The sequence below is a fragment of the Daphnia magna genome, linkage group LG10, assembly GCF_020631705.1.
Source record: "Daphnia magna isolate NIES linkage group LG10, ASM2063170v1.1, whole genome shotgun sequence".
Taxonomy (NCBI): domain Eukaryota; kingdom Metazoa; phylum Arthropoda; class Branchiopoda; order Diplostraca; family Daphniidae; genus Daphnia; species Daphnia magna.
Genome location: NC_059191.1, coordinates 5,487,365 through 5,558,021, shown reverse-complemented (window position 1 = coordinate 5,558,021; position 70,657 = coordinate 5,487,365). Strand labels below are relative to the sequence as shown.

The window sequence follows — 70,657 nt, the reverse complement described above, 5'->3', positions numbered from 1 at the left end:
GGTGGAGCAAACTAGAAGTTAATGGGATTCTTCTTTAAAAAAATATGAATAAAATAAAAAAGGGTACTTTTTGGGTGAATCTCTAGTAAAGTAATGGCGGCGCAAACCGGGGAAAAGAGGAAAATTTTAAACACCTGAACCCACAAATACCGTTCAGGGTTTAACAGTTACATTGATGCGCCACACATCAATCTAAAGCCAACTCATCAAGGAGTAGGCTGAATTTTTTTTTTTTAAATTTAACTCTAAAGGGGAATTAATAAAAAATTAAAACTGAGGAGACGTTTCTCCATAAAAGGCCATGTTAAAAAGGCAGAAAAACGGGCAACTGTTTATTATTTTTGGAGGGTACTGTATTTGTGACAAGACTGCTCCTATTCCATATCCTAAACATCCGTGTAGATGATACGGATGTAAATTCAAGATAAAAATTCTCGAGAAACATCTGGGTAACCTAGGACAGGTCTAGTGATGAGACAATTCTTAATACAGTCAAAGGTGCCCCTTTGTTCCTCCTCCCATTTCCATTCCGCTGACCTTCTAGTGAGCGCAGTTAGTGGGTGGGCTTTATCAGCAAAAGCCCGTATAAATTTTTTGTAGTAGCTAGCTAGACCTAAAAATGAGCTCAATTATCTTACGGTTTTGGGAGCGGGATATCTGATAATCGCGTCTAACTTCTTCGTACTTGGTGTTATTCCTATCTCGAATACAATGTACCCTAAATAATCTAATTCTTCTTTAAAAAATTCGCACTTCTTCCTTTTCAATCTTAAACCCGCTTGTTTAAGAAGTTTTTAAACTGCTTCAAAATGTGTCACATGGTCAGTAATTGAATTACTGAACACTATGATCTCATCTAGGTAAACCAATGCGATTTGTACAATTTCGTTTTCAAGATGTTATTCATTGCTCTTTAAAAAGTGCTTGGCGCATTTGTTAATCCAAATGGCAACCGATTAAATTCTTATTGGCCAAATTCACAAATGAAAGCTGTTTCGTGTTTGTCACTTTCCTCGATTTCTATCTGCCAGTAGCCGCTTAATAAGTCCAATGTTGAAAAATAAACAGATCCACACAACGCGTCAATTGTGTCATCTATCCTAGGTAGAGGGTACTTATCTTTAACAGTAATTTTATTCAAAGCTCTGTAATCGATGCACATACGCATCTCTCCATCTTTTTAGGTACCATTACTATGGCTGCAGCAAAAAGGACTGTGACTTTCTCTTATTATTTTGTTACTTAGCATTACCTCTATCTTAGTCTTAAAACAAGTTTTAGGGCTTCGGGTGTTCTTCGTAGTCTTTGATTAATGGGAGCGTGATGGCCAATGTTGATGTGATGTTTCACTTGTGTTGCTAGACCTAAGTTGGATTCTTGGTCTGCAAAAAATCCTTCGTGTTTCTTTAGTAAAATTTCAATTTTTGTTCATATGTCGTCTGATACATTGAATGCTTGAGTGCTTGTTCTACTTTTTCAGCAATCTAAGCTATCTACTTAGTTTTGTTGTTAAAGTCTAATTGAGTGAAGGATTCTAAGTTACAATAATCTTGTTGTGTAAGATCTTCGTCGATTGGGATTAGTGGTATATGGATGCCTGCTTTGCTAAATATAACGCTATAAATGGGCATGGTATTACTTCAAAAATTATGTTCTACTCCAAACGGATCATAACATATTTGTCGATTTCTAGTGTTAATCTTCACGTTATTGTTAGATAAGAAATCTAATCCTAAGATGCAATGTTCATTTAGGTTCTTCATAACATAAAAGGGATGGTTAATAATATGATTATCGTTAATAGCAACTGAAAATTCAAATTTCCCTATCGAATTAATTTTTTGTCCCGACCATGTTCTAAAAATTAGAGGGTTCGTATTTTTTACTTGCTATAAGTTTTCATTACTTTCTATAGTATCTAATATTTTACTGGATACTAAACTAACGGCGGCGCCAGTGTCCACTAAAGCTATAATTTCCTTTTTTAAAATTTTAATGGGAATTCTTATCAGTTTAGGGATTTCTACGTATTGGTTTTATGTTGTTTATCGGGGACCTGGGTTGTTGGTACGTGCCATATCTGTCCAACATTCTCTTGCAATATATCCTCTTCGGTTACACTTATAGCAGGTTATTTCTCAATTTTCAGTGGTTCGAGGATTGTTGCCAGGGTTATGCTGTTGCTGTAGATATTGGTTGCTGTTATAACGCACTTGATGTCTATAGTTATTATTTGATGGAAATCTGGGTCCGTTGTAATTTCCTTGTCTACCGTTGAATCCGTTCCTGTATGGTGAACGTTGATAAATTTGATGTCTGGATGGCCTATATCATGAAGAATTACGGTCTCTTCGTCCTGGCGAATGGTAGTCACTTACGTGATAAGGACTGCTGTTTCTGCTCTGACTGAGACTTCTATCCCTATTCGATTCTCCGCTGGTATGTCTATCTGTGAATCGTACTCTTGAATCTCGTGATCTTGAATAACTTTCACCTGATACTTGTCTTATTTTTTCGTACTGGTCAGCTGCTGCTATGGTTAGGGGAGACCAGGGCTGATTAGTACTTTTTTTATAATCGTCATATCTCGGCTTCTACTAACGATATCTAAAATATTTCTGTCGTCAGTGATACACAACTGTGTTTTCTATCTTCTGAATTTATTTTTATTTTTCATTGTTTAAAATTGGTAGAGATAAAAAAATCATAGTCCAAACCCCCATTCTTTGAAAACCCGAAAATAGTGGGGTTGAATGGACCCTCGTTTGTTTTGAATAAAATTATTTTTCATTCTTTTAATATACAATTTATAAAAATCGTGTTTTGTATTTTAGTACTAAATTCCAAATAAAAATATCACTTTATTTGTGAAAAGTTACATAAATTTGCTTTCTTGTTAAATTATCGTAATGGGGCTGATTGGTTGATGGAGGATGGTTCTATTAATTATCGATTACTTTAAAAAAATAGATTGATTTCTAGAAACCTTCCATTTTTAAACAAACCCAGGAGCAATCTACATTCTAAACATGGCCTTCGTGAAAAACGGATTTCCAATTGTTGAAAAAAAAATTCACCCTTCACTTATCAATTAATACATTTAATTTTCAGCCAAACGTCTATTCAGCTCCTCCCACAACTCCTCTTCTTCATTTGAACGAACACTGCCAAACAACCACGTAGGTGTCAGGGCCAACTTACCCCAAATTTCTTTGCAAATAAACTGAAAGTTTCTAGAGAAATAGGACACTCAGTAGAATTAAGATTAGTGTAGAAAAATGTAGAATAACATTTTCTACAAGTGTAACTATTTTTTTTTATCTTTCTTGCACTAAAAAACTAACTTTAAAGTAAAAATAACAAATTTAACAATTTCAGGTAACTGTTTTTAAATTTTGTTCTTACTAAACAACAAAGGCGTTTTAACTAACGAAAATTCATCCCCCCAAGTTTTTTGCATTTGCAATAAGCAAGTGCAAAAAAAAATTATATTAAACAACTGGTTTTTGAATAACATAAAAAAACCATTCAACCCCAAAGTCCAAGAAGCCCCGGTCTCCCCTACGTCGTTCTCCTGTGAGGATCCACGCTTTTTATTAGTACATTCTAGTTCTAATAACATTCTAATACATTCTTCTTCTCTTGGATTTTATCGCCTTGCGGTTTTTCGTGATGCGTTATCCCTACGATGACCGCTGACATCTGTAGTTCTTTGTCATCTGTAGCTTCTTTTGTGTGTAGAATTTTTTCAAAAATGAATAGTTGTATGCATAACGCGTCAAAGTTTTCTGTGTTTTCTGCATTCTTAGGTAAAGTTCTGCTTTATATTTCAGTAGTAATCCTGGCAGTAGGATTTTGCTTTTTCTGTGGTCCCTCATCTTTTTCACTTTGTTTACTAATTGGTCTTCGATAATAGTTTGTTTATGATCGACCCTTTCTTCTTCACCAGCTATGGTATCGTAGAGATTGTTTAGACTTCACACGAAAGCTCTGCAGTTTTCTTCCGGTTTTTTAGTTAGTTTTGATAGTTTTTTCTCCAGCGTAGCGAAGTTATATGTATCTTGAAATCTTGTTATTATAGCTTCTTTCCAATCCTGGTAATTTAAATCATCGCCTTCCTCCTCAGCGTAGTTTTCATGCAATTCAAAGGCTTCGCCTTTCAACCGATCAGAGAAGAAACTTATTTTTTGGTTGTCATCCCATTCGTTGTCTCGTGCCACGTGCTCGGCACCTCGTAGCCACTCTGATATTAGTGTGTCATTGCCTTTCCCTTTGAAGATTGGGATTGCCTTTTTGTCTTATATGGAGAATAGTTCTCCTAGGGCCTTCACCATTGGTTGAGTGAAGTACCTGTTCACTTTCTTTACGTTTTCATTGTCCTGTGCTCAGTTGCTGGAATATCGTCATCCTTGGGATTTTTCTTGGGGGTGTTCGCGAACGTCTTCTGCGTTGTGTTTTTAGATGTGTCCTCGTCATCGTGTTACGCCCATGTCGACCTTCTTTTTTATCTGTTGGTTTTCTTGCTCCAAATAGATGACAAGTCTTGTTTTGGTGTTCTATTTGGGTTTTAATTGTTTCTATAGTTTGTTCGAAGTAGTTAGTTTGTTCAATTTCCCTCTCGTAGCGGAGTGACTTGTCTCCACTGTCTGTCGGCAAGGTCAGCTTGTTCATATCACCTACTAGTTTGGTTATTTCTCCTGTTTCGTCCTCGTCTAATCTTGAGTCGTTGGAGTCTTCAGTCTCGATGAATTTAACTTGGAGTTTTTTGTATTCTTTCACACGGATTCTAGAAACATTATTTGATTTTCTTGGGCTCGTACCCGAGTTTGGAGTTCTTGAAGTTCTTCTTCAAGGTTTTTGTTCTTTGAAGTAAAATCTAGCAAGCTTTTCTTTAAATAGATTTTTTTCTGTTGTAGCGTTGTCGAGTATGTCTGTCAAAACTTTTATCTCTTTCTGGAGGTGTTCTGCTTTTTCTGAGACTTGTTTTATCTGGTTTTCTGCAGTGTTGAGTTTCTGGATCAGTTTGGTCTTCTCATCTTCAAGTTTGAGGATTTTGTCTTGCCCTTCGGTCTCGACAGCTCCGTTGTTTTCCTCTTTTCTTTTGAGAAGGTTCTGCAATTGGTTCTCAGTTCCTAAGGTGATTTCAAGTCTTTGTTCTAGGTCGGTGATTCGGGAGTTGGCTTTCTCGAGGGAGTTCTTCAGAGCCTCGTTGTTTTCTTGAAGTTGCTCTAATGAACTGCTTAAAGTGTATTTGGAACTTTTTGCCTTCTTTTTGTAACTCTCCAATTGTTATTGCACGTTTGAAAGTTCAAATTTTAGGGTAGATATCTGCTTTTTATCTTCAATTAGTGCAAGTACTGACTCTTTCTGCCATACACTGATGGTACCGAACAACAATTCTTTTTCTTTCCCATGTAATCTCTGTAGTTCTTGAAGTAAACTATCAAGTGTTCTGATGTTTCCACCTTGTGCGATAATGTCGTCTTTGAGTGTTTTAGTTGCATTTGCAATGGTTTCTGTTGTTACACCATCTGTTACTTTTAGAGTTTGTTCTAGAAGTCAGTAAGTATAAAAATGCAGCGAATTTTGTGTCGCTTGACTTGCTTCTTGTTTATGTGTTTGTAACTGTTGGATATTTTCAGTTGTTACTTCTTTCTAAGTTTTGCTTAAATTCTAAGTCTATTAAGGTCTTCCAATAGTCCAAAAATTGTTCTCGGTGATGACTTAGGTTTAGGTCTTGGTCGGTTAAATCAGATTTTTGTAGTACGGGGTATAAAGATAGTAATGTGTTCTCGTTGAGAGAAGTCTTTTGTACGGAAGCATCAAACGGCATTTGCTTACCTCGATGGTGTTCCGATGTTAGTTGCTTGAAGACTCGTTCGTCAAGGCGTAGAGCACTTGCGACGGGTTAGAAACTTTTCTTCAAATAAAGAATGTCAGTCTCGTTGGGACCTCCAAATGTAAAGTTTCACAGACCGTGTATTTATGCCAGATTGAGTCTTCTCAATATTCTGAGACGACTCCTATACAGCTCCGAATATGATGTTACAATTATAAACTTATATACCGAAGATTGAAGGTTAAGAAGGGAGGTATTTACAATAACTTTTACTTCTGTGATTAACAGTTAGCCTAAGGGAAGGTTGTTTACGTGATGACCTTCTTGCTGAGTGGGGTTGCTGTTGCTGGGAGGGTTTGCTGCTGCCGATTCCACAATCTAGATTTTGTCGCAAAATTTTAATAATTTAGTTTGGAAGCGCAATATTTGTGTTTTTTTTTATTTTTTATTAGCCGTTTACATTCTTTTCTGCTTATAAAAATTTATTTTGAAATTTCCTTCAGGGAAACGAATTCTTGACCTGGAGATACTTTGCCTGCCAACAAGATAATCGGTTTTCTTGAGTTAGACTTATTTATACGAGTCCGACCGATTTCTTTTTTTCACAAAAAGAAATATATTTTTTACTTATTGTTTGTAGCACCGAAGAATGGCGTATCGTATACCCTAGGGCGAATCCTCACTCTGGTAAGATACAAAAAGGTGAGGGGATGACTAGACTATCACCTTGCTCTTGTATAGCAACCTGAGCTATTTGAGAAAACCTGGGAAACGTACCCACTAAACCACCAGATTTGTTGTGCTCGTTTTTTATTAGCGGTCTACATCTGTTTCTGAATTTAACTCAATCTCTGAAAATTACTTCATGGAAACAAACTCTTGAGTTGTAGATACTATTTTATACTAGCGGTCTACATCTGTTTCTGATTTAAACTCAATCTCTGAAATTTACTTTATGGAAACAAACTCTTGACTTGTAGACATCAGATTTGTTGTGCCTATTTTATATTAGTGGTCTACATCTGTTTCTGAATTCAACTCAATCTCTGAAATTTACTTCATGGAAACAAACTTTTGACTTTTAGATAGATACTGAGCCTATCAGCTGACAAGAGTGTTGAAGCTAAATGCGCAAACTGAATTTATGTGGTTGCGTAAACCTGTGCGTTGCGTAAACCCAGTCATTACTTGGCAGCTTGACTTGTCGTCTACCTTACTTGCCTCGTCATCTCTCACGTGTTCAGCAACAGTCACTCTCTAATTTAAAGTTATATTTCATCACGTTTTTAGTGATTCATCTGTTCAGTCAAAGGTAGCTATGTATATTCTAAGTCTGTATCTGAATACTGTACTGTTCTATGTAAAAACTTATGACCGCACACAATATATGCATGTCTACCTCATATGGAAGTCTAACGAGTAGTCTTGTTCTTCAACAGGTTATGGGCCCAGTGCACGTATCTGCTAGTTAAACAAGATGTCAAGCTCGTCCCTAAGAGATGTAAGCCATTTGGAAAAATTTAATGGCCAGAATTTTCCCACATGGAAGTCTGGATGCTGGTTGCTACTCGAGCAACACAAGCTTACCCACGTTGTGGATGGAAGTGAAGCTATCCCTGCTGAGGTATTTAGTTGGTCACACTAATTATCAATCTCAACAGATGTTGCAGCCATTTCCTTTCACACTTATAGATTGCTAATGATGATGGCTCAATAGTCAATCATGATGCCATATCAGCATGGCATGATAAGGATGTTACAGCAAAAAACTATCCGTTTGCCACCATCGAAAGAACCCAATAACGCTAGCTGATCAATTGTAGAACAGCTAACGACATGTGGATCAGACTCTCGACTCATTACCTGCAGGATGCTGTCGAAGACAAGCATGCTCTTCTGCAGAGATTCTTCCAATACAAGTTCCAGCCTGAGCATGATATAATATTGCACATATCACCAAAGTAGAGACAATGGCATCAGCTCTAAACGACATAGGAGCCACAACTTCCTCAAGAGGAACCATCACGAAGATCGTGACCACATTGCCACCTACTTAACGGAATTTTATCACCGTCTGGGGCAGTGTGCCGAACGCAGACAAGACAATCGCACTGCTGACTTCAAGGCTTTTGAAGGAAGAAAGCATGGTGAAGCGATGGAATGAGGAGGAGAACATCGCAAGGTACGCAGCTCTCTTGGCAAAACACCCAATGCCATCATCGAGCTACAGCCAGGACCATCACCACCAGGTTTTCCAAAGAGGTGGACGTGGGTCATGGAGAGGAAAAAGTCGAGGTGCCCTAAAGTCTGGACGTTACCAAACAGAATGCAGCTACTGCAACAAGCCTTGGCATAACTCGATTAACTGCAGAAAACGCATCCGGGACGAGGCGTTTACCAAATCGGAAAAGAGTCACAGCAAGAAAGAAGTATCATTCATCTCTAGCAACTCGACTGATGAGCAAGAGAGTGGTTACCTGTCGTCTTCTTCTTTCATGACACGCAACTCCATGGACTGGTTTGCAGACTCTGGTGCTAGTCAACACATTACGGACCAGCTATCCATGTTAACCAACTTTACTCCAATCGACCCAGGCACCTGGAAAGTAAATGGGATTGGCGGAGCACGACTGTATGTTCTTGGTCAAGGAGACGTGAAGGTGTCCGAAGCAGTAAATGGAACGCGATGCAACGCCACATTCAAGAAGAAGCTATACGTCCCTGGTCTTGGAGCGAATCTACTGTCGGTTGCTGCCGCAACCGATCAAGGAACAACAGTCACTTTCTCTGACACACACGTCGCCTTTATCCGAGATCAGAAGACGGAGATGGTCGACCAACGTGTCGGTGTGAAACTCTATAGGTTGAATGTAGAACCGCAGCAATCTGATCAACCAAGACGACTAGAAGCAGCTCAATTTGCCCTATCAGCGGCCACTGCTTTCATCTGGCATCAGCGACTAGGCCACACCAACTACAAGAACATCTTCCAGATGTTCGCTCTACACCTGGCAGACGGCCTTGATCTGTCTACGAACAACACAATGCCACCAATCACCTGCCCTGGTTGTTCTTTTGGTAAAATGCACCGGACTTCATTTCCCAAAGGTCAGACCAGAGCCACAGCAATAGGACAAATCATCCATTCAGATATCTTTGCGGGTCAATGCAAGTCGCCAGCCTTGGAGGAGCTCTTTCTTTCCTACTATTTACTGACGACTTTAGGGGTTGGAGAGCTGCTTACTTTCTCAAACAGAAGTCGGAAGCAGCTGACCGCTTCAAGGAGTACGTAGCCCTTCTTCGGAACGAGACAAGCAGCCTGGTTAACACCTTAAGATCAGACAATGTACACCAGTAAACCAGCCGTAGCTTCAACGAGTGGCTGTCAGAGAGAAGCATCCGACATGAAACAAGCGTTCCCCACACACCACAGCAGAACAGAGTCGCAGAGAGAGCCAACCGGACCATCACGGAAGCTGCACGAAGTATGCTTCATGATAGAAAACTACCTCTCTACCTCTGGGGGGAAGCTGTAGCGCGTGCGGTGCACACGCTTTATTGAATCATCAGCACTGCAGCACCAGTAACGCCATTCGCAGTCTGGCACAAGAAAAAGCCTAAACTCTCTCATCTACGAGTATTTGGATCCTTGGCATACGTTCACATCCCAGCCACGGAACGCCAGAAGCTAGACGCGAAGAGGATAAAGTGCGTATTTGTGGGCTACTGGCTGACTCAGAAGGCCTACCATTTTTGGGACCCAATCTCAAAAAGTATCAGAATCAGCCGGGACGCAATCTTTGAAGAAAATCAAACGTCAAACACCATCATCGACAATTCCAAGACTTTTCCGCCTCCATCAGTGATGTACCGCCACCAGAACACAACGGCTGAGGAGAAGTACAACATCCTCAACATGGTCGCAGACGACTAGTCTATAAGTATGAAGGAAATGCGCCGTCACTTTTTTCCCTAGTAGATGGCGATGCTTATGGTCTAGTCGATAAGTTTCGTCTAGATTATGTCGGCACAGGTAACCATAGTAACACTGGTCTTGACAGACTTGACAGCAGACGGACGCTCAAAACGCTCAAAAATAACACAATTTTTGATTTTGCTTTCAATGTTGGAGCAGATGGTGTTGTAACTCTTTCAAATGTAGCTCAAGGTAATAATTCGGTGATGTTGAAAATATTATTTAGATTAACATATTTGCTTTGTTGTAGCTCAATTAATACAGATGCAGGAACCATTAGGAGTTTTGTTACAAGAAGGCAAGCTAAACCCTCAGTTTGTGTTGGGTAATCTAAAATTGAATAGATCGATGTTTTCAAAACCTGTAAAACAAAATATTTACAATTATTTAGGTATGCTTGATGATTGGCAGCAAATCGTTGAAGGTAAAGATATCGATGCTATCCCAGTTAGTGTATCAGGTAACGACTTGCGTTTTAAGTTGTTTTATAAATATTGCATATTGTAATGTTTTATTTATACAGATGTTGCACTTGGAGACCCAATTGCCATCCCTTCTCTTATGCCAGAAAAGAGAAAAAAGAAGTCTGGAGGCGCAATTGAATCGAAAAAAAGCACGAGCTTTCTGTCATCTGTTGAACAAACTGTAGGACGCCCCATTCAAACTTCTGTCTGTGTTGCTCACGCTCCGAAAAGTAATCGTCCACAACGCCCCACCCAAATACCTATAGAGGTTGCCGAAACTTCGGCAAGTGTTTCCCAAACTTCGACATATTTTGCTCAAACCAGGCAAGTGTTGTCAAAACCACTGCAAATATTTCTCAAACCACGTCAAATGCTCACGTTCATACAAGTATTGCTCACGTTACGTCGTGTGTGGATCCGGTTCCAAAAATAGCTGACCAACAGCCTCCAGGAAGCCTCACCCAAATTCCCAAAAGTGTTGCCCAGACCCCGCCAAATGTTTACCAGGATCTTCATTTAATGAGATCTCCTGTGGTCCTGGTCCAACGCTTAAGTGCTGCTTACCTTTCAGAAACTTTTAACAAGCCTGTAGGAAAGTCTGGCCAAACTCCGGCAAGTGTTTCAAATGAACGTGAAATTAGCAAGTCAAAAAGAGGCGAGAAGAAGAAAGCTGTGGATGAAGATAACCAAGCGGCAACTCCTGCAAAAAGTGTTAAACAAAAACAGCAGTGCGCATCTCAACCATGTAAAAAGGTAATTTATTTGTTTGTTACGCGTAAAATTCTTATTTTCAGTTCTTGTTTTACAGCCACTAGGAAGGCCAATGTTGGTGAAGTTGCTTGTGACCAATGGTTTCATAAAAAGTAAGTGTATACAATCAATCCAATTATTAAAGTTTGGATTAATTATTTTACTATGGATGATTAGATATGTAGGGTTTCCGGCTGTTGACGAAAACGAAATATTCGTTTGCCCTGATTGCCGGTCTGATATTCAAAAATAATTTTGATAACAATTTTGGTGATTACTATTACCAAAAAAGAAGTTGAAGAAAGCAGATTCTTCAGTTTGATGATTAGTCGACATCCCTCTTAACCAAGAAATACATTTAATTATCGGGTTAACATTGTTTTCATCATTAATGATTGGATGAATACAAGTTCTTCGTTTGAGTTATTCACCGTACCCAATGCTCACCGTATACGCTTCCTTTCTTTTTTCGTAAGGATTTACATGTATCTGTGTAAACATAATAGCCATTTATGTACACACTAATAAGCGCCGCCGACGGGCGCGATTGTGTTATTGATGAACATATTGGCTTTTCTTTCCCAATACAATACCCGCCAAATTCAATTGCCCAAAAAAGTTGCCATAATCTTTTACACCTTTTCTTATTCGGCCATTGATGTTCTGTTCTCCCTCCCTAGCTCTTGTTTTCGGGAAAAACAACTGCTCTACTCCGTTTCTCACAGTCGACTAATTGAAGCCTCCGACGTGAGTGGCAGGATCAAATATCCGGCAAAATCGATCAATCGATAATAACACGCAAACAAACCCCCCACCCGTTAATACGAAGATATTATTCCCGTCGTACATAACCAGAAACAAAGAGGAATGGAGGGTGGGTAGCTCTATATAGTTTTTGTCGATTGACAAGTGAATTGATACACAATCTTGTTGTGTTTATCTCTCTCCCTCGTCAACGAGGAAACAATTTGAAAAGGATATAAATCACCCCAGGAATACATTTTTTCCCCCATTTTTAAATTTCCCGTGGTACAATAAGCCTTCTATACATTCAATTGATCGGTTGTCAAATGAACACATTTTTTGGTTATTTTACAACTGCGCAATAAAAATTAACTTTTATTTCACGCCGTTTCCAATCTTTTTTAAATTCAATTCACACTTGGTTAAACGCTTTTTTTTTAGTTTACATGTCCTATATAATATATAAGGGAGTCTATATATTTTCCCGGGCTGATTGCTGCCGCCGGGTATGTGGAGAGCGCTAGACTCTCCTTCGAGAATCGATTATTTCTCCTTTTTGGCCTTGGCGCTTCTATCAAGTGGAACATACACACACCAGCTATAAATGAGTTGGGGAGAGTTGGCTGGGTTCTAAAACAGCAGAAAATGTATAACACATGTAGACAAAAACTGAAAAATTCACCGTGCCAGCTACACGGACAGCCAATAAACGAAGAAGAAAAACATAAGGGGCAATATCGACTATATGGCGCTCACCTGGAGCTTTTGAGCCGCGATTTTTGTGCTGTTGGCGTCGATGCTCGATTTTCTGTTACGTTCCTTCTACTCGGAATGGGCGTATGAAATAAAACGGAAAGTCAAAAATCAATTTCATTCCATTATATTTTTTTTTGCTTCAGTCGGTTGATTACAATTGTGCGCTTGATCGATGAAACGAATAAAACAAGTGTCTTGTTCTTTTGGTCTTTTTTACGTTTTTTTCGCATTCAATTATACAGAAAAAGGAACAAGCTTTAGGAAAGGTATCGATTCACGTAAAATCCAAAGTGTTTTTATCTACAGCTTAGGCGTTATAAATGATTCCGTTTTTAACTGTACGGGAAGGAGTGGAAAAGAGTTCGCATATGGAAACTTATCATCTAATTGCTTTCCTATTTATCTCAATCTTTATAAACGTTTATTTTTTAACCATCCTCCCTTCAAGAGGAACATGCAATGCCAAAGAAATCGACAAACATCTGTTATTTTTCTCGCCATTATCTCGGGGTTGCTACTATCCGGGAAGAGCTGGGGGATAGAGTAGGGAGGTGTCACGTCGCACTCCCCGAAACTACTCATTAATGAAACAAAAACACGTAATATAATTTTTTTTTTAACTCTGTATTTTTCACGGATCTCTATCACACAATACATAGCAATGGCATTCTTATCCATCAAACTCATCTTCAGATTCCGTTCCCTGATCGTCATCATCATCTTCCGTACTTCCGCTATCACTTTCAGGTTCTCTTTCATTCAACTCATGTTCAGTTTCCGTTCCCTGATCGACATCATCATCGTCCGTACTTCCGCTATCAGTTTCACCGTAATATTCGCAAAGGTTACGTATAATATCGCGACTGTTAGAATCTGTGCTGGTCTCACAAAACCAGTGGTCGCAATCATCCAACAAGCGACTAAGCCTCTGAATTTCTGGTTGCATAAGAAATGCTTTTCCCCGCATTAAAAGATCTTCACTATGAAGGTGAATATTAAATTCTTTTTCCAGTTTTTTTTGGCGTCAACCAACCCACTTTCAAAACTCTTCATTTCTTCTTTCACTTGCAAAATTTCTTCTCTGCTTCTGTTAGTTAGCATCCAGGCATCAACCAAGTTGAAATTGTCTTGGAATGATACTATATAATAAGATTTGTTTTATATGTTAGGTTTTATATTATGGAACAAGTTATGTTGTCGTACTATCATATGCACACTGCCATGGAAAAACGTCACGGTAACAGTCGTCCATGGAAACCACACATCCATCTAGCTGCGAATTTATAACGGCAACAAGTTTCGTAGCATTTTCAACGTATTTGCCCATCTGCTTCTTAAGCTGTATTCGCTGTTTGGAAGCATCTATGAATAACGTGCACAAGTTAATTATTGTGACCACATACAGACGTGAATATATCATTACCAGTACCCAAAAAAAGAGGTTACAACTTCGCCATCTGGCGTTCGATACTGCTATCTCGTTAGAATGGCTAGTTCTATCAAGTTTTTTACAGATTACTTAAATACTGAATTTACTGAAATAATTAAGTGAAGCATTTGAAAAACATCTTCATCATACTCATCTGGTGTATGATGTTGCTATATAGAAATACAATTATGATGTAAATAAGAAAAAAATTTATAAAATTTTTTGTCGTTCCAGCCCTGACAGCTAGTGATAAAAATAGACCATAATACTTACAATTATAAAATAAAATGTGAAGCAGTAGAAAAAACATCTTCTTAATCCTTAGCTGGTATATAATGTTGTTTCATGGAAATACAAATATGATCTAAACAAGAAAACAAATTGAGAAACATTATTTTTAATCGTTCCAGTCCTAACAGCTAGTCATGTAAATAGACCATATAATACTTACAGTTATGATAAAATTAAATGAAGCAGTATAAAACATCTTGGACAGATTGTGCATGACATTCTTTGATAGCAATATATGCAATCTTTGATCTGTATAAGAAAAAAAAGGAAAATGTTGACGTTACCATTCTGAACATTATACAGTCATGCTATACAGAATATAACTTTTTAAGAAACCAGACAAAATGGAACAAAATGAAAATAAAAATGGAAAAACCTGATCAAAAGCAAGAAAAATAAACAGCTGCAGACGAATTCAGATAAAATGCAAAAAATTTATTTGACAGCTCTATGGGATATTTGAATTCTGGATTTAAAGAACTCAATTAAGCAAAGTTTACTTGAAATCCAAGAATTAACTATGATTTTAAGAGCTTATTTCTGTTAAACTGTTAAGAAATATTCGACAGCCGACGTTACAAAATTAACAATCGACTAGTCGATAAGTATTGATCTAGGTAGGGGAAAAAGTGACGGCGCAATTCGTCCATACTTATAGACTAGTCTTCTGTGACCAACCTGAACGTCCTTGGATTCCCGAAGCTACCTAGACCAGAATCGAATCCGTCAGTATTAGATCAGCCGATGGTGACTCTTCCAGCAGAAGCAGAGGATTCCCCGTCAGGTCAGCTTCCTCTACTGGAACAACCCTTTCATGGCTTTAAACCCGACAAAATCGATCCATCAGAGGCAAGTGTGACTCCTTCACGACCAGTTCCAGAGATTATATCCTTGGACCAACAAGTGTTTGACCCGACCGCTCGTTGTTACCCACTACGGGTAAGGGAACATAAACGACAATGGGGAATGCAGGCAACAACGTCACCCGAAGTCGAAATCTACGAGCCCACTGACTACAAGAATGCAATGTCGTCACCGGAGGCCCATTTGTGACAACTAGCCATCGTGGACGAATACAACTCGCTCCTCAAAAATAATACCTGGAGGCTGATGGAGTTGCCACCTGGCCGGACAACTGTCAAAACGCGCTGGATATTTAAGGTCAAGCTCGGCTCAAATGGCAAAGCTCCAAGATACAAAACCAGGATGGTGTCCAAAGGCTTCACTCAGCGGCCTGGCATAGACTTTAAAGAGACGTATGTCCCAGTTGTAAAACTAAACTCACTAAGATCTGTTCTGTCTCTTGTCACAGCACACGACCTAGAAATTATACAGCTACATGTCAAGAAGTAATTTTTGTATGGCGAGATCTCCAAAGAAATCTACCTCAGCCAGCCGGAAGGATTCGTCAAGCCAGGAAGGGAAGAGAAAGTCTGCAGACTCAACAAGGGCATCTATGACCTGAAAAAAGCGTCACGAGTCTGGAATCAACACTTCGACTCCTTCCTTTGTAAGTTTAGCCTGAGTGTTAGTACCGCCGACCCCTGCCTCTACTACCGTCATCAGAGCGACGAGCTTACCATCGGGGCCATCTGGGTGGATAACGGGTTGATTTGCAGCAACAAGACGAAGACCATTTCCGACATCTTGGATTACCTTCAAGTACACTTCGGAATGAGATCAACCACGACATCATGCTTTGTCGGTTTGACAATCATCAGAGATCTTGAGAGAAGAAAGCTGTATGTATCTCAGCCGAGTTCGCTGATTGGATTCACCGACGCAGACTATGCAGGAGACCCAGCTAGTCGTCGTTCCACTATAGGTTTCGTTTTCCTTTTAAATTTTGGTCCAATAGCATGCAGCAGCCGCTGACAGAACTGTGTTGCCCTTTCCACCACCGAAGCTGAGTTTTTGGCAGCAAGCGAGACAGCAAAAGAAGCCATCTGGCTAAAACGCATGCTGCATGAGGTGGATCCACAACGAGTGACGTCGGTGCCTATATTCAGTAACAATCAGAGTGCGATCAGGCTGATAAAGAATACGGAATTTCATCAACGTACTAAGCACATAGACGTACGATACTACTTCATACGAGACATACAAGAGGCCGGAGATATCGCAGTCACGCACATCAGGACGGATGATCAATTAGCGGACATCTTTACAAAGCCACTGCCAAATCCTCGCTTTGTTGATCTCAGAAAATAGATAGGAATTGTTGATGTGCATCAGATTTAATTCTCCCTGTTGAGCCGTGTCATTTAACTCTTCATTGTTTACTTGGTCTCCCATTAAAATTCCGTTTCAGGGGAAGTGTTGAAGCTAAATGCGCAAACTGAATTTATGTGGTTGCGTAAACCTATGCGTTGCGTAAACCCAGTCTTTACTTGGCAGCTTGACTTGTCGTCTGCCTTACTTGCCTCGTCGTCTCTCACGTGTTCAGTAACAGTCACTCTCTAAGTTAAAGTTATATTTCATCACGTTTTTAGTGATTCATCTGTTCAGTCCAAGGTAGCTATGTATATTCTAAGTCTGTATCTGTATACTGTACTATTCTATGTACAAACTTATGACCGCACACAATATATGCATGTCTACCTCATATGGGAGTCTAACGAGTAGCCTTGTTCTTCAACAAGGAGAATTCTACTTCACCCAGGGGACTATCTCTCGGTAGAGTGTGTGCCATATTGGAATTCTTTTCTACAACAATCTGATATTTTCTGTTTTCGTTCGTAGTGTTTACGAAATTGCCTATATATATGCCCTCTCGTAAATCCATACTCTGGGAAAATAAAAAGAGGGAGCTAGTGGCTAATTTATCACCCTGCTCCTTTAATGTGGCCTCTACAAGTTGAGAAGATCTGGTCTATAAAAATCTACGTTATACTCAGCAATTTTAATTGATGTTCCGGCGCTTTTTCTACATCGGACATTCATGAAAGATATCTATGTGTAGAGTCTTCTGGCTGCGGCAGTATCGAATAACGTTTTGAGCGGAATATCCTGAATTTTAGTTTTAGTTTTCCACGCTCACGCCTTCCGGTAAGTCCATACCGGAAACAATAGAGAATGAGAGCCGGTGACTAAATTATCACCCTGATCTCAGGTTGTGGTATATGCTACCTGAGAGTTCTTGAGATATAAAATACCCTTTTAACTGCTATAGTTACTGTATTAGCCGTCGTTTTGCAGCCCACAGCAGGGTAAGAAACGACAAGGGAAATTATTCAATGTAATAATTTCTTATCGTGCGCCTCATATAATTCTGTGTCGAACTCAAAGCCATTTTATTGATGTTCCGACACTATTCGTTTTTGTTACAAATATTTTTGTGTAACAGGTTTTTCACAGGTTTTTGTGAATTTGATGCCGCATTATTATTATTATTATTGTTATTTTTAAATATTGTAACGCGGGGAGTTACTTTAAGACCCGGGTAGTGACTAAGACATTGTTATGACCAGGTCATTTCGACCTCACCACACGTACAGACACCTAAAAGACGATCACAAATCGCGCACCTTTTCTGAATAGCTCAATACGCTCGACTCCCCTCTCTCCGCGTCCCGCGTCGACCCCCCCTCCACGTCTCTCCTCTCTTTTCTTCTTCTCCTTTCTTCTCCACGTCACTTCGTCGTCCGCTTCCTGAGAGCCGCCGTCGTCTCACTCTCTTCGTTCTCACTTCTTTCTTCGTAAACGTACACAACACTACAACAGATATAAGTAGACTGGGCGGGATACAGCAAGGGAAACGTACGAGTATTTATTGTTGTATATCTACTAGCGCCACTAGTGGCAGGCTTAGCTAATACAAAGAGGCTAGCCTCAGTCACACTTGGACAGCCGAGTCTACTACATGGTGTCAGAAGTAAAGTCGATAGATTCATCCAATTAGTCAGCATGGCGAGTGAATTGCATCCACCGTCATCCTTTTCGTTTGATGGTGATCTGCCTACTAAATGGGCACTTTGGAAAAGGCAGTTTGTGTGGTACTTAAAGGCCACAAAGAAAAACAAAGACGATGAAGATGTTCAAGTGGGCGTATTGATCACGTTGCTAGGCCAAAAAGGGCTCCGAATCTACGAGACGTTCACGTGGACAACAGCTGGTGATGAGAACAAAATTAATCCAGTCTTGGCTAAGTTTGATGCTCATTTTCAACCCCGAAAAAGTCAAACTTTTGAACGCTACAAGTTTCTCACTCGTCATCAACGTGAGGGTGAGTCATGTGAATCGTTTTTGTTGGAACTTCAGTCCCTTATCGCAACCTGTGAGTATGATACGCAACGAGACTCCATTCTGCGCGATCAAATTGTTATTGGTGTGGCAGACGTTAAAACACGTGAGAAATTGTTGTTCGACCCTCAATTAACATTGGTGAAGGCGGTTGAAATTATTCGAGCGTGTGAAACATCATCATCGATAGCTGAAAAAATGTCAGCAGAGGTGGTCAACAGATTGACCTTGGAAAAATTCAAACGGTCGTGGCCCTCGGACCAACGTGGCTCAGCAGACAAGTCTGGACATCGCAAGAGTGTCGAACAAATCACAAATTGTAAGTGGTGCGGTGGCAGTCATTCTAGGCGTAATTGTCCAGCTTACGGGAAACAGTGCACAAAATGTGGTAAGCCCAACCATTTCGAGAAAGTTTGTGACAGCGAAGAAAACGTTGCTAGTATAGACTCGTACGTGGTTCACTCGTTTAGTGATCGCCAAGACTCGCAGTGGAACGTTGAACTCCTAGTCAACGATTATCCGATAACTTTCAAAGTGGATACCGGCGCCTCGTGTAATGTGTTGTCTCGTAATTGGTTTGAAAAAGTGAATCGCTCAAAGTCACAACTGAAGCCCGGTCCGCAAGTACGCACATATAATGGTCAGTCAATAAATGTCCTGGGGCAACAAGACGTCACCGTATGCTTTAAGAAAAAGTGGTATACTCTGCGGGTTATAGTAATTGAAGAAGAAAAGGTGCCCATCTTGGGTTTGCCCAGCTGCCGTGAACTAGTCCTTGTTCAGACATCTGCACGTCAACAAGTAGACGCAATGGGAGATAGCAACAGAGTGGAGTCCACCTTACCGAGTGAGTTTAAAATGTATCAAAAAGTTTTCATTGGTATTGGCAAATTGCCAGTGGAGCATCATATCAAACTCAAAGACAATTACGTGTCAGTTGTTCGCCCGCCAAGACGAGTGCCGTTTAAGCTACGAGATCCAGTAAAGAAAAAGCTTGATGATATGGAAAAATTAAAATTAGTCTGCAAAGTGACGGAACCGACTGAATGGGTTAACCCTATGCTAGCTATACAAAAAGCTGATGGTGACGTCCGAATTTGCCTGGATCCAGTTGATTTAAACAAAGAAGTAAAGCGTCAACACTATCCGGTACCGACAGCACAAGAGTTGTTTGCCCGCATTGGCAAAGCCAAGTATTTCTCCACGCTAGATGCAACATCCGGGTTTCTACAAATCCCGCTGACGGAGGAATCCAGTTATATGACGACGTTCGCAACACCATTCGGGCGTTATCGTTTCTTACGGCTGCCGTTTGGCATCTCTTCGGCACCGGAAGTGTATCAGCCGACAATGGAACAGTTCTTTGGTGATCTTGAAGGCGTTGAAATATATTTTGACGATTTTTTCGTGTGGGGAGAGACTCGAGAAGAACACGACCAGCGGTTGCAAGCAGTATTTGATCGATGTGTAAAAGTGAATCTCAAACTTAATGCTAAAAAGTGCAAGTTTCTCCTCCCGGAGCTGCCATGGATCGGTCATGTCATCTCTTTCCAGCAGTTAAAGCCAGATCCAGCCAAAGTAAGTGCCATTGAGGCGTTTAAAGAACCGAGTTCAAAAGAAGAATTACAGCGGTTGTTGGGAATGGTGAACTATTTATCCAAATTTTGTGAACATTTGTCACCTCTAACGAAACCGTTGCGTGATTTGTTAAAAAGTGACGTCGAGTGGGTGTGGGACAGCGGCAGCGCCCTCATTTTACAGTCCGTCAAAGAACTAGTGAGCTCGGCGCCGGTCTTGCGCTTATTTGATCCAAAGTTACCGTTTACGGTCTCAGTCGACGCGTCCCCTTATGGCCTTGGAGCTGTACTTCTGCAAGATGGTCAGCCCATTGAATTTGCGTCGCGGTCACTGACAGACACACAACGTCGCTATGCCCAAATTGAAAAGGAGTTGTTAGCAGTGCAGTTTGGCATGACACACTTCCATCACTATGTCTACGGAAATCAGGTGACAGTAGAAACTGATCACAAGCCCCTGGTTGGACTGGTGGATAAGCCAATTGGATTGTTCCCCCGAATTCAGCGGATGCGACTACAGCTGCAGGTTTACAGTTATCAACTTCTCTACAAGCCCGGGAAGGAACTCTATCTGGCAGATACGCTCAGCAGAGCGCCAGACACTCAGGAATACGCGACAGATCAGTCACAAATAAATGAAGAATTTTTTCATGGAATGCTCAGCTACGTCATCCCAGGAGAAACGGCTAAAGAAAAATATGCTAAGGCTACTCAGAGGGATGCTACGTTGCAGCTTGTCATCGGATTAGTGGAAGTGGGGTGGCCAAATCACAAACGAGATTGCCCGGTGCCGACTAAGCCGTTTTGGTCGGAAAGGGCCAGTTTATCAACAGCTGGTGGTTTGCTACTGCGAGGACATCAGGTGGTGGTTCCCGTCTCTCTGCAGTCAGAAATATTGAAGCAGTTTCATGATGGCCACTTCGGAGAGTCTAAATGTCTCGAAAGAGCCAAGTCAGTTGCTTACTGGCCAGGATATGTCGAAGAAATACGCAACCTTGTAGCCGGATGTCGTATATGTCAAGAGCGGCGTCACCAAAATCCACATCAGCAGTATTATCCAGTGGAAGTTCCGGATCACCCCTTTCAGCGTGTGGCGACGGATTTCTTCCATTTACGTGGTAAAGACTACTTGTTGGCCGTTGACTACTACAGTAAGTGGCCCTGTGTCGTCGAGATGACCTCAACAACAAGTGCAGCCACAATCAAAGAATTAGATAAAATATTCTCTGATTTTGGAGTGCCGGAAGTGCTTGTGTCGGATTCGGGCCGCAATTTGGCAGCGCTGACTTCCGAGCGTTTGCTTGTCATCTCGCCATATCTCACGTCACATCAAGTCCATTTTATCCAGAGTCAAATGGTCAGGCGGAGAGATCAGTACAAACTGTAAAAGCGGCGTTTGTTAAGTCCATGGAGGATGGTCGCACGCTCCAGGATACACTCCGTGCAATTCGTTCAACTCCCATCGGCAATGGTTTGCCCTCACCGTCAGTGTTGTTGCAGTCGCGAAATCTACGAGGAAGTTTACCGTTCCTGTCGGAGTCATTACGTCATCAAAACGTGTCATCGGGAGCTATAGCAGCGGCATTAAAGCGTCGCCAAATGACAGCAGCCTTTCATAAAAAAGCAGCCCGTTCGTCTCGCTACTCCATTCTAACACTCGGTCAGCCAGTCAGAGTTCGTGTAGGAAAAAAGTGGGTACGCGGAAACGTCAAGCTAGTGTGCCAACAACCAGACTCATATGTCATCACAACTCTCGATGGCCGAGAGCTCAGAAGAAACCGAAGAGCAATTAATTGCTGCAAGGGAGAACCTGTCGTTCATCCAGCAAAGGCCACAGCCCAAAAACAGTCAGCAGTTCCCCCTAAATCGTCGTTGGAGCAGCAGCAGCCCAGTCGTGTCTACACACCTTGTTCCAGGCAACAGTCGGTGTTTTCGTTTCCGACCCTGTCCTTGCCACGGTCTGTTATTTCGTCGCAGCCGCCGGCTGTAGTTCAGCCACCAGCTCTGCAGCCGATTCCATCAGTTGTGGTGTTGCCCCTCCCTCCAAATCCTGTTCGTGTCGCTCGTCAAGTTGTTCGCAAGCCACGGACGGTCAAAGTCTGGCCATCGAGTTCCCGGAGTAGTTCCAGGTTGGCAGCGCAACGTCCCACCCTATTGCCAGAGCAGCGACGGTCCGTCTCATTGAGCCCAGCTCGCCCTCCTGATCCGGCTGCGCAAGTAACGCAAGAAGAAAACTTGGGAGCGGAACCAGCGACCGAGTCGACTAGTCTAACTCCAGCCGAACCGTCGGAAGCCGTTCAAGAGTAGCAGCTCCTCTCTAAAATTGCCAGTTACATGAAGTTTTGTTTTAATACGCTCATTTGCTAGTGCCTCCTTGTCATCTCTAATTATGCATCATTTTCCCGTTTTTGTCGTGTTATGAAAAGGAAAGATGTTGTATATCTACTAGCGCCACTAGTGGCAGGCTTAGCTAATACAAAGAGGCTAGCCTCAGTCACACTTGGACAGCCGAGTCTACTACATTTATGCTTTTGGAGAACAACAGCAATCGTGGAAAATCTCTACCGACATGACTGCCGGACATCTCGGATCGGATTGCGGTAAATCTCCGATAAAAGATCGCCGGACATGACAAACGAGTCTATAGTCTCAATAGCCGCGACAATATAATTTTTTTTTTCGACCGATTTAACTTTCTTGGGGACCATTTTTTTATTATGAATATTATTATTTTTGTTTTGTTTAAACTAACCATATTCTACAGCTGGTACTACTCCTTTTTCTGGTTTAGTAAAAGGGCAGATACTTTAGACCTAATCAGACTGTTTCTACTTCGGCACGAATTCGCTTTACGTCCTACCTGTTGACAAAAATAACAAGAATGCGGTTTTTCCCGTACTTTATTTTGTCTCGAATATTGGAAACACATTTCGATGTTGTAATTTGCAAGGCCGCAATTTGCACACCCTATGCCAGACTGCATAAACCTATGGTTTTGTCTAAAACTATCTTGACCTGAGTTGTTTCGGTTAGTCTTTCTGAAAGGCTGGGTGTTCCGAGTTCCGACACTTTTTGCGGGTACTGTAGGTAATTTTTTTGTCTACAATACAACACTAAAAAACAAATTTTATGCTGTAAGGTTAAGTCGCCATTTAATTTTGAAAGTAGTTGGGGATTTTGAGGTCACTTTGGACAATGTTGTGGGGTAGAGTTGGACAAGAAAGGAGCGTAGAGGGGAAGGAGCTTATAACTTTTTACAACCTGAAAACAAACTATATGGTCATTAATTTACTTATCATTGACAAAAATTAGGGAAAAAAGGCGAAAAATATTATTTCGTTCCGCCTCCTATCTTAAATTAAATTTCTTTTCCGTATAAGAAAGTTTCCTTATTTTTAAAGTTAGATTTACTAAACTTTGTTTTTGTTATTACTACCCTAATCATTATCTCTAGATTTTTTTTTTAGTTTTGGTCCATCCTATCCTCCCTTAAATACCCCATCCAACCTGGTACATGCGCCAGTCTAAATTAACCCCCGTCGGACAAGAAAGACCAAAAAATTCAAATCTTTTAACTTTTATATTTTTTGTTAAATAACAGTGAAAATGTTAGAGTAGGTGGGGAATAGAATAAAGAATGATTTGTAAAAAAAATATTGCTGTAGGGGGATAGAAGCAAAAACGGAAAAACTGGAATTGTCCAAGATGGGTCCGGTAAACTAATTGTATACAATGATTCCTACCTTTTTTATGTTAAACTGGTAATTTAGTCAAAATATTTCAAAATAACCAACAAAAATCTCATATGCAACAAAAAAGAGGCGGTCCGCCTCAGTCCCTGCTCTCGGTTCACTTTTTGCTGGGTGAGGTATTTTGGTAATCAGGTTATGGTAGTCTGAGGGGATACCCATGGAATGTCTGATTTTTTGACGGGCGGCAAACTTTTTATTTTGTAGGGCCCGGCCCCACGCCAGCCGGGTATCTTTTTGGTCGATCGGGTTATGTCGTTTTGAGATTCGGTGCGGTTCTTTCGGGCTTAGGTTTCGGTGTGCCTCTTTTCCTGCCCATGGGCATTTGGGTCGGTTTCTGGGTCTGAACCGGTGCAAAGCAAAAAAGAAAATCATTTCCAAAACACGGTTACATACCCTGATTACACCACTTTCTTACCCGATTGCCTGATTTTACCCCATACTTACCCACAAATTTGATTAAGGCTCAAATTTCGTGCAATACATAGCATTTTAATTTTTTTTTTTTTTTTTTTGCGTCACTTATCCGCCGTTTTTCAACGTGGTGGTGGGTCTGTCGGTTTCACTGGTTATTTTGCCGATCCGAACCACTTGAAAAGTACCTACCCGGGTAGTAACCGATTGGCCGATTTTCCGCGTAGGTTGGTGTGGTTTTTTAGGTTTCAGACAATCGGGGCCGAATTATATTATTTTGCCATTTTTACGATATTATCAATGTAGTATATATACGATGTGATTTATTTTCATTATCAAATGTAACACAGCATATTGCCCTGTAAGCACTACGCAATATGACCTTCGTTTGTTCGCTACTCGCACCAAGAAAAAACGATTTTATGAAACATTTAGGCACCCCTTATCCTTATGGCGGGAATCAGCTTATGAAGTGGAATCCATGTTCAGGGGTGAAATGCAGATTGTGTCTTTTCTCCTAGGTTTTTTTTTCTTTTTCCTAAAAGTTTTGTTTCACATTTCATTGCTTTTTTTCTACTTAATTGTTAATAAAAAATAAGTTTTGCCGAAGTACCGGGAGACTATTTTTAATTTTCGTTGCATAGCATTCCTTGCCGAGTTTAATCGATAACGCTGTTGGATAAAGAGTGAGATGTAAGCCACTAAATCTTAAATGGAAGATTATGTCTGCTGCCGAGAGCTTGCCCAGCAACTTGATGAAAACTTTGTCAAAGGAAACAGCGACACGTTTTTTGAAGTAAGCTACATTTGTTACTTTCACTATTTCTCAGGGGCGAACATAAGCGGAGTATAATTATGAATTGGACGGTGCACAGGTATGGGAGTCTCTTGTGGGAAAACCAGAAGAATCTTCCACGGATCCAAACTACGATTTATTTCTCTTGGTTGATTTTAAATTACAAGTATATTTTACAGTTCTACGACTGTCGACAGAAAAAGGCGAACATGAGGCAAAAAACAAATTTTCTCATTTCCTGAAGGAAAAAGGCGCTATTTGTTCCAAATTCAAAGAACTAGCTCCCTATTTTACAATACCGTATATAGAGCACCAAAATCATTTCCTAATACATGAAATTCTAAAAGTAACTGATTCATAATATTAGACGTTCATAATTAAATTTGAAGGTGTTGTAAACTTGTCTCCTGATAGGAGGAATGGGTGCGAAATTTGAGGGTGCAATGGAAAGATGTTTTAGAGAAGAGAATATCGCATATCCACGGTGGTGACAAAATCCGACTAGAACGACAAAACAGAAAATATTTCAACTTAAAAACCAAGTTTACGAAATTAAAAGAGGACCACAAGTCACTCCTAGGTGAGTGCACTGTAAAAGCAGAAATTTTTATTTCAAGTTGCATGTTTTCGTTGTGTACTTTTGTACAAGTTATTTCAAATGAAAGCAAATTTTCTGTCAATTTCTGTAATTCTAGATCTGGCAACTCGTTTAGTAGCAGTTCTTGAGGAATGTATCCGAGGTGATACCAAATGTTCTCTTGAGGCATTTGAAAATTATAATCAACAAATAATGGTTTACTCTCACAGCCTTCGCACAACGAACGTAACCATGAGTTTTTCTTGAATAATAATGGTTGAATTTTTTTAGTGTTAATATCGTGTCTAACACCCTATTTGGCTTTTGTATTGGTTTCTTATAATTTTATTTAAATTTTATTTTTTAGCTTTCTGAAACGGAGAAAAAGAATTCATTGGAGTTAGGTTTCCAGTGGGAGGCTCGCTCAGTGCGGACATCAACCTCGGTTGAAAGGATTGGTTCAAAAAATTCTTTTTAGGTTGGAAAGAAACGAAAGAAAATTTTCGTTCTTGTTGTTTGTTTTTATACCTTATGTTCAGCTGTTCACTAAATATTTTCTACTTAATTACACTATCGCCACGAAACGAGATTTGCGTTGTAGTGTGCAAAACTTTAAAATGTAATAAATAATCATACACAAATAACAGAGTTTTTTGTGACTTTTTGTACGAAGAATTCTAACGCAGTGAAACGAAACCAAAATTACTCAGAACCCTACAAAGGGCGTCCGTGGAAAAATTGGCAGCCTGTGGGAATTCTATCTATTTCCCTGGTGTATTCGATTTTATAATCAGGTTCATATTTTTAAAGATGGTGAACTTTTGATAGCCTCATTCTTTATACGCCCACGCTACCGCTAATGGTGAGAAACGGAAAATGATAAGTTCCAAATGAGGAATTCCAGCATGCCAGGATAAAACGGGATAAAAAAGGTTTTTAGTACATACGTACATTTGCTAGGAACGAAATGTTAGTTTGGCTTACTTAATTTTATTTTTAGTGTGTCATTTTACTTTTTCATGTTGTACACTTTGTATATCATTTTAGGAAAAAATGATCTGCTATATTTCAGCTTGGTTATGCCAAAGCCCTGATTGCCTATGTAAGGACTATATGTCACATGGCCTAGTTTTTTTGCCAAATAGCAGTAGGCCTGTATGGTATGTTGGCTATTATTGCCGCACTTCGCATTGACAAACAAAGAAACATGAATCTTGAATTCTTCTGCTTTCAAGCTTTTTAATTATTGGTGAAATCGTGCTGTTTTTTTGGTCTGGTCCAAATATTCAAGAATTAGACCTTTGGGATGGTAAGTACTACCTTTTATACCCTTTTCAGGCATTTCGTTTGAAACGCTTTCACGCAATCCATGGTTCTATTTTCATTTCATCACCTTCCCAATGAACAATTCTAATTGCCTATACATTAGCCATTTTTAGATGTAAAATGTTTGGGATTAAAGACTGATCCTATAGACTATTGTCAGTTTCACACCGTTACCAGGTTGTTTTGTTTGCGACCACAATGTTATGAAGCCGACATTGTGTGCCTACTGAAATACAATTCTGTAATACCAAAAATATTACACAAGTTCCATAGCTAGTAGCGCCTGCTGCCGTATTACAGACACAACTTTATACGCCCTGTCCAGGTCCTCTCGTTGGCTAACGGGATCATTGCAAATCCGTTAAAAAAAATTTGGATCTTAAAGAAGATTTCCAAATAAAGAATTGATTATTATCGTAAAAAGTAGACCACCCTATTACATCCTACAGAGATTAGATGATGTAAAAAAGACGTCAAACATTCTTTATTTTTTGTCCTTTTCTTTTCTCTTTTTAAAAATAATTTATGCGGACTGACTTTGTTCAGGCAGTTGAAAGGCAGCAGGCCTCTCCTTGAATACGTACAGGGAATAATAACCGGCAATATTCTCCGAGAATTCGCTAACATTTAACAGCGTGACCAGCATTTTCCGGAAACAATAAGTTCTTTTTCAGTTTAAGATATTAGAAAAAAGTGAGACTAGGTTGCCACCAATGAAAGTGTCACATAGAAAAAATCAACAGTCCTACAGCCACTATAGTATTATATTTTTTGTTTCTCCCTTTTTTTTTTTATTTTAATAATATCGAACACGAAATTTCAAATCCTATTATAATATTCAATAAAACTACACATGGATGATACGGCGAGATGTAAATTCGTTCAATCCATGGTCAACGTTTGGATTTCTGCTACCATGTAAATACGAATAAAATTAAGAAAATGGTGCTACACGATACGCATCGCATGCATACAAGATTATAGTTTAGCTATATTACGTTTTTCGTAATATCAATACGATATTTATTTTTGTGATCAAAACACTACGAAAGCATAAAACATACAGGACGCCGCCGCTGCTGCTTGATCGTCCAATGGGGCTTAGCGTTTGTTAAGGTTCTAGTCAGCCAATGACGGCAAGACTTTCTTAGATCAGGTGCTCGCAAGTCACATGAGTAAGAAGTCTAAACCGGCAGAGAGATCGCCATAGTTTGACAGTGGTTCAGTACTCATCTTCTCGGCTACAACTCTTTATATTGCATATAGACATCTAACTTTATACACCTCACCATGTCTGAATCAACATTGACCGAAACGAATCCCATCTATGGTCCATTTTTTGGTGTAATGGGAGCAGCATCTGCCATGATTTTCAGCGGTAATTTTCTTATTTGTCGTGAAATGTATACACTAATACTTGTCAAAGTTGTCAAAATCCTGTTAGTCCAAAAAATGATTTGCGAATTGCGAGTCATGTCTTGTTCTTTAATTCGAAAATTTTATGTAACAACATCTATCCCTATTAATTTGAAATTCCTGCTCATTGTGTAGTTATTTTATATGTAATAGTTTTTTCAAGATATCTTGTGGCTCCTAATCACAAGATGCACTGATAATGGAACTTCAGTTCATCTATTGTGTAACATTACTACATCTTCAACTTTTTTTCTAGAGTTTTTGGGTTGTGAGCTAAGATGTGAATGTTTTTTTCTATTTTTAAACTATAGCGTTTGGTGCTGCTTATGGTACTGCAAAATCTGGAGTTGGTATTGCCGCCATGTCAGTTATGAGACCAGAACTGATCATGAAATCCATCATTCCTGTGGTCATGGCTGGTATCATTGCAATCTACGGCCTTGTAGTTGCTGTACTTATTGCCAGTAAATTATCAGACCCAGCTGATTACTCGGCCTACAAGTAATGTCATCATTTTTGCACACCAAACAGTTCTAACCCAAACATTTTTCCAGTGGTTTCATTCATCTTGGCGCTGGGCTTGCTGTTGGGTTCTCAGGTCTTGCTGCTGGTTTTGCAGTTGGTATTGTTGGTGATGCTGGTGTCCGTGGAACAGCACAGCAGCCACGTTTGTTTGTAGGAATGATTTTAATTCTAATTTTTGCTGAAGTCTTGGGTTTGTATGGCTTGATTGTAGCCATCTACCTCTATTCTAAGTAAATGCATTGGTAAACATCTCTCCTAATGTCATTCACAAGCCCATTAATCCTTTGCCAACATTTAGATAAGTTGTTGATCGGATACATCTTTAGTTTAGATTTTACCCACACTTCAAGTTGCTGTCTGCTTTGGTGTCTAAAAATATTATTGTGAACATTCAAAATATAGAACCAACACATGTCATTCCATGTTAACATTGGTGTTGGCAATGGCATCAGCAGTGCGAAGTCACTTTTTAGCCAGGATATTTTTTCTGTGGGTGATTATTGCAACTTGCAATTGTTACACACTTGTTCATTGGTTTTATCTAGAACTTAAAATTTCCTTAATTTCAATTCTTTCCTCCTTCCAATGTCATTTCTCTGTCTAAATGTAATAAATACTAAGTTCGTTTGAAATTTTTCATTATCTATCGTGTTTTCCTGAAATCAATACATTGTTCCCGTTCTGTACGTCATAGAAAGTGAATGGTAAGTTTACGCATGCGCCGTAATTTCCATATATTCCTGAATTCTACCGATAAAGTTTTTTTTTTTTAAACAGGAATATGGACCTATATTTGAACCAAAGTGCGATGAAAGGGCAAAGAAAATAAGCATTAATGATTCGCTCTACATATTGTAAGGGAGAAGGTTGGTATTTCTCGGAACGACTACTGAAATCTGTAAAATAGAATACTACGTAGCAGAAATGTACGGATTATTCAACTGAAAGTGAAATAATAACGTATTAGAAACGTAGCAGTCAACAGTCCATAACGCTTACTGTAAGTTAAAATCTAATCGTAGGTAGTTGCTATATTCTGCGATCGAAGCTAACTTTTGTGGCTAAAACATTGTGCTCAGGAGTGTGCATTCGTACACATTGGACCGTAAAGAAATGTTAAAGCAGCTTGCGGATTATTGAGAGTAGTCTAATTTTCTGTTTGTCATGAAGTTTGATTACATAATGCAAAGTAACGTTCCCTGAGTCTGCGACACTTTAACGGCGACGAAGAATCTTGCAGTTTTTCACTACACCTACTTTGCACCTGTAGACTACTAAAATCAAGCAGAAAATTGCATGTAGCAAAAGTTTTTCCTTGACGTCTCATTTCCAACCGTAGAAAAGAGTAGGAAGAACACGCATATAAATCTGGAGTGTGATTGCAGTTACACCCGCAACTAGTCCCTAAACGACGAAAAAGCTCCATTAGAAGATATGACCAGCTGGCTGGGATCTCGGCGATCTTACCAATAGCTAATAAACGTTATTAAGGGTCAAATGTTCTTTACCTTGTAAACTTCATGAGCTATACGTAATTCCAGTTGTGACGGATTCAAAACAAAGATGCGGGAAATAAAATCTGCGGGGGCCCTGCTCTTCAATCATTCAACTCACTGGAATGACGGATTGACAGTTGACGAATAAGGGTCCTTTGCATTTCTCGTTATTTATGTTGAGTATTTTTTATGCAGTCGCAAAATAACCAGGCCTTATGCCTAGCTACGAAAATTATCCAGAAACGAATACTGCTGGCGCTGTTAAACAATTAGGGAACCACTCTGGAATCGCAGTCTCTCGAAGATGTTCATCCCGCAAGGAAACCAACGAAATTCAATATTCCTTTAAATATAAATTCATCGTTGCGTAATATAATTCAATACGATCGTGTTGCTATAGTATTCGGTGATTGAAACAGCAAGCGTTTGAGCAGACTTAAGTCAATCGGTCAGCGATCCGAAATCCATACGACAATCACGCATCTGATTTCATTTATTTTTGGAAGTGGCAATACTAAAACATGTAATGGAATGGGGGTAAAGTCCAATTTCGCTCCCCTCGAATTCAAACATAACGGTATTATTACCTAAACAAACCTTTTCTTCAATTTTTTCATTCGGCGTTCGAACTGTCAGGTCATGGAGACATTGAACGGAAATCATTTTAATGAGCGAAACTGGAAACAGTCTTATATAAGTGGAATTATAAATAACAGTCGATCTCGCCTTTGGTCTATCAAAGACAAGGGTTTTTAGTCGAACACGCCTAACATTACATACGAAATATACTGAATGTACAGCGGAACTAACCATCGGCAAACCTCCGTTCATAACAGGTCCGGTGAGACAACTGACAAATATTACATTGAAGAACGAGCCCTTAGGTATGAATACAATTACAAAATAGGTCTTGCCCGTACTGTTACTAGAGCTTGTGTTTTACCCGTCAGGACTATACATTTAGGTAGATGCGATCGCTACGCCGACTTAGAATGGTTACGCGGAGGGTGCGGCTAAGGCTAATTACTATTGTTGTGGAAGACTAGCATCAGGTTTGAATAATTTATCGACCTCATAAAAGGCCATTGGGTGACAACAAAAGTTTCGAATGAATGCGAAGACTGTTGGGGAAAAAGGGTCTGGATATTTGGAAAAGAAAACGTAAACAACCGTGTGCGGTAGGGGAGGGTGAAGGGATGTTATGCTTCTAGAAAGAAGACATTGGAAATTACATGGGGATCCTATGGAAAGTTGCGTTGACTTGTCGAGCAGAATGATTATGCAGAACATTACATTTTCGTGTCATTAATGGGAAGGGTTGTTGAATTATTCATCAACGTTAACTAATGTTTACCTAACCGTGATTACTTGAAGCTGTCAACTCTGCTACTGTTTTCAGCTTGCGGCGAGAAAGCAGAAAACGTTCAAAACAACAATGTTGGAGCGAGAAAAATATCGTGAGTTCGTTATACGCACTTGAAACATGCAACCATATCAGATAAACTTGATAAAGCAATCATGTTCAGTATATGAGTAGTGTGTTGATCCATGGTTAAAGTTGATCTTACAAAAACTCACACCAACAAAACTTGGCTGCAGCGCGCAATCTGTATGATTTTTCTGTTTTTCATTTTCGTACGTGGCGTGCGTCTCTTCTGAAATCGACAACATATTTTTTTTCTTCTTCTTCTACACCAAATAGCTGTTGGTCACGTGATCCCCTCCCTTCCATTGCCTTCTCTCAGTCACGGTTTCCTCCTCCCTCTTGTTGTACCTTCTCAATGTACGGCTCCCTTGGCTATTTATTTCGAGGTTCCAGCAGGCTGGTATTCAGTCGAGTTTAGAAGTCCATCATCTCTACAGTGCTTTTCTGGCGCTTTGTTTTAAACCAGTTTAAACCCTTCAAAAACTGTTCTGTTTTTACGGTAAGACATAGTTTAATCATTGTTTTTGTTTCTTAGTTTAATTACGGATACAGTTTCTTCTATTTGTGTTGTAATTACAAATTAGTTACAAACACAATGGAAAAAATCTCCGCTAATTGACAGACATTTTTCAGATTTTGTTTTCTATGTGAATAGTTAGGACTTAAGAATTTCACGGCTAGCACACATCTATAGCGGGAAGTTCAGTATACAATAAAAAATCTACTTGTTTTGATAATGTAGTTTAACAACAATAACATTCGGGAAGCATTTGGCTAAAAATTGTTGTTTCGCTTGGGGACGTTTCATCCGTAAGAGCCATATGTGTGGATAGCAACCGAATTTACCTTCAAATTGATCGATAGTCTCCTATTTAGACCGGCTTGTTTTTGAGTAGCTTGTAGTCTCACGTTTGTCATTGCCTGCACCTGAGAAGAACGCCTAGTTGGAGCCCGGAGAATCATCGAAAGATTTTTCCATAATCCTATGCTCTCCAGTGCATAGGTTTAGCACAATCTTTTACGGATTCAAAGAGAATCTAAATTTTGAGCTCTCTGCTCACGAAAAAGCCGAAATATCATGGGGTTAGGGATTTTCTATTACACGTTGAACGAGTTGTCTGTGTAGCGACCCACACCGTAGTCTATTATTTCTATTTTATTATGTTTTACCTCTTCCTTTTCGTCATGTCACTTATGCTTACTGTGCTGTCAAGTGAATCTAAAAAGAAATCATTGCAAAATATCACGTTGTTCTATTCGGAAAACATATTTTCTTGGCTAAAGATACAGAATGACAACCAGCACTGCTAGTGCTAGGGCCGTTAAAGTTCAATTACAGCTGATTAGAACTTTGAGGATGTCGTCTTTCCCAATTGAATGCGATTCAACATGAAGCAAACAATGAGTTGAATCATGGGACCTTGTGGCAAACGGCCACGCAATACAAGGGCGGATCTACTCCACATAACAGCTGAAGGAAACAGTCGAAGGAAATTCGCATTTCCTCATCTCACTTTCCAAATAAGGTTACGCAAAGACGAGTTGGTGTAAAAATAAGATGTCAATATACAATGGTGCCAGTCCAATACGTAACACGAGCCATTTTCTTTTTTCAAAACCTAACATTCATTGTCCTTTACGCACAATAAATTCATCTGTAGAATGCTAGACATGTAGATAGACATGTACATCCTACAGCAGGTTTTAAAATGGCTAATACCAGTACTGGCTGATTTTGCATCAAATTTTATGTAGATCAAGAAAAAAGAACTTTGTCTATTGGTGTACTTATAGAAATACCCTAGAACAGGAATCAGGACTATCTATCAATACGACCTCAAATGGACATATACACTAAAACTGGGCCGAAGAACAACGTTTGCTTGTTATTGACCAACTCGTATTATGATCGTTAAGCTATTACTAGTACAAAGCGACTAACTATCTAGTTCCACGCCTATGACTATGACGCTACATATAGCATCTCATCAAATCTATGGCCACTTTTACACAGATGGTTTCTTCAACAAGTTTCGTGTCTCTGCTCATGACGATTTGTCTGATGTACTCCATGACGCTGCTCAGGTAATATAACAATAGGTCATGCATTACACAAGATGTACTGTATTTAAATAGACTTTTGTGATTTAAAGACATTTTTCAAGAAATAAAACTTTTCTTTCATTGGTTTGTTGGTGTTCCCTGCACTCTTAGAGCACGGGCCCACACATTACCACATCCGCAAGTACCCTTAGGTATACATAAAGATGACGGAACACTATCAGCAAATTATTTTGCTGATTTTCTCCGCGTCCTCTACGCTCCTCAAGCGGCCAACGACGACTCGTCGATGTCAGTGGGCGCGGTGAACGAAATGCCGAATGATGTTTTCCCGTTGATAACGCCTGATGCAATTGAGCTTGTCGCTCACGAAGACATTTACGAATCAAACCGACAAGAAGAGTTTCCGTCAGAAGGCGGTGTGCTATTGCCAATTTTGCAAAAACGCAATGCTAGATATTGCGGCTCCTACCTGGTAAATTAATAATCATCTATTAATGGATTGCGGGATACGAATATAGTACCTTTATTGTCATTTAGGCTGACGCTCTCCGTATGGCTTGCAGCCGTAGCAGTTACCTTCCACTGTTCGGCAAACGTTCCATTCAATCAGCGGGTAGTTACAATTTTATCAGAATTATATTTTTAGCGAATTTCAGAATATAAATTGTGTGTCTTTTTTAAAGGTAAGTCAGTGACAACTACCGCCGCTAGCCCTGATACAGAACTGGGTACGTGGCCTTTTATCGCCGACGATAAAGCCCATTCGATTCTAAACAATCAGCATTTGTTTCACCGTTTTACGCGAGGAGTTCACGACGAGTGTTGTGTCAAAGGCTGCACTTTCAAAGAGCTGACGTCTTACTGTACTCGTCCCAACTAAGAATCTCCACCATTCCTACAGCGACATGCTAGCTGATGACCCGCACTTTATGCGTTTATAACGCAAGAGTTATGCAACAATAGCGTTAAGCAACTGAAAGTAGCACAAGCATGTTGTTGATGTAACCGTTCACTGTAGTCTGTCGCTTTTTCCGTTTGGGCATTCGTAAGTGACCTCTACATTTGGCTCCCGCTTTTCGCACATTATGCTTTCGTTGGCTCGTTTTTTTTTGGCATTGAAAACATTGACGAGTGCCGTCAGGTCAAAGATATTGTTTTTAGCAGCTGCTTCGACTAATACGCTGAATTGTTACGGACGTTTCTTTTGCCACAAAAAACATTTATCATATATGTTTGATATTCTTAAGTCCCGATTGCGAACTTTTCTAAACCATCTGTGATTCGTTCTATTTGTTCCAAGGGCCTAAGTTTCCTTTGTTTTTCAGGCGACTACATTGCAATGCTCTTCACTATTTTCCTCTTATTTTGTTACGCAATCAGCCTACTGTGAATTCTCGAAGTTATTCTAACACTATGTCAGAAATACAACAAAAAAGAAGATTTAAAAAAATGCATTATACTGCGTAGTTTTTACTGCTTTTAATCAAGTAATCGACGATCTAACATGAAACCAAAAGATAATAAGTTCAATATAACAATGTCCTGTTTGTTTGGATTCAAGCTTGTATTCAGTCAGAAAGCCCGTACCATGTGGTCACATCGAATACCAACACAATTTGGAACCAGTCTCGTTCGAACACCAGTTACCTAATACATGAGTTGCAATACGATTAAAATATTCAGTGTCAAACATAAAATTTACAACAGCTAAAGAAAAACTCAGTCGGCGGTGTTCGTCATAAATAATATCGAAACCTTACACAATTGTTAACTCATCCATTGTTGAAAGGTGTTCACAGAGTGGGACCAACGTAGTTCATTCAGGAATATTTTTTTTTTGCGGTTTCATGTTGTTTTGTTTTTTTTGTTTTTTTCATTTATTTCATTAGACTTTTTTTTTTATATTTTTCTTTTTTCCTTAGATAAATGCTGCTTTTTGACGTTATGGGGTTGGTGGTGGATACGAAAGGTCACATAACGTTGCACTTACATAGGAAAACTGTACACACTATAAATAGCTCTGACCACGTTTTGACCTGGCTATGAAATCTTAAAGGCTAGAGAAAAAAAAAAAAAAAAAAAAAAAAAAAAAAAAAAAAAAAAAAGAGGCATGGACAAACACAGACATAATAATAATGAGGTTAAAACATTACAATAGGCAAAAATACAAAACGCAATATTATTCAAATATACAAGGGACAGAAAGATGTTAAGATATCTGTGTCCGTATTTTGTTGCTTTAGGGGATAAAGAACACGAAGAAAGGTATGTACGGGATATATGGGAAAATGGTTCAATTAATCGTCCGATGAGAAAATAAGACTTTTATTCCACCTGAATATGGGCAAGTAAAAAAATAAATAAAAAAAATAAACAATGCCCCCCCCCCTCTCCCCGGTAAAGAAGTGATGGGGTGTCAATATGTTCGTCGTAAAACGATTGTAAACACAATGCATGCAAAACTGTTGAACATGTTGGTCTAACAAAATTTCATAAAATGACGGTTGCAACCACGCATTGAACAAGACGAAATTGGTTTAGAGGGGTTCATTCATTTCATTCCAACAAGAAAAGAAAAAAAAAAAAAAATCCCGAGCAGTTACATCAGTCACTTGATTTTTTCCCCATCTCCGATTCGAATGCCACATCGCGTGCTATGAAACGCAAAACAAAGGAGTAGATGGAAGCAAAATTATGTGAGGTGGGAAGAGGGGGGGGAGAGAGAGGCAGTTTCTTACTTTCATCATCTGACTTCGCAGCTCTCTTTAGGCGTAGCTGTTGGCGACGGAGGTGGAGTAGAGTCTGATTTGGCTTTGGTAACGTAGCTGCCCTGCGAGCAACGCGCTAGTTTGAGCTTGATAGGCATCAGTCGCATAGAGGTGACTCCCGATGGAACATCCCCTCCTTCGTGTTTCTCGAGCGGTGGCGGTGGTGTCACATCTTCGTTACCTTGAGATTCCATGTTCTGCAACAATTTCACATCGTTGGATGGAGGATCGCGAGTTCCACTTACAGGCTTCTTGCCAAAGCGAATGATCAGTTTAGGCGGTGCCGAACAATTTTCTCGATTATCTTTGGAAATGATTTGAACCCCATTGCGACCGGCGTGACCATCAATGCAAGGGTTGACACCGTTCTCATCACTTAAACTTCGTTTCCTCTTGCGGCCGCTTTCGACGGCGTCCCCACTACAACCACCAACGCTAGCAAAATGGTAGCCTTCTATGCCACCTCCGCCGGCGATGGATACAAGGTCCGTGCTCGCTACCGGAGGCCTCCGACGGTTATTGCCGTCGCGGTCCTTGGATTTGCTGCGATCCTTACGCGTTTTCGTTTTGTGTCGCTTGTTTTTGAATTCAGGTTTGAAATCGAGACCGCAAGGCGCGCCATCTGGCTTGTCGGCACTGCTATTGTCACCGACTGACTGCTGCTGATGTCCTTTTCGTCTCTCTGATTTGGAAAAATCAGCCATCACTTCTTCGCGAAATTTCATGCTTTGCCTCCATAGCTCCTCCAGCGTTGGCGGATTGTTTTCCAGGCGCGGCGGGTCGCTGCCACCGCCCATCGAGTCTCTTCCAACCAATTTGTTGACATCACTGCCAGAGTCAGATAAACGTTTTTTAGGCGGCCGGAATCGGATCTTCTTGGCTTCATCGTCTTCTTTGGTGTGCGCGGCCAACGGGTCGTCACTGGCGTTCTCGGTGGAAACGTCCAGCCCACCCGAGTCACACACAGTGACCACTTCACCAGCGCCAAGTTTTTCACGGAATCGAATCTTCAACTTTGGAGGCGGATGCGTAGCAAAATCCAAATTGGTATTCTTATCTTTGTCGCTGACGACGGTCATCTCTTGACAAGTGGCGTTGGTTCGGTTACTCGGAGGCCGCCCCCGTCGCCGTTCCTTTCTCTTACCCGCTTCCGTTTCGCTAGTCCTGTCCGCCGCCAGAGACGGGTCCATAAGCGACGCCGACATCTGGAGATTACGCAATTCTCGCGAAAGTGGCGGATTCATGGCATTGCCTCTTCTTCTTCTTTTACCATCCCTGGCGTGTTCATTGAGCGGGCCGGTACTGATGTAGTCATCGTGACTGCCAAACGATCCTAGTGAAGCCACAGCTTTTGGAATTGAAATGTGACTTTTTCCTCCATTATAGCCCCCACCACCACCACCACCACCACCACCAGCGCCACCGATGGCTTGCTGCCCCAGGTTCGATGAGGAGGGAAGCGTTCCAGTATTGGTGCTGCCAATGACTTCGCTGAGATCATTGCTTCCGGCTAAGAGGTACTCCTCGTTGGCATACGCGAGGGCCGACGAATAAGGGAAGTGAAGGAAGGCATTCAGATGAGAGGGTTGAGGCGGAGCAGTAACGTCTTGCGAAACGTATTGCCGGATCAACTCTTTTTCCGCATTCGCCTCAGATTGGAGCTCTCGGCGGCCGGAGTGCAAGACGCGCTGCTGGCATTCAAAGACGACGGAAGAGCTGAGGTATTGCCAGCCGAATTGCCACCGGAATAGTTAGCGTCCAAAAACGGACCTTTGATTTTGAATTTGAGAGCGTGGCGCGAAGAATCAATTGACGTCATGATGCTGTTGCACGTCGGCGTGGCAGCCACCGTCGTCGATGGACACGCAGCTGGTGGAATAAACGCTTCCGGTTTGACGGCATCGGCTAAACACGGCTTGGCGGCCAAGGCTGACTCGATAGCACGATTAAGGGCTTCCAAGTCCTGCATGGCTTTCACTGATGGCCCAGGCATAGAAGCTGCACGAGGCAAACAATCAGCAAGTTGATTGGGTAATGCGCTGCTGGTCTGTCCGACAACAGGGCTTGTGGAAGAAGTCGAAGAAGTCGAAGGAATCGGCAACGGTTCTGCAACGGGAGGGCAATGATTAAGCTCAGCAGTGGAAGTCGGTTGCAACTCTTGCACGATCGCAACGTCGCGCTTAGATTCCGATAAGGAAGGAGGCTCTTCGACAATTCGGTTATAGGGCAATGGAGCACTCGGAGTTGTCAATATGCTCGATTCGACGTTGGGCGTACTGACGTTGACTCGAGGAATCGTCAACCTCATTGGAGGTACAATCTGAGGGGCTAGAATGGGCGTTTCGCACTCAACGGAACGCTTGCGAATCGGCGGCGATTTGTCGAGGTGGAACGACATTGGGGTGTTGGTCATCCTTCGCGATGCTTCGTTCTCGGAATCGAAACCAGCGCTGTCGGTGGAAGGTTCGCGGCTTTTTCTGCTGCGCGTCAAGCCGGTTATTGAGACTGGCTGGCCCGACTTGCATTTCGGGCTTTTACCGCTCAAGGGACTGGAAAATGCCTCAGGCTTACGAATCAATTTCGAATTTAGCGGACAACTTCGTTCGGGATCACTGACGTCGTCATTAAAGTCGTCGAAATCGTAAACTGTTCCAGCAAGGTCTTGCGATGAAAGTCCGGAGACAAGTTTCGGTTCGAACACGCCCATCGGGCCCCTCTTCGCCGCGGCACCGCCTCTAGCGCGGGCTCCACGATGGCTCCCTCTCCCTCTTGCTCCTCCTCGTGGTCTACTGGGCGAGACGTTCGACGTCAACGCCGGCACCTCAGTAATAGGTGCGGCGGTCTCAGTGCTTTGAACACTAGACGGATGCATATCATTCAGTTGCTCTGCCGTCACTTTCGTGGCGTTGATAGCTGCCTGACGGGTAGGACGTTGACGTTTCTCTGAATTGAAAGCGTTAAGCTCGGTTGTCGGTGACGAGACAACGGGCGAAGCTTCACGAACGTTTGACGGCACCGATCGATAAATCACATCCGGCGATGTCAACAAGCCTGAAGATGACCCGGTAGTCGGATCGTCCGAGTGAATTGGTTGATGAAATGCCGTGTCGAGCGTGTGTCCTACTGGCCCTATATTTACTGCTGGCGTAATCGTTTCCAACGGCGATGATGGCAATGGTGCCGGACTCGCACCTCTTCTGTTCGATTCTATAATCTCAACCGATTGGCTAACACTCTGCACAGGTAATTCTGGTTCTGTAGGCCCTTTGGCGGGCGAGGGCCTCCCCCCGGCAGTGCCAAAAGCAGTTTTTCCGAAGATCGATTCAAAGATTCAGTGACGGGCGGTGCTGCTGGTGGTGGATGTTCTTTTTCAAGTTGGACTTGAGACTCGCTATGTTCAGTGTCTGAAACACGTTTTGGTTCCATCCGAGGTGCTTCTGCCGGTGCAGGGCATTCAGCCCGCGGTGCAGAACTGGACAACGGCAGCGCCGGATGTGGTGGACACATGAACTGTGGGGTTTGTGACGGAAGACCAGGACGCTGTAGCATCGACACGTCTCCCACGGCGGGGGCATTAAACGAGGTAGGAAAAAGAAAAGGTGGTAGGAATTCTGGCCTGAAAAAGGAGCTGAAATACGGCGGGAAGTGAAACGGGGTTGAATACGGAACGTTGAAAAAATAAGGGGATAAAGTGTGATCTTGGGTAACCACCGCTGAGGGATCCGTGTGAGCATAGGCAGATGGCGAGGACCTATTTTGAGCAGATGCATGGGATTGCGTTTCGACTGGCTCTACCGATTCTTGGTTGGCTGACACAAGAGGCATTTCCGGAGCAAGAGACGCTTCATCGTTCCGATTTGTGCTTGATGCCTCTTTGGCTGGAGTCAAAGGTTTCCACTTGCTAGACGGAGCGATGTTGTTGGAAGGCGTAACAGCTCTTTCGGCGAACAGCGAGTCCGTTTCCTTGTCGGTCACTACAGACAACGAGTGGCAGTTATTTCGGCCGTCTTCAGACTTGGGAGACTGCGTTTGCTGTTCAGGTTGCGCTGATGATCGGCTTTCGCTTGGCGTTGCTACGCTTTCAGCGTTTGGCAACGGTGTCGCACAGCTAGGTGGTGCAGGTCCTGTTTTGATAGCGTATTGCATTCGCAATTTTTCGACGAGATTCATTGTTTCTCTGGCGCTGTCCTCGTTAGTGTCTGCCTTCGGAATAGCTTCCGCGCTGAACGAATAACTCAAAGTGGAAAGAGCTGCCGTATCGTCCTGATCGTAATCCTCATCAAACAATCGGCCTTCACTCATTTGCGAAGCACTTTTCAGGAAACCTGTGCCACTGTCCGAAACGCTACGAGCAATGTCCAACAACTCGCTTTCGTCAAATTCAAAGAGGTCTCCACTTCTGTTTGCTACTTCCTCTTTCGCCTTTTTCACGGGAGGCTGAGTAACGGAAAAAGGCTCTTCGACCGGTTTCGTGTGCTCGAGCTTGATGTCAGAGGGCTCCTCATTTCTCCGATGCTTCCCTGTCTCCTCATCTGGCGTTTGGGTCGCTCCTTCAAGAGTTGGGCGTTCAACCATTTCAGCTCCTTCATCGTGCCCGGCTCTCGTGGCTTCCGATTTCGATAAGGCATCGTTCGCTTGACCTTTATCGATCCGGCCTTCTGGTTCGGGCAATTTTTCCTGCTTAATTGGGCTGCATACTGGCTCTGAACTGGGAAACTCAGCTGAATTTCGACGCTTTCCGTCAGAGTGTTCGAGTCCAGTACTTGTCCGACACGGTTGCCGATTCTCGAATCCTTCACGCTGTGTCGATGAGATGGAATCTCCTCTACTACGTCTGTTAGCCTGTTTTGGCTTAGGTTTGTTAACATGTGATCGATTATCAGGGTCGGTGACGGGCAGTTTCGTTCTTGCAATGGACGGCTCGTCGGATTTGGCTGGGCTGGCAACACTTGGTGTCGTGATTGCTGCTGCTGTTTCTCCCGAGGTTTTAGACAGTCGAGGCGATGTGATTCGGCCTTTGATCGCGTTTGTCTGAGGAACGGCTTCGCTGGCGTTCGATCCCGATTCCGAATCGGAACTGTGACTGGATGAATCGGATGATGAGGACGAAGAGGAAGATGACGATGATGAAGAAGAGGATGAGGACGAAGAGAATTTACTTGGTTTGGTAACGATATCAATGGAACTGGTGGTTCCTGCACCGGTTCTAGGCGGCGGTTGCTGTGGCTGCGCAGACTCTGACTGCGGGTGCACTTTACTGACATTGGTCGATTTGACTGATTCGCTGGATGAGTTGGAGCTAGATGAGCTACTAAGGCTGGAGCTTGAAGATCCAGATGAAGAGGAACTTGATGAGGAAGACGAACTTGAGGAGCTATTTGATCGAGATCTTGAACTGGATGAGCTCGATCTCCTTCTCGATCTGCCGGGTTGTTTTTGAGCCCTAACGGCAACGGGACATTCGGGTCCGGATGGGATCTCAGACATCGGGCTGATTTGAGCAACTTTCTTGACCGGCTGTTGCTGTTTGGGTTGTGCGGAGGACTCTCCGGCGGGCTGGGCTTTATTTCTGACCGGGCCACTTTTCGTTTCCGAGAGAGTCGATGTGACCAATTTGGTGGCTGACACGTTTTTGCCGGTAGTTTTCTGGGCCCCACGACCAGCTGAGGAGGACTGACTGGATGTAGCCACACCTCCTCGGGTGGAATGGGATTCGGACTCTGATGGCCGGGGACCCCTGTCTCGAAAGGGCTTACCGGCTATCTGAGTCGTCTCCGCATCAGCACCCATCTTACCTTTCTTTTTGGTTGTAAGCTCGCTACCCTCTTTTGAATCACCAGAATCAGAATCAGTTGTATCGAACAGGATATCAATCTTGGATTTTGATTTCGGTTCTACTTTCCCTTTGCCAGGTGGGTTCGGCACTGTTTTGGGATCAGGTTTCAATTTCTTTTTCATAGAAGAATCACCCGGTATGTCAGAGTCGATGTCGAACAACGAAATCGACGACTTGCAACTCCCGATTTTTATTGTTTCTGCCGCTTTCCTAGCTGCCTGTCTTTGCGGCACATAAGATGGAAACTCGGATGGTGCTATTACTTTCTCCACCAAAGAATTTTTCTTCTCCTTTTCTTTGCCATTGTTCTTTGCGTCTCCTTTGGGTTTCTCCACGGAACAGGTTTCCTCCGAGGTTAAATTCATTGTCTCGGCAATACTTTTAAGTTCACTCTTGGGCTGTTGGGAGAGAACAACGTTTTCTTTGCCCACGCCTTTAGTTTCCTTCTCTTCCTTTTTCTCTTTAGCTGAGACATTGGCATTAGCGCTATGCAAACTTTCGGTGGCCTTCTTTGCAGCCTGTCGCTGAGGCACGATCAAATCGGTGGTGGATTTCGTAGCAGATTTGGGCTCACTAGTTTTCTTACCCCGACCCCGACTGCCAGTCGTGACAGGAGAAAATGCCTTGACGGCGGCTTTAGTCCGCACAACTGAAGAACTAGGGTCACTGCGAGGTCCCGCTTCTTCTTCGCTGTCGGTGTAAATGAACTTGCCAGCTCTATCACTAGTTTTAGAACCGGCTTTTTTGGAACCGAGCTGTGTAATGGCTACATCGAAATCGCTGTCTACCGAGGTAATTGATGTTTGCGACGGTGTTCTCACCTGAATGGAAAGAATAAACAATAGGATATCGTGATCAACGCAGGAACTCGAACAGAAAGATGACAAGACATACCGGTCTCTTCCATCTACTGTTTGTTTCAGTATCAGAGGCAGCCGATTCGGCACTGATGGAAGATAGCGAGCGGGATCTACGGCTTTCGCCACCATTCATGTACGTGCGTTTGTATGGGTTGTCTTCCTTTAAATGATTGGGACGACCAACGATTCCATTTTTATCCTGCAACCAAATGAATTCAACGCACAGAATGTGAACTGTTTTCTTATCATCGGCAATTTAGGGAAAGTCAAACCTTTTTCATTACGGGGATGTTCGACTGTACACCTGCTATGAGTTGAATGACTTGTTCAAAGCCTTCTTTTTTGATCGTTTCCCCACGTGAATATACAAGGTCATAGATATTGGAGCCGTGATTGGCATCACGCAGTGCAATCAGTTCAGCTGGGGTGATATTTTTTTGGAGATCAGACAGAGACAAAATGGCTGCTTGCTTGTGGAAGGTTTGTTCCCGCAATCGAAAATACGATCGCGATAATTTCTCTCTTCGGCTGACCATGTAACACAAATTTCGAACCTACAGCAAAGAACAGTATTTTACCGACAACTCTGCATTTAGCGTGATAAAAATAATAAAGTGAATGCGAAATATGTTCTTACCCTCTCTAGGTCTTGTCGCAGCTGTACAAATAATTTCATGCGTTCCATATCTTGCTGTTGTTGCTGACTTAATCGTTCCGTTTCAGTGGTTTTGGGCGGTAGCAATGGTCTATCTCGGTTGGACTGGAAATTTAAAAAATAATAATAATACATTGATTAACTTGTAGTAGAGATAGATGTATTTGGGAGCACATACCTTTCGTTTAAGAACCCAAAAGTTGAAGATCTGATCGACGACATCAAGATCAAGATCTAACGTCCGAGAAGTTTCGTTAATGCTAGCATGTTTATAGAAGTCCGATTCGATGAGTTGTAGCCTTTTTGAAGCGAGGAGAAAAAAAAAATAAAAAAAATAATAATTTGTAGTTCTTCATTCAGACAAATAACGCCCAATAATCAAACGCAAAATGAAAACAAGTTTATGTATCCTATACTTTTGGGCACGGATTAAGTTCCTTTCTTCGACAGTCATTTCTTTTTCAATTTTCTAACGGATTGGGTGTTTTCCTCCCCCTCGCCTTCAACATGAGATCCCGTGATCCCTCCGGAACTTTTTTTTACCATCGAGTGTTTTTGGCAGTACGACTAAAATAAAAACAAAACAAACAGAAAAACAATACGGGAAAATTTTTATAGACATTAGTTGATGGCGTAACACCGGGAAATTAACAGGCAAAATCATACCCTTAACTTTACTCCGTCTTCGGAATGCTCATCCTCGACGATAGCCTTCATCTCTAGACTATGCCTGAAACCGCAAGTCACATGATAGGCAGTTTTACACGACTTCACGGAACACTGGATGCAGGCACCACCCTTTTCTTTGCACAATACACAATTTAGATTCCACCGACTTGGCTAGAGAAGAAAAAGCATTCAATGGATCAGTATAGAAAAAGGTCAAGCGATTGAAATAAGCAACCGTTACCGGAATGCTTGATATTTTAGTAATGGGCTCCATCTTTTCAACACAACCTATAGATACTTCAGGTATCCATAAGGCGCATGCTACATGAGCCCAAGTGGATCCTCCTCTTGTAGCTTTAAGCGCCCCGCCTTGGTTAGGACAAAGCTGGCATGGTGGGCGCAATCCTAGGGCACAGGGTTTGCACAACCAGGGACCAGGTGGTATGCTTAAGATACCGTAGCAAGCTTGATGTACGCAAATATTGCAACGGTCGCAGAAAACCATTTCATTTCCTTCCTCAGAATCCGGCTGTAAAGGATAGAGATTCGTAAATTAACTCAAAGTGTTTCCTCAAAACAGACAAAAAGAATGCTTACCCCTCTGCAAACATCGCAAATTACGTTTTCGTCGTACTCAATGCCGAGAAATTCTTCTGTCTTGAGCAGTGTTTGCATATTAGCCCACGATTGGCGCTCGAGCTCTTCCATCGTTTGCTCGAATGACAACTCGGATATCTTGGATGAACCTGTTTAGGATAAAACAACAATTTCTTACCAGGTGCATTGTTGACTTACTGAATTGCAATACCTATAGCGTTACGCTGAGCATTTACGCGGTTTAACCAAGCTAGATCCACGTCGTCCATGTCATAGGCACATGCTTGCTGCGATCGTGCTGGAGCAGAGGTTAATTGATGGACATCGGGTGAGTAGAAATCATCGTGCGTCACCCGTACAAATTTGTTTTTCGGACTGCAAACGAAAGCATCCATTTCGTTAATCACATATATATTTTTAAGTATGAATCAATCTTACAGTTTAAAATCGTGTGTTCTCTCTGGCGCATGCGCATTCGGCAAACATATAACTCGAGGAATCGGTAAAGAATCAGGAGAAACTGGAACTTGCACACCTCGTTCCCACTCCTGACGCCATGGATCAGATAACGACCAATAGTCTTCAGTGCCTAATGGCTCAGAGTCTGGTAATTTCATTGCTGAAATAAGGTCCTTTCAAACAGCTAAAACCCAAATAGGAAACATATGTTAAATTTTGTTGCTTTAAGATTATGAAATAAAAATAAACCTCAGCAGGTGCTTCAATCGCATTGCGATTGTATATATTGGAGCTCTTTAGGTCAGAAAGGTAACGAGGAGTCCATGGTGTTTTGGAGGCTGAATCTGGATGAGACTGTGAATGGTCATCTCCTGACAGAACAGTTCCCCCACAAATAGTTTTGGTCCCACCACCTACTCGGAGGCGTTTGCGCTTTCCTTTTGAACCTTTAAATTAAATAATATTTTTAGCAAAAATGGTTGAGCAGAACTCACTAAAATCTTGTAAAAATTTCATAGCAGATACCCTCTGGTTATTTATAGAAGTTTACTTACTCATTGTATGAGTCCCATCTTCACATTTGCCTTTAGACGGCAATTTCTTCACTCTCTGAGACATGTTTTAGTTTAAGAAAAACGGCACCTGAAAACAAACAATGGTTTGATTTGAAATATAATAGTATTGAGGTAAATTATCATTATAAACAAGAACTGAAGATCACAATATTATTTTACTGGATAAACATCAAGAGGAGACATAGTTGTTTTTGAAACTTGGACCACATAACTCTTCTCGAATAAATGGTGTAAATATGACAGACGTAAATAACGGTGAGAAGCTTCAAAGGCAGACGGAGTACGAACGCCATCTTGGAAAAAAATATCCCATTCCCTCTGTCATAACCATTTGCTATTCTTGAACTTGAACATGAAACAATTTCTTTATAAATGCAGGATAGATTTCCGGGATAAAATCCCGCATAACAATCTACCCATCAATAACATGAAATATCCAAAGAAAGGGCATAATCTTGACTGAAGGGAAACAAGCTGAGGGGTCCTGTAAACATTGTTTCTTTTTCATCCACTGGGAACTTTAGAGCACACTTTCAATGGTTATAACACTAACGTATATGTTGTACCATATTTATCTCGTACGTAACGCATGACAAGAAGAATCCATTTTATTGAAACTTTACGGGAATATCCCGAAACGGAACCTTTGGCGCCATATCACTATGAAATGAAAAAATAAAGCCCGAACGTCCTAAGTATCGATTCTGGACTATCGATTGTAAATATTGATACTTGATTGTGCTTGATCCAATTTTATGTCCTTTGAATCAAAGGAAACATTTAGGGTTAACTTTACTTATGCAATCGCTTCAAATTTCATAATGCTAAGAGCTACGCAATGCTTGTTTCATCTTAATGCCACCCTAAAGAAAAATAATATGAATTTATCATGTAAAAATAACGGCAAATGTTTTTGTTGTAGTTTCAGAAGACGAGTCTTCCGTGAAGCCAAATCCATAATTTTCTTATTTATAATACGGAATTTACCTTTATCAATCCAGGGAAATGTGAATATGATTCGCCGAAATGGCATAGCTCGACTAGGTCTCTTTCGTGTAACAACCGAAAAAACCGTGATTTTGATGACCTGAAATTTTGATGACCTGAAATTTTGATGAATAAAATCGTTAAAATACTTCTAAGACTAGCAAGTTCAAAATTCTATTTCGAGTAAAATTTTCTTTTAGTAAATCCTCCGTAACTGAGCAAAACAAATAAATTATATAACATACATGTGCGTTGGCGCGCGGATTCACCCGGATTCACCCTGATGGCGAAATTTGTAAGTTTCAAATACTTAGGCACGGCTGATTTCCGGTAGTTCAGGCAAAACTTATATATATTTAAATAAAGAAAGCAGAGGCATGAAATGTGACACGAGAAAGTTTTAATTAAAATAAGGTTTCTAAGTGATATGGTTTGAAGACGTGTGGTAAATCTACAAAGTAACCGTTGAGGTCTCAAGAAAGAAGGATTAATAATTGCCTATTTTGGAAGGTCTCCATGATGAATAGGTGACCAATTCGGAGTAAGTCAAGAAAGAATTCGGATTCAGAAGTTTTTCAATCAGGTTTGACCAGTGAGCTAACTGTACTGAATACAGAATTGAAGGTCGTTGTTTATTCGTACTGAGTAGGAAACCAAAAGTCCATTAGGCGGGGGTTGTCGACTCGTCATTTGGGTGTACGCATTTAAAAATAATATTTAAAAATATAGTTTGAATTTTTTCACATTTTTTGTATTTTTTCATGTATTTTCACATTTTTTGTTTATATTTTCTCGTATTTTTTCATATTTTTTCTTATTTTTTCATATTTTTTCATATTTCCCAGATTTGCTAAATTTTGTGAAACTTTTTTAGATATTTTTTTACATTTTTTCCATGCTTTCTATAAAAAAAAACTCTACTAACCCTTAAATAATTAAAAAGGTACATTTTCTTCAGCAAATAAAGCCCAAAATTTAATTCACTGTTAAATAAAAGAAAATCAGCGCCGGGACTTGAACTTCAGAACCCTAGATTCTCTACCACATGTCATAATGCCTTAGCAATATTGCTACCACTTTCGGTACAATGCAATAGTGGGATAACAGAAAATGTTAGTCGTTTCTCGTTTCACATATCACAAAATAAAACAAAAAGAACAAAAAAAAAAAAAAAAGAATAACGAATAAAATTTACGAATATTAAAATTTTTGATTCCTAGACCGTCATTGACGGTTCGAAAAAAAAATAAATATTGTGGGGCTTACCGAAAAACCCGACCCACACGAGCCGAAATTTTTTAAAATTTCGATTCTTGAATACGATAAGCTTTGATGTAATGTTACTGTTGACCTGCGCCATCTATTACCTGTTACAGTGGGAAGGCATATGTTGGATCCATATCAAAATTTTGTAAAAAAACCCAATTTTTCGGCGACAATCTTATTTTCTGGTAGGGTTCTTCTATTTTACCTATTTCCGTTAGGATTATAACTGCGCCCGTATTAGAATTTCAATATATTTGGTATAACTATTGCGAATTTTTAATTTTGTAATATATTTTATATTTTTCATATTTTTTTTTATTTTTTAACATTTTTTTGTTCGTATTTTTGCTTAAAAATATTAACAAAAAAAAACATGTCTGTAAAACCTTAAAAAAATAAATGCATATTAATTGTAGGATAAAAAAATGTAGATAAAAAAATCTAGTCTTTCCAAATCTATCCAAAGTTTTCAAACAAAATTATTCGGCACCCTATGAACTGTACCGTCATTTAAATCGAAAATTTTCGTATAGTATATATCAAATGTCTTCAAATGTGGTCTAGTTGTATAACACGAGCATGCAGACTCAAAACAACGATGTACGAGGGGCGTTGAGGACACAACTTTTTCTTGATTAAACCAGAATCATTGCATCCAAAATACTAAAATAGCTAATTTGTAACTATAACGGCCCATAGCTAACTTGTGGCTATAGGGCTGTTCGACATCTTTTTCCGCATTTGATTTGACCGCGCAACACAGCATTCGACGGCCGATTCTGTCTGCTATGACTGTATTTTGTTATTGTGCGAAATATGAATAAATTTAAAAGTTTCGCTGAAAGAGTTAGTGTTTCGTTTCACTTTAATCATCACTTTGTTTTTTGTGTTAGTGTAAAACTATGTGTTCCAAGTATGCAAATGGACTCGTAAGTGATGCGAAAACTCGTTTGTTAGATAAGTTAAAATTGTTAAACAGTGAGTGTCCCTATTCAATTCCCAAATCCATGTGGAAACACGGATTAGATTGTTGCCTAATTGTTCCCAAAATTTCTCCCCCAGACATATTCATCTATTTGGTCGAAACCAAAAGTTATCAAAACCACTTGGAGGCCCTTGGTGCATACAAGGGCATTTCTTCTGAATCGCAGCAGGCTGTTAGAGATGGCTGGGTTAGAGAGTTCCTGGCAATTGCTCTCCCCAAACAGCACACTGACGTATTTTAAAGGATATTTATTCATCCTAACGGCACTACTAGGATTTCTTTATTCTGTCCTGAAATCCTACAATAATAACACTTTCGAATAAAATTTCGAATAGAATAACGCAAAAATTCCAATATTTCTTCGTTATTCGTCGAATAAAAATTTTCCTTATTCGTATTCTTTATTCTTATTCGTTGTTACTCCAAATTGTATAATTTCGAATACAATTTCGAACAAGTAATTTTATTTTGTTCGGCAAAAATCTCATTTGGTATTTCTGTTTAGTAAACAAATATTTTCTATTTTTGCAAAATTTCAATTCCATTTTTATTCGAAAATTTATTTTTATTCGTTATTCGAATATTATTCGTATTTTCGCGCGAATAAAACGTCCTTTTTATTCGTTATTCGTTATTTGTATTTGTATTCGGTATTCGTTAACAAAAACGAATCAAGTTTTTCTTATTCGACAGAACACAGCGAATCACCGGCCTCGGCCCAGGTCGTTTTCAACTTGAAATTGAATCATGTCTTAAACCATTCTTATTATATGCCAATATAGTTAAATAAAAGCTCGCCGATATTTTAACAAAAACAATTTTACAATGTTATGCATGCGGAGTAGACACGTAATAGGTTTGGCGAATCAAGTTGGAAATGACCCAGGTGATGTGCGATGTCAGATTTGCAGCCAATAACGGCGCAAAACGACATTGGTCCAACATTAAGAATTCCAACATTTAAATTTAAATATATGCAGTACATAGTATGCAAGTTTCTTTTTAGCAGGCAAATGGGTCTATATCCTTCTATTTCTTTTTGATGGAGGGGATAGTTTGGTGCCTACAGGGCCGTCTCTATAGGGATGGGGACCCCGGGCACCATTCTCCATTGGCCCCCCTCCCCTCTTTGGAACCGTTAACCAGTCTTCGATAAAAAACTTCTTTTGAAACAAATCTTTCCCTTCTTTTGGTGTCATCCACGTTACCAAACTTGCTACTGGTACTAGAACTAGAACGGCAAATTAAGTTCGAATTGCTCTTTGGAGGATTCAAAATCAAGTGTTCAATTAAATTTTCGTTTTCTCTATCCCAGTTTGCCGGGTCTTCAGAAAATAAAGTCAAAGTTGAAGTTTCGTCAGTGATTTGTAGATCTACTGAGCTACACACTGGCTTTACTGAAAAATCGGCATGGGCCGCATGGCCAGTCTCCAATTCCTGAGTATCTGGACTTTGTTCAAAAGATGAAGGTGAATTTGGCAGACTTACATCGTTGTTGGTGGATAAAATTTCTCCAACAGTGCAATCCAAGGGAACACAAGCAATTTCATTTTCACTTGAATTTTGCGAGCTTGCACTAATCGGACGAAAAAACACTGAAAGTTTCGGAACTTCCGTCAAAAATGGTTCAACTTTTTTCTTCTTATGGCTGACTCCTTCCTTCTCTTGGCTCCTGAAGCCCTTTTATTTTTAGATTCTGTATTCATACTAAAAGACACAGTCAGACACTCAATAAACAGAATTTAGCTGAGTAACCTGACTCGAATTGACTCTGCTTCTTTCAACGAACTAGTCATCACTAATCACTGTGAGTCTTCCCATTAGCGTTGATCTTTTGTTTCAATAATTTCTAAATTTGCCCTCTAGGGCTCTAGCTCTAAAGATAACTTTTAGCACCCCCTAGGCACCCTGATGTTGAAGTAGCTATTGCAGTACTGCTCGAACTTTCACCCTTTTTGAATTTATAAAATCTGTATTACATATTTCTATAACTTGCCGAGCATATTAAATTATCAATAAAGAAAAGAATACATTTTTTAATTCACATTTTTTTTGTCTGAGTTAAAAAAAATTTTTTTGCTGCCGTGGCCCCCTGAACCTGTGGACCCCGGGCGGCCGCCCGGGTTGCCCGTGGGTAAAGGTGGGCCTGGGTGCCTACCGTACCTCTTTATGCTATTCCTATTTCTCTTTCTTTGCAACCCGCGAAAAAGGTGCAACATTAAAAGTAGAAAAATTTACTGAAACGTAGAGGAAGAGAAGAATGGAAAGAAAACGAGGGTATGGTAGGCACCATAGTATCCCTTCCGTCCAAACAAAATGAAAGGACATAGACCCATTTGCCTGCTAAAGAAACTTGCAAGCATGACTGTATTATAACAAAACCGTAGCTTGATTGCTTGTTAAATGAAATTATTATTATTGCATTGCTAGCCGGAATAGAACTCTGGACCAATATTCATCAAAATCACCAGTCAGACGCTTAAACAACTTAGATATTACTATTATTGTATATGACTATGTTTTCCGGAGTAGTTCGAGAATTCCGTTGTAAATTGAGAAAAAATTCTCTCACTGAAAACAAAAGTGAGCTTACATTTAATATTGTAACGGCTAGATCAATAGCTTTTAGCCGGGTAGAATAACAAGTAACGGAAGCAACAGCGTCCTGTAGACTAGCGCTCGAACAAAGGGCAATACATTAAAGTATCGTGTAGTTCCGCCCGAGAGGGTATAAAGGGAATACAAGTCAAACCGCTCGGGGCAGTCTCTGTAATCCCTTTCTGCAAGTCGTATACAAATACACAGTTTACTCTCACCCCTTCGTTACATGGCGGAGATTCAAACGGTAAGCCAAAACAAACTTCTATATAAAAAACATCCTGGGCTTGTCTAATTGGTCAGGAAGAGGCACGTCTCGTTTAGAGACCTTTGCAAGAAACTCAGCTGGTCTCGCACCTTAAATTACTAAGACATAAGGTTACGGACGCGACTTCCTGATTGAATAGAAGGAACCCAGCGAATGAAGGCGAGAGAAAGAGGGAAATGAATGAGTGGACAGGAGAATAGGAGCAGCAAGCGAGTACAAGGTATCGCAGCGTCACCACCGTTACCGCTGGTGACAAAAAGAAACAAGATACCGAACAGAAGCGTAGAAGAAGAAGAGGTAGATATTAGAATCACAGCTGAAGAGAGCCCAAGGCGCAAGTACGGTTTCAACAGCCAGGCTGGCAAGAGACAGCCGCCCAACAACCAAGGAGCAGCAGCGAGCGCAGAAACCGACGCAAGAGCAGCCCAGAGGCACAGCATCAAAGTGGAAGATCACAAGGACAAGACAGCGGATTCGCAGATCGGAGTCAACTAGAACGCACGTGGGAGTCACCACAGACATCCACCAGACAACTAACACCGAGAAGGCCCGCAGACGAAGAAGGAGACCGCTCAAGCCAAGGATCCCGACTATCTTTGACGTGCGACACCTCGGACCTCACAGGACACCCGCAAGGAGAAACTCAGCCCCATAGCCAAACAGTATCCCAAGAAAACAAATTATTCGCAGATCAAGACCTTTTTCCCCCGTACTGAACGCGGAGTTTCAACCGGAAGACGAAAGAGACGAGGACGAGCTATGGAACGAAAGGACGGCTGAATACCATCCAGCGACAGGTGACGCCGACCTAAGCTACAGACAGCTTTCGTCAGAGTCCGACAAGGAATCATATGACGCCGAGGGTACAGTTGGCCTGCTCACAAGCTTCAACTATACAACACCAATCATCAGAAAAGCAACAGGAAACCGAACTCTGACACAAACGCAGCCGGAAAATAACCCGACACCAGCAAACACACTAACAACAGGAAGACCGTCACCCCAACACCCCACACAACACACACGACACCCGTCCCTACCAACAGCTTAGAGCCCCCCGACGACAAACATGGCCGCCGGACTTCTCAAGTTCAAGGCACCCCCTGTCTTCCCGGGCAAAGGAGGAGAAGACGCTGCCGACTGGATGGATCGATACGAGGTGCTAGCAGACTACAACCGGTTGACCGACGCAGACACACGAGCAAACTTCGGCATTTACCTCGAAGGACCAGCAAGACAGTGGTTCCAATGCCTGACACCACCCAACGGGTGAAGAGACACTGTGGCTGTAGCAGCCACCAAACAACAGGCCAGAACACCGGGGAAAAGCGGAATGCGTTCCATCTTCATAACAGAATTCCTACAAGACAGCTATGCCGGATATCAAGAAAGGAGACTACAGAACCGCAAACAAGGCATAAACGAACCCGCCGCCGAATATTACTACAAGATAATCAACTTATGCTGATTGATGGACCCGAACATGTTCGAAGAAGCAAAACTGCACCACCGCTACGAAGGACTAAAACCTACATTAGTGGTGAAAATCTGGGTCCTAAAACCCAAAACTTGCACCGAATTTCTAGCAATGGTAAGGAGAAACACCGAAGCAGCTGAACTAGCATGCAACAAAGGATGGGCCGTCCACATGCTAGCAGAAGAAAGGGAGAAAGAAGAGGAAACAAGAGTCGCAGCAGCAATAGAGAACAACAACCCAGCAGAGACAACGAGGAGCCCTCACTCAAACAGCTGATAGAATTAGTGCAACAACTACAAGGAAAAATAGTCGCGATGTAGAAACGGGGAGGAAGGAAGGACAGAATTCGAGCAGACAACGGGACAACACAATTCTAGAACGGACAAGCAACACCCCCACAAAGGACAGCAGATGGACGGCTGATCTGTTTCTACTGCAAAGGTGAGAGGCACATTAAGAGATAGTGCCCGAAAAAGAAAGAAGACGACGACAGACGTAACAACTCGGCCGTCGCAATGATCAGCACATCGGACGAAGAAGATGACAAGGAGATACCCCTGCTACAAATCGACGCGGGACAACTGCTGGCAGAAGAAGTGACAATTGGAACAAACGACACGATAAAGAAGACCGAAGCGATAATCCATACAGGAGCAGCAGTATCGATCATATCTCCCAAACTAACAGCAGAAATGACCCTAGAACTCATTACCTGGGGCGGCCCACAAATCGTAATGGTAAATGGACAGCGGACACCCCCCTCCTAGGAAGAGTGGAGCTGACAATAACCGTTGGGACGACAATAATCCAGGTGAAGGTGCTAGTACTGGAGATGCGAGGGATCAACCTACTCCTAGGCAACGACGTGCGGAGACGTTTTACAAAACTGGAGATCGAATACGGCACGGGAAAACCAAAGATGTGATTCGGTGAACTACCAGTACGAATGGTAATCGAAGACCAAACACCAACACCGGCCACAAAGAAAATAGCGAAAAGCGGGGCAAGAATCCCAGCAAGGTCCATGGCTGCCATGGAGATAGAACAAACCGAAGTGACAAAACCATTATTGGACGGTCGCCCCTGGATGATAGAACCAGCAACCAACCGCACAACAGGACCGACACCAGGAACCCTCATGCCAGGCGACCGACCAACGGTATGGGACATGATAACAAACCTGGAAAACAGATCATTTTATATCCACAAGAAAATGGTACTAGGAAACAGAACCGAAGTGGCGGGAATAGGCAGAGAAATAGATGCCACATGCAGAGCCAACGGACTCAGAACATTAAACACCGAGCTGGAAAAAGGAACCACAAATATTCTTTACTTCACACCAAGCATAAACCAGGAGCTTCCAGCAGAGGAGAGAAAGGAGTTTGAGGACACGCTACGAGACAACACTGACTGTTTCGCGAGAGAAGGCGAGCGACTAGGAAGTTGCAACGTCGCAGAACATGAAATCCAGCTAACACCCAATGCCAGACCCATTTACCAGACCCAACGCCCGGCGTCGTGTTAGGAACAAGCCATCCACAGATAACTGGCACTGGACATGCTGAAGAAAGGCGTGATAGAAGAAGCCACCGGGCCATGGAGCGCGAGGACCCTATTGATACAAAAGAAGGATGGAAGCTGAAGATTTTGCCTTGATTTCCACCCATTGAACAGTGTTACAATATTTAGTGTATAACCCATGCCCAACATAGACGGAGCGTTGACCAGGCTACATGGAGCCAAGATATTCTCAGTAATGGACTTCGAAAGTGGGTACTGGCAAATACCCACGAAGAAAGAAGACAAAGAAAAGACAGCCTTCACCACCGCAGATGGATCCTACCGTTTCCTCGTCATGCCGTTCGGTCTCTGCACAGCCCAAAGCACGTTCCAGTGGACCATGGACACGGTACTAGGAGGGCTGCGATGGACCTCTTGCCTCGTATACCTTGACGACATCATCGTATACGCAGGAGACACAAAAGAACACATTCGATGATTCAGAATAGTCCTCGCCGCACTACGCAAAGCAAACGTGAAACTCAAACTCGCGAAAGGTCATTTCGGTGAATCAGCAATCATATCACTGGGCTACAAGATCAACGCCGACGGAATCGACCCTGACCTCGTAAAAGCGAGAGCCGTGCAAAACTTCCATACACCACCAACCACAGCAAGCAGAGCGGAAAAAGTCAAGTTCATCAAAAGCTTTCTCGGGCTATGCTCATACTACAGGAGACACATACCAGGATTCGCCGAGGTAGCGAAACCCCTGTTTGACCTAGCCAAAGAAAAGTCGCTGTTCATCTGGACGTTAACACACCAAGAGCGCTTTGACAAGCTGAAACAGATGCTAGCAGACGCAGCCACACTAGCATACCCGGACATGACGGCCGAATTCAAAATACACCCAGACGCCTGCGGCTACGGCATCGGAGCAGTCCTAATCAAAAAAGAGGATGGTGCGGAGAGACCCCTGGCATTTGCAAGCCGTTTAATGTCACGTTGTGAGCAGAACTACTCCATAACAGAAAAAGAATGCCTGGCCCTCATTTGGGCGATCAAGAAATTCCGACAGTTCATCTTCGGATGCCCAATAAGAATCGTCACAGACCACCACGCACTATGCTGGCTCCAATCAAAAACGGAACTTGCAGGCAGGTTAGCCAGATGGGACATGACAATCTCCGAGTACAAGTACGTAATAGCTCACAAAGACGGCAGGCTACACCAGGACGCGGACACCCGTGAGTATCGCGAGTGGTATCCCGTTAGCCCGTGAGCGAAGACGACGAAACCCCCGACAACACGTGGGCGGGACACGTCAACACGGTCGGCGGAATGACGCAAGACAACCGAGAAGAACTGACCAGAGGCCAGCAAGCTGAATGGGCATACGTGTTTAGAAACGCAGAAAACGGGAAGGAAACGGTCAACTATACGATCGAGAATGGCCTTCTGCATCGTATGCAAATAACGAAAGAAGGAGAAATGGACGTCGAACTGCGGCTCTGCATATCAAAAGACCTGAAGACCACATTCCTACAAGCCTGCCACGACGACGTCACATCCGTACACCTCGGAGAGACACGCACCTACGACAGAGTCACACAACGCTACTACTGGCACGGGATCCCCCGAGATATAGAAAACTACATTAAGGCCTGCCCAGACTGTCAGTCACGAAAGAAAGACCAATACAGGAAAACACCCGGATTCCTGGAGCTGACAAAAGTAGAAAAACCACGGGACCGCGTAGGAATGGATATCCTTGGGCCCTTCCCACCTCATTGCTAGGCAATCGCTACATAATTGCAGCGGTTGACTACGTCACCAAGTGGGCAGAAGCGGTAGCCCTTCCGGTCGCCGGAGCAGAACAGGTAGCAGAGTTCTTCGTGAAGGAGATTCTGCTACGACACGAAGCCCCCAGGAAGCTGACGACAGACCAAGGAAAATGTTTCGTCGCGTTCATGATGCAACGAGTACCTGCAGCCATGGAGACCAATCACCAGACCACCACAGCCTACCCCCCACAAGCAAACGGACTAGTAGAGAGACTAAACCACACCTAGGCTGACATGTTGTCCTTGTACGTGAGCAAGGATCACAAAGATTGGGATGCCACACTGCCATTTGTACGGTTCGCATACAGCACGAGCAGACAGGAAACGACCGGCAACTCCCCTTTCTTTTTAATGCACGCCGGGCACCCCGTACTCCCAGTGGAAACCATCTTAGGGGCGACCCCAGATCCCCATGAGCTAGTGCCAGTGGAAGCCGGAGGACCGGATAAATACGAGATATGGATGCTCGGAAACCTTCAGAGAGCATTCGCGGAAGTGGAAGACCGGAGCCAACGGGCACAACGGAAGTACAAACAACACTACGACACACACCGCCGAGAAGGAGAAAAATTCCACCCGACACAACAGGTGCTAGTCTACAGGCCTATAAGAAAAGTAGGGCTCGCCGAAAAACTACTCCACCGTTGGCACGGCCCGTACAACATAGTACGACAGATAACCCCACTTAACTATGAAGTCCAACTCAGTAACAGCAAAAAGACCGAGGTGATACATGTAAAACGCCTCAAAAGCTTTGTCGACCTCACCCAACCCGCAACAAATACAGATGGCGAAGCACAGTCAACGGACAGAGTGGGAAGCGAAGGAACAACAAACGAGGTGTCCAAAGACGGATACACACCGGTAGACCCACAACAACAACCGGAAGGACCAGCTCGCCCAAGAAAACAACTAACGGAGAAGAAAGTTAGGTTCACAACACCCCCCCCCCTCGAAGAGCCGCAACCACCCACCGCAGAAGCAGTGGGTAGTTGCGGACCCGTTACCCGTGTGGAGAACGACCAGAACCGACGATACCCACTACGCAAACGCAAAAAACGATTTGCATTGGCGTCGACACTCCTATACAGTATGGTACTATCAATGACAGCACACACACCCCCAGCAGAGACAAGAGCACAAGTGATAACAAAAACACCAGCCACCTGGTGGTCGATGGCACTATTACTTGCGGCAATGAGACCAACACCCATAGATGGAGCACTCGAGGTGAAGCTGTCATACCATGGCGTTATATTCCAATCTATGGGAGAACGTTTCTTCTCCGATTCGGAATTGGTTATCGTCACCAACATCTCGTTTAACCAAGGAGGCAAAGTAGCAAATGAACTCAAGATGTGGCTAATTGAAAAAAACCAAATTACCTGTCCCATATAGCACATTTCTGCCGTCGGATGTCCGAATCATGGCCGAACATCCGTTAGATATCTATGTACTCAATTGGTAGTTCCAGGGATGTCCGTCGGCTAGTCACCTTGTAAGTGCAATGGATGTTCGAAAATTATATTCTACGGACCTCCTTCCAACAGCCAAGAAGATTTTCAATTGTTTCATTTAAGGATTGGCCTCGAGCCAATCGGGGCGCTTTTTTGTCAATCGGGTTTCTCATTTCGGGCCATCGAGGCGTGGCTCATGGTGGAAAATTCTTCTCCCCGAATTTAATTGGGGTTTAATCGAGGTACTTAATCAGTGAAGGTACCCCGATTGCAATCAATCGATTCATCAATGCCAAAAACATTATCGATTGACTGTTTCACCCGATTGATCCGATAACAACCTCGATAATAGCTCGTTCTACCCGCTTGCCCCGATTTTTACTCTGAAACCAAAAGAACGGCATTTTTTAAAAATTGCGTTGGGGCAACCATGGGTTAACCTCAAATTTTCCCCGCACCGCCCCGGTTAAAAAAGTGGCACCTCAATTCAACCCCGAATGCACTTTATCGGTGCTGGGCGGTTAACTCGACTAGAATTAATTGGAACCAATCGCTAAGTTTCATTATTAATTGCCAAAAGGGTTGGTAATTTGTTTCCAAAAGGGGAGAACTTAACCGTGTTAAAATTTTTCCCTTGAACGTATTTTTATTTTAAGTTCGGCACAGGGCCGTCTCTATAGGGATGGGGACCCCGGGCACCATTCTCCATTGGCCCCCCCCTCCCCTCTTTGGAACCGTTAAACAGTCTTCGATAAAAAACTTCTTTTGAAACAATCTTTCCCTTCTTTTGGTGTCATCCACGTTACCAAACTTGCTACTGGTACTAGAACTAGAACGGCAAATTAAGTTCGAATTGCTCTTTGGAGGATTCAAAATCAAGTGTTCAATTAAATTTTCGTTTTCTCTATCCCAGTTTGCCGGGTCTTCAGAAAATAAAGTCAAAGTTGAAGTTTCGTCAGTGATTTGTAGATCTACTGAGCTACACACTGGCTTTACTGAAAAATCGGCATGGGCCGCATGGCCAGTCTCCAATTCCTGAGTATCTGGACTTTGTTCAAAAGATGAAGGTGAATTTGGCAGACTTACATCGTTGTTGGTGGATAAAATTTCTCCAACAGTGCAATCCAAGGGAACACAAGCAATTTCATTTTCACTTGAATTTTGCGAGCTTGCACTAATCGGACGAAAAAACACTGAAAGTTTCGGAACTTCCGTCAAAAATGGTTCAACTTTTTTCTTCTTATGGCTGACTCCTTCCTTCTCTTGGCTCCTGAAGCCCTTTTATTTTTAGATTCTGTATTCATACTAAAAGACACAGTCAGACACTCAATAAACAGAATTTAGCTGAGTAACCTGACTTGAATTGACTCTGCTTCTTTCAACGAACTAGTCATCACTAATCACTGTGAGTCTTTCCATTAGCGTTTATCTTTTGTTTCAATAATTTCTAAATTTGCCCTCTAGGGCTCTAGCTCTAAAGATAACTTTTAGCACCCCCTAGGCACCGTGATGTTGAAGTAGCTATTGCAGTACTGCTCGAACTTTCACCCTTTTTGAATTTATAAAATCTGTATTACATATTTCTATAACTTGCCGAGCATATTAAATTATCAATAAAGAAAAGAATACATTTTTTAATTCACATTTTTTTTGTCTGAGTTAAAAAAAAATTTTTTTGCTTGCCGTGGCCCCCCTGAACCTGTGGACCCCGGGCGGCCGCCCGGGCTGCCCGTGGGTAAAGGTGGGCCTGCTAGGGACAAAGGTTAAGGTCTCGGGGTTAGGTGAAGGGTCTAAAATCTCTTGTGATAAAACTGTGGGGTTAGTATTATCTTGTGGAGGGAGTTCATAAAGCCAACTAAAATTTTGTGTATTAAAAGAGGAGGCGAACTCCCTCCCAAGATCTAAAATAGGGCTAGCGGTAAAATTTGCTGGAGAAAGGACATTACCAAGGGATTCCTCGATCGCTGGGATTTCCACCACGGATAGCTCATCACGCTCGTCTTCTGTTGCAGCAACCTCCTCTAGAGAGATCACTGCAGCAGAAGTGTCACAATTGGAGCCATCCATACTGAATATCCCAGCAAATCGGATGGAGGGCGATGGATCGTGATTGGAATGTAACCTTTGGTAATGTCCTTTTAGTGTAGGGCCATCTCCAGCAAATCCGCACACTCCGCATTCTCAATATTTAACTAGTCGGAGTGTGTGGGCTGTCTCTAGGTGTCTGTGGATACTAAACATGGCTCTGGTGTTAGTTGCCAAGGTAGTCCACTCACACCTAGGACACTTCGTGGGTTTCCCAGGGTATTTTAAAATTGTTATTGATTATTAGGGTATTATTGTTTTGTTATCGAAAAAAACTCAAGTGTTTTACAACAATTCGAATTGATTCTTCGAAAATGATATACAGTATAATTATAGATTGGAACAGTGGGATAATATTCGACTGGTGTGGGAGACCCGAGTTCGAGTCCAGTTATACACTAATATTTTTTCAAGATTAGAGGTTCAATGCATGTCATATTTATAGCCAAATGTAAACCCGTTCGGATATCCTTAGAATGTCCGACGACGCTGTTGAGGGCGGTAAAAAAAAAAAAAAAAATTACATCCATAGAACATCCAAATCGGATATCGGGCTGTCCGGAGGATATCAAAAAGATGTACTCAACATCCGACCCCAAAATCTGTCGGACATCTGACGGACTGCATTGTGTTATGAGGGGTATTAGGCAGTTCCAGCAATAAGGATTTCCAGAGTATGTTACCATCAGCAACGACGAACGACCAATCGTCCAAAACCCAATCTCAGGACATACTCAGCTACAATCTATCCAACGCCGAGAAAGCTCAGCAACAGCTGACAACAATGGTCCGAGACCAAGCGGTATACGAGTTGACAAGAATAGAAACAATAGAGAGGAACCACCATGGCCTAAAAGCATCTATCAGACAAAGTAGAAACCAACGAGGACTATTCGATGGCGGAGGCAAGATCTTGAATTGGCTGTTCGATGTGTCTACGACAGAAGAACTAGACAAAGTCAACAACCAAGTCGCCAAACTATCCACTGAGACGACGGCCATTGTCAACGCCTTGGAGACCCATGCAACACTGATCAACGAAACGATGTGGGAGCTGCACGCCAGCAAAGAGGCAACAGACGCCCTCCAGCGGTCATGTCTAACACTCAACAAAGAACTGAACAACGCGAAAAGGACAATTAACAACCTCTCTCGCGAGATAAAGTGGGATTGGAAATCCCAAGATAAAATAGACAACGCATTCAGAGCGGTAGACATCATCATAGAGTGGCTACAATAACTAGTGGAGAGACTGAGCGGAGGTCTAGCAAGCAACGCTATGGAAAAAATCTCCCCCGCCCTATTTTCCACAGCACAACAGAAATAAAGACCAAACTACCAACCGGCTGGGCCCTAACACCTGCAACACAGGCTGGAGACATGTGGAAATCTTACCAAGAAGCCACGGTGACAGCGGCAGCTATCGAAAACGGCATCAGACTCTTCATTCATATTCCCATCTTCGAATTCACCAGAGCACTCACCCTGTACAGAGTCATCGGAATGGCACGAGCAACTAAGAATGGATCAACAAGCCTAAAGTACGTCGGTCTCCCACAATATCTCGCAACATCACCAGATCATTGAGCTTTCAGCTGAAATGGTTGGACCGTGTCGCTCGACGAAAAAGTCAATCTGCCCTATCAGTCGAGCAGTAAGCCGAAAAAATCACAAAGAGACCTGCAGCGTCGCAATATTCCTAGCCGACAACCGCCGGACGACAAGACGACTGCACCGTGTTAGTGTCCCCGTGGACGGGACAAGATGCTGTTTACCTCGGACACCGCCGTTGGGGCCTGTCAACAACCAACACGACCCGCCTTGTCGTGACATGTCCATGACAGACCACAGGACCGCAGTCATATACGCTTGACACTCCTGCGATATCCATCTTCGAGATACCCATGTCCTGTACAGCACAGACGACTGGATCTTCCAGGCCAGTTTCAGAAAGGATACCCACAAACAATGGATTACAATGACCACCCCACACCTCGCCGACTTAAACGCACCCGGATGACCGCCACAACGACCACTGATCACCACAAATGACGATATATTGGCACCGCAGACCGGATTGCACACGGACTCCACAAACAACCGTGTGCGAGATTTGACTACCGGCATGGTACACCAAATGGACGGGCTGTCCGACCTAGAACACGCCAGACTCAACATAGACAACACGCAGACTTACCCCCGCTACCCGTGGGAGTGGATAGTCATCCTGATATTATGCACGTTGGGAACCGGAATCGCCATCGCAGCTGACCGTACTAAAACAGCCAGCCGCCTACAAAAAATAGAAGCTCAGATACAAGCTCTGGAACGTCGCTTACAACTCCATGACCAGGCCACCATTCCAGACGAAACTGAATGAAGGGTTAAATCCTCCTCAAAAGTAGTACCACGTAACCACTAATCAGACCTTAGTTTAGCTGATCGGGACGATCAGGAAGTAAAATTGGGGATGTAACGGCTAGATCAATAGCCTTTAGTCGGGTAGAATAACATGTAACCGAAGCAACAGCGTCCTGTAGACTAGAGCTCGAACAAAGGGCAATACATTAAAGTATCGTGTAGCTCCACCCTAGAGGGTATGAAGAGAATCCAAGTCAAACCAATCGGGGCACTCTCTGTAATCCTTTTCTGTAAGTCGTATACAAATACACAGTTTAATATCACCCCCTCGTTACAATATAGATGGGTATGTGGTTACAGTGGTACTAAATGTAATCAATATCAAATTTATAAAAGCAGAAGTGGGACAAATTCTGTAAAAATAAAGTAAATGTGACAAATATAAAGGAAAAATATAATTCACCAACAGAATGTCAGAAAAATGTTTGTTAAATTTTGTTGTTGGGTTATTTGCTAATAAAAATATGTAATGTTCACTCATCAAATGGAATCACCCCTCTGTTTTTCATGTGATTTCGTGTTTCGTTTCTTTTTTCCTACTTTATAGTAGACATGCATTAGTTTATCCTATACTATTATTATTAATCTGATGTTCGTTTTGGGTCGGATCACTTCAGAAATTCGATTTAATTTATATGAGAGTGAACCGTGGTTGGAAAAAACCAAGTCAATTCCGAACTTAGGCCATGCTTAGAAATTTAAGTTAACACGATGTATGTATCCTAATATTAAACCATTGTTAATATATGCCGGGTATTCTGGGTATTCAATAGTCGAACAATACAGAATTTCCGGGACAAATCAGCATTCAAATACCGATACTATCATAGCAAAGGGTCAAGCTTAGAAATGCATGCACAATAATATAAGCTTGCGAGTCTGGGTATGGGAATCATAGGTCCGTTTCCAGCGACGGGGGCGAGAAATAAAAACATTATTGTGGCAGTGGATTACTTATCGAAATGGGTGGATACCCGCGCCATTTCAACGGCTGCAGCGAAAGATGCGGCGGAGTTAGTCATGAAAGACATCATACTGTGCCACGGGTCCCCGTAGCTAGAAGCGACAGACTGCGGAAAATGCTATATGGCAGACTTCACGCTATATGGCTTCATGCTATATGGCAGACTCACCCAGGAGGTGATGCGACTAATGGATGTAGCACACTGGGCTATTACACTTTATCATCCACAGGCTAATGGCCTGATGGAAAGGCTGAATCATACGTCGGCAGACATACTATAGGTATACAATAGCACTTACTCGAACTGGGACTAGATCCTACCATACGTGACGTTTGCCTACAATTCCAGCAGGCAAGAATCGTCGGGACGGACCTAGGACCAAACGCGTATGCCTTTGGATATGTCGACAGCAGTATGCAGTGCTACAGCCTGATCCGATGAGCCGGAAGAGGTTGTATGGAAGTGGGAGATAACCCGGCAGGAAGTAAGGGGGCGGTTGAACGTCTTACAGGCACGGCAGTATGTCAAAAGGCGATATAACACAAATCGGAGAGATAGGCAAGAGTTTGGACCCGGGTAGGGAGGAGGTTTTGGTGTACAAACCCATACGGAAGGTCGGTAGATCGGATAACATATACATTGATGGCATGGGCCTTATGTGGAAATGAGAAAAATATCGGTAGTGAACAACGAAGTAAAGGACCTTGAGCGCGGAAAACAGAACTAGTTCATGTTTTTAAAATGAAGACATTTTCTAGAGAAACAAGGGCCGAAGAAGAGGGGAAATGGGAAAAGAACGGAATGGATGCCGGGGAAGTTTTCGGTGTCACTGAGGAAGAACCATAAGTGAAGTTGACGCCGAAAACTGAAGAGATTGGTGGTGAAATATGACCGAAACGAAATAGGACTGTTTTTTGAATATATTTAGTGCAGTCTAGGGACCAGCCCCGACCCTGATCGGGGTGCATTTTTCCAATCGGGTATCGAAATTCGAGGTTTGGGCGGGGCTTTTGGGTAGAACATTTTTGAACCCCGATTTCAATCGGGGTTGTATCGGAGTGTCTAACCCCAATTGCAATCAATCGATCGACGTAAAAACTTAATCGATATAGTCGAAATCGATGATTATAATAAAAATCGAGAAGTTCGCCCTGGTTGCCCCGATAAAAACCCGACCCAACTTCGTAGTTTGAATTCAGGCGCCATTTTTGCAAATGGGGTCGGGGCAAGTGGGTTAACCTTAATTTTTTCCCTTTAATTTTTTTGCAGAATATTAACCAGCATTCTTTACTCAATAAAGTTCATTTGATAAATAATAAATAATTCAATAAAGCTGAACGTGGTTTAACTTTGTTTATTGTAAATGCTTCATACCTCTTGCATCCACAGAGGGGATTGAGAAGGATCATTCGGTTTGACATCACAGCCCCTTTGGTGAACCATCCCCCTCCCCGATGGTATCACCCGGTGCCGACCCCACATTTCACACCCACCCCCTTTGTAATGCAAGTAGTATGAAGAATAAATAATAAACAAAGTGAAATCACACTCACATTTACAAAATTATTAATTATTTGTTAAATGAACTACATAAGGTAAAGAGTTTTGACTAAAATCCTTCAATAAAAATTTAAAAAACGATCAGAAATTCTTAACTTGCAAGTGAATTAAGCACTGAAATTTTGTCAACGGTCATTTCCAAGGGCTTAAGCATATAAGCCAACGCGCTTATTCTGATTATTTTCCTCCCATCTTGCATACTGCCTTAGAGGATCATTGTCGTTAAAGATTTGGAGGAGGATAAATAGGCCTTTAGGCCTTATTCATTAGTTAGAACTCTAATTAGAAATAAGACTAATTTAAAGATTAAAAAAAAGTCCTTGAATATATATGAAATTTTTATTACGGAAGCAGTACGAACTTTTTATCCCCCCCCTCCACCAAGATTAAGAATAGGTTATTCTTTATACGTCTCCAGTTGATTAATTTTCAAATGGCTACGTTATCCCTGAATTTTGCAGTTTTCTAACACCAAATTTTGTTATTCTAAATAAATTTAAAATAAAACATTGTGAGTGTGCTTGCATTTCAGTTTCGTGGAGTCAATGCCTCAAGGAGCAGCAGAATTCTTGGTTACTCACAAGGTTAGATCTGTGAAAGGAAAAGCAATAGTCATCAGGGATAGAACTTCTGCTGAGAAATTCTTTTCTCGAGCAATTCGGATTCACTCGGATTAATTATCAATCGAATGAACTGAAGAGAATAGTCAGCCCGTGTCCTGACTTTTAGATGATTGAAAAACGTTAATGAAAGTTTAAGACGAAAAGCACTGACTCGATGTTCACTGTAGGAAATGTATTCTCAGATTAACTACCCCTTGCCCTTTTAAGAGTAACGACCGATAGGCTGTGGGCAGGGCTTACAAGGAAGGATAGAATTTACACTGGTGGTACCCAGTCTAGGGCAACCCAAATCATTAAAGAGAAAAACTACTGAGCAACCTGGTCCATCGCCCAGCCCGGATCGTCAGCTCTTTGTCTATTAACGGAAGGTCTCCGAACTGTCGTCTGCTTCGTTTTTCGTTTGCTGTTTCTGCGGGACAATTTTGGGGCATCCACTTGGAGCGCTGACTGCCCGAGACAGTCATAGATTTCCACGGAGAAATATAAGGTACGCTACAAAAAAACCCTTTTTTGTATAATTTTTACGTTTTTAAGCAAAATATCTATGTTGAATATGACACTTATGATTTTAAATATTTAATGTAATGTATTATTCAATAAATTGTAAAGCATTAAATTTCATTTATGAATTGTATTTATGAAAGCGCTTAAGCGCTCAAACAACCACGTGATAACTTGTGAAGTTTTTGCTGTTTAGTTTTTAGCTTCTGTAGGACATCGTTTTTGAATCTTTTAGCTTGGATGTGATACCTAATTTCAATACATTAAAAAATTGAGAAAGGGGTTTTTTGTTTTTGTTTTCTGAGCAGCAAATTTTGGGGAAGCCACCGATCCCATCTTCCGCAACTGCAGATATTACGAGGTCGAACGAATCTCTCACATAGGCGTTGCATGATTGGAAATGCTTCTGCAGAAGCCTTTCTACTTTGGAAAAAGCATAGTACATTGGGACAGAGTCGAAGCGGAGGTAGCCAATGCTTTTCATTCTTGTAACAAATGCTGCATAGAAATCACTGGGCAGCTCGTTTTCCAAGGTCAGTAAGGATGATAGGCAGGATTCACAGGATATTTGGGGTGCTCTAGTATGCACAATGTATCCACACAAGTAGTAGGTTGAGTTGGCTTACACAATACCCAGCTAATCTTCTGTTGAATTCCCGATCTGATTTGCAATTGAAGAAATGATCACCTTTAGCAAAGAACGTTTAAGGTTGTTGAAAAAGAAAAAACCGAAGGGCTTTGGCCTCTTTAGCATTCCCCCTGAACCTCTTCATCATACAGTCCTTATAACTTGTGAGGAAATGAATCCTTTCTTCTTCGTCAACATTTACATTTATTTTAAGAGCGTACTGTAAGGGGACATAAATTGACAGCATTCAGTAGATGCGAAGAAACGAGGTTGCTGTGGGCGCATCATGTCCACCGCCACAGGATCGGATGATACCAAAAAATTATCTGCAAAATAATCATAAATGTAATAATTTAGTCAGCTGGAAATTCTGTGAAGAATCTACAAGAATTGACTGAGTATTTTGTACAAACAAGGAACTCAATCGATTCTGAAATAAGCAAGAAATTAGCAAAACCAACTTAGGAATACAAATAATTTCCTTATTACAACAGAAAAATGGGAAAATATTTATTACTTCTAGAAAGTCCTGGTTAAATTTACCAGTTAAGAAAAAATCGTTGTTGCACATTTCGAGTAAAACCTCAACTAACTCAATAGCACCGTTGAGTACAATTTACAAAGCTTTCAGGCTGGTGTCAGAGAGAAACGGCTTTCCATTTTTTATAGCTGAGTTAAAATGGGATTCAGAATCATCAATTCCCTTAAGTAGTTCCAAAAGATGTCATTTATGCTTCTTCCAATTCCCCGAACAGGTACGTTCCTTGTATTGCCTTCCTTTGAGTGTTTCAAATGTGTTGTTCAGGAATAGAACAAGGTCTTTGATGTCTACCGTATTACGGAATTGTTGGATGGTGGAACTATTTTTCGTTAGATAAAACCTGAATGTATTTTTCACTGAAAGAGAGAAAACTTAAAAGAATTTCCAAATATAAGTTAAGTGATTCAGTGCAATAAAGGCTAACATTAAGTACTTGCGCCATTAGTCGAATAGTCATTTTCTCAAAGCTAATTGGGTAAATGTGTTCTCTTCCCGGTTTAAATGCAATCCCTATGCCACCCTTTTTGGGGATGATCAGTATGGAGTAGTAGCCTGAAATACGCATAGCGTATTTCTCTGCCATTGAACTACAATTGAATAAAACAGTACCCGCCCTTAGTATCCGAACGCTAGGGCCATTTAACCCAGCGTCTTATGGCGAATGGTGTGTAGCGCGGATAGGGAAATAGGGTAGTAAAAATTAAAATAAAGCTACAAAAAAAATTTCTAGTGTTAAAAAAACAATACGGTATCCAGTACAATTTTTTTATTGTTTTTTACGTACAAGATTTGTTGACTAGCATGTTAGTCATCAAATATCCGAACACCGCTTCGCCCTATGGGGTGCCAAATGACACAGGGGATTTTAGACAATTTTAGCAGGTGTTGAAGACCGGCAAAATTGCTCTAATACATCAATTTTAAGGTGACCAAAACTCTCATTTTGGCGTTCACTGGGCCGACTTTTTGCTCTACCAAAAAAAACGCCAAAAATATTATACTTCCATTGGATTCGAACACGAGTCTGGTTGCCCGCAAGGCAATTGAGTAGTCTACGCGCACAGGCGGGGAAAGAGACTTCGTCGAGAGCAGACGTGTTTTTAGAGAGCTCCGGGTTTTTATGGATGTTATGTTTTAGCTCGTTAGATTCTTCTTATTTTTATCTAACTTCATCCGAGAAAATCTGCTGTTTTTACCAAAACAAATATTTTTCTTTCATTTAATATTATTAATTCTCTTATTTTAATATTCCATTCCAATTGTTTATTTATTTTCATTTTTTTATTTATTTATCTATTCTTTTTTTCCCCATTAAAATCACTAAATTTCACTTCTTTATAAAAAAATTTGGTTTTCAAATTTTTTAATTTCAAACATCTAGTTTGCACTTTTATTTTGATATTTTTATTTATCTAAATCTAAGTTCCCAGAAGATTTTCAAAAATGTTTATATTCATTTCTTTTTAATCCCATTTTATATCAAAATCATATAATCAACAATGAAACGAGCCCACTGCATTATTTTCGCTTTACAGAAGATGGCAAATCTGCACGGACATTGAGTGTACGCAAGGTGTACACCAAGGAAACGCCCACATGACCAAGTGACCAGGGCCGTCTCTATAGGGACGGGGACCCCGGGCACCATTCTCCATTGGCCCCCCCCCCCTCCCCTCTTTGGAACCGTTAACCAGTCTTCGATAAAAAACTTCTTTTGAAACAAACCTTTCCCTTTTTTCGGTGTCATCCACGTTACCAAACTTGCTACTGGTACTAGAACTAGAACGGCAAATTAAGTTCGAATTGCTCTTTGGAGGATTCAAAATCAAGTGTTCAATTAAATTTTCGTTTTCTCTATCCCAGTTTGCCGGGTCTTCAGAAAATAAAGTCAAAGTTGAAGTTTCGTCAGTGATTTGTAGATCTACTGAGCTACACACTGGCTTTACTGAAAAATCGGCATGGGCCGCATGGCCAGTCTCCAATTCCTGAGTGTCTGGACTTTGTTCAAAAGATGAAGGTGAATTTGGCAGACTTACATCGTTGTTGGTGGATAAAATTTCTCCAACAGTGCAATCCAAGGGAACACAAGCAATTTCATTTTCACTTGAATTTTGCGAGCTTGCACTAATCGGACGAAAAAACACTGAAAGTTTCGGAACTTCCGTCAAAAATGGTTCAACTTTTTTCTTCTTATGGCTGATTCCTTCCTTCTCTTGGCTCCTGAAGCCCTTTTATTTTTAGATTCTGTATTCATACTAAAAGACACAGTCAGACACTCAATAAACAGAATTTAGCTGAGTAACCTGACTTGAATTGACTCTGCTTCTTTCAACGAACTAGTCATCACTAATCCCTGTGAGTCTTCCCATTAGCGTTGATCTTTTGTTTCAATAATTTCGAAATTTGCCCTCTAGGGCTCTAGCTCTCAAGATAACTTTTAGCACCCCCTAGGCACCCTGATGTTGAAGTAGCTATTGCAGTAGGGGAGAGTGGGGCTAGTTGGTACAATTTTTTAAATTTCTTCTCTGGTTTCTTTAATTTTTCATATTTTGACACACAAAAATTGTAAAAGAAAGCTCAGATAACCAGCTTTCTCGTGCTATTTTTTTATTTGATCTACGTTAAAGAATTCATATCGAAAACAACGTTCAAAAAGCAAAAAAAAATTTGCC

The 70,657-nt window shown here is 41.6% G+C and overlaps 6 protein-coding genes, 1 long non-coding RNA gene and 3 pseudogenes across 8 annotated transcripts; 7 read left to right on the top strand and 3 right to left on the bottom strand.

The window, feature by feature from the left end:
• Positions 1-18,155: 18,155 nt before the first annotated feature.
• LOC123477121 (uncharacterized protein K02A2.6-like) lies at positions 18,156-21,455 on the top strand. The gene has a single exon (XM_045180541.1). It carries the CDS (start codon positions 18,156-18,158, stop codon positions 21,453-21,455), a length of 3,300 nt encoding a protein of 1,099 aa, XP_045036476.1.
• Positions 21,456-24,801: 3,346 nt separating this feature from the next.
• Positions 24,802-26,232, top strand: LOC123476832 (lisH domain-containing protein ARMC9-like). Of its 2 annotated transcripts, XM_045179678.1 has the most exons (6): positions 24,802-25,027; positions 25,107-25,193; positions 25,272-25,373; positions 25,442-25,607; positions 25,723-25,850; positions 25,972-26,232. In XM_045179678.1, the coding sequence occupies exons 1-6, from the start codon at positions 24,944-24,946 to the stop codon at positions 26,080-26,082; spliced, it is 678 nt and encodes a 225-aa protein (XP_045035613.1). In that variant the 5' UTR covers positions 24,802-24,943; the 3' UTR covers positions 26,083-26,232. The 2 variants fall into 2 exon arrangements, with proteins under 2 accessions (XP_045035613.1, XP_045035612.1); XM_045179677.1 differs by having other exon boundaries at positions 24,811-25,027; positions 25,107-25,373.
• A 1,882-nt stretch (positions 26,233-28,114) lies between these two features.
• On the top strand, positions 28,115-29,503 carry LOC116932501 (V-type proton ATPase 16 kDa proteolipid subunit). Its single transcript, XM_032940265.2, has 3 exons — positions 28,115-28,308; positions 28,658-28,847; positions 28,901-29,503. Exons 1-3 carry the CDS (start codon positions 28,221-28,223, stop codon positions 29,103-29,105), a joined length of 483 nt encoding a protein of 160 aa, XP_032796156.1. The 5' UTR covers positions 28,115-28,220; the 3' UTR covers positions 29,106-29,503.
• Positions 29,504-32,135: 2,632 nt separating this feature from the next.
• On the top strand, positions 32,136-35,209 carry LOC116932919. The gene is made up of 5 exons (XM_032940835.2): positions 32,136-32,292; positions 33,808-33,878; positions 34,008-34,329; positions 34,395-34,470; positions 34,541-35,209. Exons 2-5 carry the CDS (start codon positions 33,808-33,810, stop codon positions 34,735-34,737), a joined length of 666 nt encoding a protein of 221 aa, XP_032796726.2. The 5' UTR covers positions 32,136-32,292; the 3' UTR covers positions 34,738-35,209.
• A 503-nt stretch (positions 35,210-35,712) lies between these two features.
• Positions 35,713-44,496, bottom strand: LOC123466563 (PHD finger protein rhinoceros-like). Its single transcript, XM_045180416.1, is given in 8 exon segments — positions 35,713-38,264; positions 38,267-39,911; positions 39,914-43,282; positions 43,356-43,520; positions 43,594-43,875; positions 43,959-44,081; positions 44,155-44,275; positions 44,393-44,496. Coding segments are annotated over 8 exon segments (7,407 nt in total). The 5' UTR covers positions 44,431-44,496; the 3' UTR covers positions 35,713-36,600.
• A 140-nt stretch (positions 44,497-44,636) lies between these two features.
• Positions 44,637-45,637, bottom strand: LOC123477120 (protein Jade-3-like). The gene is made up of 4 exons (XM_045180540.1): positions 45,454-45,637; positions 45,243-45,391; positions 44,887-45,174; positions 44,637-44,816 (listed from the first exon to the last, which is right to left on the bottom strand). The coding sequence occupies exons 1-4, from the start codon at positions 45,635-45,637 to the stop codon at positions 44,637-44,639; spliced, it is 801 nt and encodes a 266-aa protein (XP_045036475.1).
• Positions 45,638-45,952: 315 nt separating this feature from the next.
• On the bottom strand, positions 45,953-46,982 carry LOC123477086. Its single transcript, XR_006652359.1, has 3 exons — positions 46,843-46,982; positions 46,256-46,343; positions 45,953-46,147 (listed from the first exon to the last, which is right to left on the bottom strand). It is a non-coding gene; the product is annotated as an uncharacterized LOC123477086 (long non-coding RNA).
• A 5,578-nt stretch (positions 46,983-52,560) lies between these two features.
• Positions 52,561-53,431, top strand: LOC116932502 (annotated as a pseudogene).
• An 18-nt stretch (positions 53,432-53,449) lies between these two features.
• On the top strand, positions 53,450-54,624 carry LOC116933264 (annotated as a pseudogene).
• A 3,777-nt stretch (positions 54,625-58,401) lies between these two features.
• Positions 58,402-63,126, top strand: LOC116935771 (annotated as a pseudogene).
• The last annotated feature ends 7,531 nt before the right edge of the window (positions 63,127-70,657 follow it).

Excerpts from the sequence above, each read along its gene's own strand:
- LOC123477121 (XM_045180541.1), top strand. The coding sequence starts at position 18,156 with ATGGCGAGTGAATTGCATCCACCGTCATCCTTTTCGTTTGATGGTGAT.
- LOC123476832 (XM_045179677.1), top strand. The coding sequence starts at position 24,944 with ATGGAAGATTATGTCTGCTGCCGAGAGCTTGCCCAGCAACTTGATGAA. Across the intron at positions 25,374-25,441 it reads TAATACATGAAATTCTAAAA|GAGGAATGGGTGCGAAATTT; the intron begins GTAACTGATTCA and ends GTCTCCTGATAG. Across the intron at positions 25,608-25,722 it reads GGACCACAAGTCACTCCTAG|ATCTGGCAACTCGTTTAGTA; the intron begins GTGAGTGCACTG and ends CTGTAATTCTAG.
- LOC116932501 (XM_032940265.2), top strand. The coding sequence starts at position 28,221 with ATGTCTGAATCAACATTGACCGAAACGAATCCCATCTATGGTCCATTT. Across the intron at positions 28,309-28,657 it reads ATCTGCCATGATTTTCAGCG|CGTTTGGTGCTGCTTATGGT; the intron begins GTAATTTTCTTA and ends TTTAAACTATAG. Across the intron at positions 28,848-28,900 it reads GCTGATTACTCGGCCTACAA|TGGTTTCATTCATCTTGGCG; the intron begins GTAATGTCATCA and ends ACATTTTTCCAG.
- LOC116932919 (XM_032940835.2), top strand. The coding sequence starts at position 33,808 with ATGGTTTCTTCAACAAGTTTCGTGTCTCTGCTCATGACGATTTGTCTG. Across the intron at positions 34,330-34,394 it reads GATATTGCGGCTCCTACCTG|GCTGACGCTCTCCGTATGGC; the intron begins GTAAATTAATAA and ends ATTGTCATTTAG. Across the intron at positions 34,471-34,540 it reads ACGTTCCATTCAATCAGCGG|GTAAGTCAGTGACAACTACC; the intron begins GTAGTTACAATT and ends TCTTTTTTAAAG.
- LOC123477120 (XM_045180540.1), bottom strand. The coding sequence starts at position 45,637 with ATGGATGCTTTCGTTTGCAGTCCGAAAAACAAATTTGTACGGGTGACG. Across the intron at positions 45,392-45,453 it reads TGCTCAGCGTAACGCTATAG|GTTCATCCAAGATATCCGAG; the intron begins GTATTGCAATTC and ends TATCCTAAACAG. Across the intron at positions 45,175-45,242 it reads TTTGCGATGTTTGCAGAGGG|CCGGATTCTGAGGAAGGAAA; the intron begins GTAAGCATTCTT and ends TATCCTTTACAG.